The 72,089-nt window shown below is 40.3% G+C and overlaps 2 protein-coding genes and 2 non-coding genes across 4 annotated transcripts; 2 read left to right on the plus strand and 2 right to left on the minus strand.

Annotated features, from left to right (window-relative positions):
- The first annotated feature begins 18,797 nt into the window (after positions 1-18,797).
- On the plus strand, positions 18,798-19,909 carry LOC107648673 (glucose-1-phosphate adenylyltransferase large subunit 1, chloroplastic-like). Its single transcript, XM_021104370.2, has 4 exons — positions 18,798-18,869; positions 18,947-19,059; positions 19,183-19,255; positions 19,868-19,909. The coding sequence occupies exons 1-4, from the start codon at positions 18,798-18,800 to the stop codon at positions 19,907-19,909; spliced, it is 300 nt and encodes a 99-aa protein (XP_020960029.1).
- A 5,458-nt stretch (positions 19,910-25,367) lies between these two features.
- On the minus strand, positions 25,368-25,475 carry LOC148555081 (small nucleolar RNA R71). The gene has a single exon (XR_015886990.1). It is a non-coding gene; the product is annotated as a small nucleolar RNA R71 (small nucleolar RNA).
- Positions 25,476-40,011: 14,536 nt separating this feature from the next.
- LOC107646830 (uncharacterized) lies at positions 40,012-40,860 on the plus strand. Its single transcript, XM_016350979.1, has 2 exons — positions 40,012-40,284; positions 40,531-40,860. Exons 1-2 carry the CDS (start codon positions 40,012-40,014, stop codon positions 40,858-40,860), a joined length of 603 nt encoding a protein of 200 aa, XP_016206465.1.
- Positions 40,861-46,599: 5,739 nt separating this feature from the next.
- On the minus strand, positions 46,600-46,707 carry LOC148555082 (small nucleolar RNA R71). The gene has a single exon (XR_015886952.1). It is a non-coding gene; the product is annotated as a small nucleolar RNA R71 (small nucleolar RNA).
- Between the last annotated feature and the right edge of the window lie 25,382 nt (positions 46,708-72,089).

Genomic DNA, 72,089 nt, shown 5'->3' on the forward strand with positions numbered 1-72,089 from the left:
TGGTTTTAAGCTATGGAACGAGCACTGCAAACACAGTTGGTACCTGAAGAGCAGTGCATCAAGTTTGCCACTTATTTGCTCACCGGGAAAGCGTCACATTGGTGGTAGGGAACCCGACGTCTCCTATAGTAGGGTGATGATCCTATCACCTAGGATGCCTTCCAGGAGGAATTCTACAAGAAGTACTTTCCGAACTCAGCCCAGACGGCAAAGGAAATTGAGCTACTTCAACTGAAGCAGGGTACTATGTCTGTATCTGAGTACACAGACAAGTTTGAGGAGCTGTTCAGATTCTCCCGCATGTGTCAAGGAGCTCCGGGAGACTTCGAGGAGTGGAAGTGTATCAAGTATGAAGGAGGAATTTGAAGCAATATCTACAGTTCCGTAGGGCCTATGGAGATCAGGACTTTTTTCGAGTTGGTAAACAAGAGCAGAATTGCCAAAGAGTGTGTGAAGAAGGCAGTTGCAGAGAGAGGAAGTCAGGGGGGACCATTCCCACAAAACCGAGGGAAGAGTTTTGCTCCTAGAGGTCTGCCTTTCAAGCGGGGAGGCTTCGTGCCACAGACGACTCAGGGTCAGAATAACTTCAGAAGGCCCAACAACAACAATGCTCTGGGGAAAAGATTTGGGAAGCAACCCCTGAATGAGCAGGCTTGTGCTAGATGTGGGAGTCACCATCCTGGTGTTCCGTGTAAAGCCGGTTGGGGTTTATGTTACTCATGTGGTAAGCCGGGGCATAAAGTCTCCAACTATCCAGAGAAGCAGAGACAGGGTATTGGGAGAGCACAGCAGCCTGGTCGGGTGTTCACTACCTCCACTGTGGGTGCCAAGGGGTCCAAGACACTTATCCGAGGTAACTGTGAATTGGCTGGTCGGATTTTAAATGCCTTATTTGATTCTGGAGTATCACATTCATTCATTGCATTTGAGAAGGCTAGTGAGTTAGGACTGAGGATTGTGGTTTTGGGCTATGATCTGAAGGTGTATAACGCTGCTCATGAAGCCATGATAACTAGGTTAGGGTGTTTGCAAGTTTCTTTTAGGGTTAAACAACGAGATTTTGTTCATGACTTTATCTGTTTGCTGATGACCGGTCTTGATATTATCTTGTGATTGGACTGGTTATCTAAGAATCGTGTTTTGTTGAACTGTTTTGAGAAATCATTGCATTTCATGCCGAAAGGATCAGAAGGGCCGGTTGTGGTGAATGGTTGCTACTTGAACTATGTGGTAGTAAATTGTTCAGGGGAGGAATGTCAAGGTGTTATGCTATTAGCTGCGAGTGTGTCGGGTGAGGAACAAAGCTTAGAGCAAATCCCAGTTGTTTGTGAATTTCCTGAGGTGTTTCCTTATGACATTGAGGAATTCCCTCCTGTCCGAGTGGTTGAATTTGCTATTGAGCTGGTACCTGGGACAGGGCCAATCTCGATTGGCCCTTACAGAATGTCGCCTTTGAAAATGGCTGAGCTCAAGACTCTGTTGGAAGACTTAATGAGCAAGCACTTTATCCGCCCTAGTGTTTCTTCGTGGGGAGCACCGGTGTTATTGGTGAAGAAGAAAGACGGGAGTATGCAGCTTTGTGTGGATTACAAGCAACTAAACAAGGTCACAGTAAAGAATAAGTACCCACTGCCGAGGATTGACGATCTCATGGATCAGTTACAAGGAGCCAGGGTTTTCTCCAAGATTGATATACGATCCGGTTATCACCAGATAGGAGTGGGAGATGAGGACATCCCTAAGACCGCTTTCAGGATTCGTTATGGTCATTACGAGTACACTGTAATGTCTTTTGGGTTGACACGCTCCTGCAGTATTCATGGATTACATTAATAGAATCTTCCGCCCATTCTTGGATAAGTTCGTTGTCGTCTTCATTGATGACATACTACTTTATTCCAAGACCGAAGAAGAGCATGCCGAGCACTTGCGAACCGTGTTACAAATTCTGAAGGAGAGGAAATTGTACACCAAGTTATTCTGGACGAGTGAGGTGAAGTTTCTGGGTCACGTGGTGAGTAAACAGGGGATAGTTGTAGATCCTTCTAAGGTAGAAGCAGTGATGGATTAGGGATGACCAACCTTAGTTACTGAGATAAGAAATTTTCTGGGTCTAGCTGGCTACTATCAGAGATTCATCAAAGGCTTTTCACAAATAGCTCTGCCATTGACCAAGTTAACCCGCAAAGACGTGCCATTTGTTTGGACTTCTGAGTGTGAGGAAATTTTCCAAGCATTGAAGCAAAAGCTAACTACTGCGCCTGTGTTGGTGTTACCCGAGCCGAATGAACCGTTTGAGGTGTATTGTGATGCCTCGCTAAAGGGTCTGGGGTGCGTGCTGAGTGTAGCACCGGAATGTGGTGGCGTATGCCTCACGGAAACTAAGGCCTCATGAAGTTAATTATCTAACGCACGACCTGGAGCTCGCTGAGGTTATGTTTGCGCTAAAAGTGTGGAGGAATTACCTCTATGGAGTTAAGTTCCAAGTTTTCTCTGACCACAAGAGCTTGAAATACCTCTTTAAAAAGAAAGAGCTTAATACGCGACAGAGGAAGTGGATGGAGTTACTGAAGGACTATGACTTCGAGTTGAATTACCATCTGGTAAAAGCGAATGTTGTAGCGGATGCGCTAAGTCAGAAGTCATTATATGCGGCTTGGATGATGCTTCGAGAAGAGGAGTTTCTCAAGGCATTCGAGAGTTTGAAGATCAGTGTTCAGGAAGTGTCTGGAACTCTGTGTTTGAGCCGGTTACAAATCTCAAGTGATTTTAAATCCGAACTTCTGAAAGCTCATCAAAACGATGATGTGTTACCGAAGGTATTACCAGCTATTGAGCAAAGGAAGCAATAGAGAATGTCATGGGATCAAGATGGATTGTGGAGATTAAAGGGTAGGATCATTGTGCCGGATGTTGGGACTTTGCGGCAAGATATATTAAAGGAAGCACACAAAAGCGGATTTTCTATTCACCCTGGGAGTACTAAGATGTACCACGATCTGAAGGCTATGTTCTGGTAGCCTGGTATGAAGAATGATGTGGCGGAATATGTCTCAAAGTGCTTAACTTGTCAAATGGTGAAGATTGAACATCAGAGACCTTTCGGGACGTTGCAACCTTTGGAGGTTTCGCAATGGAAGTGGGAGAGCATTGCGATAGATTTTGTGTCGGGATTATCGAGGACTAGAACCGGATTTGATGCTGTCTGGGTAATTGTGGATTGGCTGATGAAGTTGACTCACTTTCTACCCATTCGGATGAACTATACTCTTAAGGAGTTAGCACGTCTGTATATAAAGGAGATTATGAGACTTCATGGTGTGCCTACAACTATAATTTCTGACAGAGATCCTTGTTTCACTTCAAGATTTTGGGGTGCATTTCAGAGAGCCTTTGGAACCCGTTTGAGCTTAAGTACAGCTTACCATCCTCAAATGGATGGTCAATCCGAAAGGACGATCCAAACCCTATAAGATATGTTGAGGGCTTGTGTTCTAGATCAGCCGGCGAGCTGGGATCGCTATATGCCGCTAGTGGAGTTTGCGTACAATAATAGCTACCATGCGAGCATCGGAATGGCTCTGTATGAGGCTCTGTATGGGAGGAAATACCAATCTCCGCTATGTTGGTATGAAGCTGGACAAAAGAGCTTGTTAGGGCCGAAATTGATAGCTGAGACTACCGAGCAAGTTAAGAAAATCAGAGATAGGATGCTCACTACTCAGAGTCGTCAGAAGAGTTACGCCGATCAGAGGCAAAAGCCCTTAGAGTTTGGCGAAGGAGACCATGTTTTCCTTAAGGTTACTCCGACAACAGGAGTAGGTAGAGCAATTAAGACGAAGAAGCTAAATCCCCGATACATCGGTCCGTTCTAGATTCTTGAGAGAGTTGGACCGGTGGTGTATCAGATAGCTCTACCACCTCACCTTTCGAACCTACATGACGTATTTCACGTGTTGCAGTTTCGGAAGTATACTCTCGATGATAGCCATGTGTTAGAACCAGAATCGGTTCAGTTGAGAGAAGACTTAACTCTGCCGATGACTCCGGTCAGGATTGATGACACAAGTAGTAAGAAGTTTTGCGGAAAAGAGGTTTCATTAGTGAAAGTGGCATGGAGTCGAGCCGGTGTTGAGGAGCACACTTGGGAACTTGAGTCGGAGATGCGAGCAGACTACCCACGCCTATTTCCAGGTAACTAAATTCGAATTTTGCGGGCAAAATTCCCATTTAGGTGGGTAGAATGTAAAAGTCGGTTAATTAATGGCTAATTAACCCATAAATTAAAATATGTTCTAGAGAATGAGAAAATGAGGTTTTTATGGTTTAATGTGGTAGGAAAATTCAATACGAGAATTTCGACACAATTTTAAAAAAATCGGCCCAAGATTGGGCTGAACTGGCCAAACCGGGCCAACCGGACCCGTATTGGGCCCTTGGTTCAGCCCAATGCCCAGTTAAATGAAGGGCACAGCCCTTCTTCTCCCCCATTTCAAACACACGCTGAAAACACTTGGGGGAGGAAGGAAGAGCATGAAACCCTTGCTCCTATTCACCTCAATCTTCCATTGTTGATAACTTTTGATCCGGAGCTCCGATTGACGCACCGTTTGAGACCACACGACCATAGCGTCGAGCTCTACAAAATCTACACAATCAATCTTGAGGTAAGAAACGTTTTCTTCTTTGAATTTCAGCTCTTGGTTTCGAAAATTTAGGGCAAAAATGTTGAGATTTTCAGCTCCTTTGTGTTATAGGATTAAATTAACTTGAGGGGAAGGCTTGTTCTTGCTCCCTTGACCCTTGGATAAGGTAAGGGGTCTCAAACCCTAGTGAAAGTGTTGAATTTGAGGTATTGGGTATTGAGTTATTGTGTTTTGATGTGATAATGTGGCTTAGGCATTATATATGTGTGTTTTGGAGCTTGATTGGTGATTTTGGAAAGCTTGAAAAGGAGCTTTATGTTAGGAAATCTGTTGGTCAGGCTTTGGAGATATTGAAAGTTGAAATTAGAGGTGTTCCGGGTGGAACGAGAATCGGCCAAGGTATGGTTTCGGTTTTCTGTATCTAAAATGTAATGTGGTTGCGAAAACGTAGGCTAGTGGATTGTGACAAGTTGATATATTTGATGAATGAATTGGATTGAGATGGATATATGGATTGATATGTTTAATTGATGAAAAGGTTGAAGCTCTTGTTGATGAGCATGTTTTTTTTTGGAGTATGATATTGACATGTGAAAATATATGGTAGTTAATGAAATTGATTGTTTGTTTTGGAAATTGAGAGAGAGAAAGTTGATTATTGAATTGAGATATGAAATGTTGATTATGAGGTGAGATTTGTTAAATTGAGATATTGATTAAATATGATGTAATTGGTAGGTTGATGATTGAAAGGGTTTTGGAAACGATTGATGTTGGGATGGTTGAGTTTTTGGTTGAGTTTGAATGGATTGGGAAGTGTATGCATTGAAATTTGGGAATTTATAAGTTTTGGTAAAAATGGAATTTTGATGAACTTCAATGGATCATATCTTGGGCTATTGTTTTCGGAAATTGATGATTTTTATATCAAAAGAAAGATGATTTCATAAGCTTTAAAATGGTTTAAATTTCATGAAAATCTAAATTTTGTGGAAGGAGATATGATCTTCGGAAGTTTGGGCCAAAAATCTTAATTCTGCAAAATCTGCAGAATTTGTGATTTCTGGTTTGTGTGCATACGCACAGCCCTGTGTGCACGCACACCCCGCGGGAGTTTGGACCTGTGCGCATGCACAGCCTTGTGTGTACGCACACACGGGGACAGGGCCACTGATGGGAGCGCTAGCACGCCTTGTGCGTACACACAACCAACGAAGCTTTGCGAGCTGTGCGTACGCACAGACCTGTGCGCATGCACACATTGGGAATGCCATACGGTTGATGGCGCTAGAACACCTTGTGCCGCACTCAACCCTGGAAATTTAAGTTTCTGTGTGTATGCACAAGCCTGTGCGCATGCACACTTTCTGAAAATGCTTTTGGGCGTGCGCACGCACACCCCTGTGCGTACGCACGCAACCCTGTTCTTTTCGAAAGCTTTGTTTTCAAGTCATTTGCATTCCCAACAAGCTTGCGACCTTCCGAGGCATCATTTCACACTTGTAAACCCCTAATTTCATCCTTTAAATCTTAAATTGATATAGAATACCTAGCGAATGAGAGTAAGCTAGGGAAGAGGGTAGCTTGTGGATGAAGAAAGGGAATGTTATGATAAGTTATGATGAAAGATGATGATATGAGTTGTTGAGGAGGATGGTGGAGTGTGGTATATGATATGGGCCGAGTGGCTGAGTATGAGATAAGCCGAATGGCTGTGTGTAATGATGATTTAAGGCTAATTATAAAGTATGAATTGAAAGCTGGATGGCTGAGATGAATGTTAATGTATGGCTGTGATTAAATGCATATATGCTGAATTGAATTGTTGATATTATGATTGTTTGCACTCCACCTATCGGAGATACGAGTTTCCCTAGGTGAAAGCAGTGGCTAGCCACCACGTGCTCCAGGTGGAGACTCGATACTCTGTTGACCCTATGTAGTAAGTGTGGCCAGACACTGTGAAAGTTCCGGATGAGCTCGCCCTCATAAACATACACCAGTGAGGGTGTTGGATATATACATGATATTTATGTTGTGGATAACTCCAGTTGGGGATGCACGACAGAGGGACAGTCCAATGGTTAGCTACCAAAACTTGTCGGACTGGCCTTATAACTGAGAAATGAGACTCATCAGCCACTAGGACAGGCATGCATCATATGCATTATATGTGATTTGTTTGGAATGCCTAATTGATTGCATTATTACCTGCTAATTGACTAATTACCTTATCTGCTTCCTACTTGTGCATTTCCTTGTTTGATATACTTGTGTTTGCATGTCTATTACTGCTGGCGGTTGGGAGGTTTGCAGGATTTGGAAAAGGGATATTTAGTTAGTCTGGAGATCCTTAAGCTAGTCACCTGTTTTCATTTTTCTTATGGTTTGGTTGTATTTATATGCTTTGATTATAAATCTGGAAGTTCTAGGATTGCCTTCGGCGTTCCCAGGACATTACATGTTACATATTTAGGTACTGTTACCATGCTGAGAACCTCCGGCTCTCACCCATGCGGATTTTGTGGTTTTCAGATGTAGGACGTGAGGCTCCTCGCTGAGGCATGCTGGAGATTTCCTTTTGGCGAAGATCCTTAGTATCTTGGGATTTTATTTTGATTGATGTATTTTGCTTAGATACTTATATTCTTCACTATATATACATTTTGTATTATATCCTTTTAGAGGTAATTTTGGAGAAACAGGATCTGTATATTGTCTTTTGGGTAGTTCCCTTGTATATGTATGTATACTTTTATGCTCGCGCCGGTTATCTTTGCAAATCGAGTTTTGAGTCTTGATATTTGTATTTTTTGCACTCTCTTGTATAACCTGTCGTGTTAGCTTATCCATTAATTTCCTCGTTCACGTTATCGATCGAAATGTTGCGCTTTTCGATTTAAACGGTTTTATTTTACCCCTTTTTCTTTAAGGCTCCTAGTTATAAACATTTTGCCAATACTATACATACTAAATTTTATTTTTAGAGGTCGTAATATCTCGCCACCTCTATTTTATGACTTAAGCATAAGACTCTGTGTGGTAGGGTGTTACAGTGAGAAAAGTTCATCCAGAATGAGGAAGCATCTCCGAAGCCTCTACTGTTCTCCTATCATTGATTTCACACCACTTAAGTAATTCTATCTTTATCCTGTTTTTATGCATTTTCTACAACAACTATATTTTCTATCTACCTGACTAAGATCTACAAGATAGCCATTGCTTGTTCAAACCAACAATCTCTTTGGGATCGACCCTCACTCACCTGAGGTATTACTTGGATGACCCGGTGCACTTGCCGGTCTATCTGTGCAAATATTGCGGAGTCAATTTCTTGCACCAATCTTCTATCTGTTTGTTTGCTTTGCCAACTTGAATTGCTTACCTAATTGTATAACATGATTAATTGTTTCTTGAATTTCTTGATATACATGCTATACTTGTGCTTTACTTGCATTTTTATTACTTGTGTTTTCTACTGGGATTGAGTAGGTTCGGAAGGCGGTGGCGATGGGATCGCATGGCAGTTAGGCTGGTGAAGGCTGTGGGACAGCAGTGAACTAATAGTTAGAAATCCCTTAGGATAGTTACCCCGTTTCATAAAGGATTTAAAGTTATGGTTTTAATTTTAGTTATGCGTTAAGTTGAATCTTATGATTGATATGAAGCTCTAGGATTGCCTCTGATGTCCCGGGGTCATATATCTTACATTACTGGATACTGTTACCATACTGAGAACCTCCAGTTCTCATTCCATACTTTGTTGTTATTTTTCATATGCAAGTCGCAACCCAGCTTGGTGAGTTGCTTGATGGTGACAGAGCGGAGGACCTCTATCATGTTTTGGAGTCTTTTGGTTATTTTGAATTGTTCTCTCACTTTTTATATTTAGATTTTCCTTAAAGGCTTACAGTTGAGAGAGATATTGTATAAGCTGTTTTACCTTCAAAACTCTGTATGTCTGTATACACTAGTCGGCCTAAATTTCGCGGGCTGAGACTAATTCCTTATGACTATTATATCTTCTTATATACTTATATTTTGTTATCTTATTGATGAACGGATTTTTTGATGGTATAGAATTTCACAATAAATCCTCGTTGCAAGTATAGTATCTAAACCAACGAAGAATCCTTTCATACAAAAATTTAGTTGTCACTAAAACAAACCCAATAAAATTAAACCGAAGTATTTAAACCTCGGGTCGTCTCTCAAGGAATTGCAGGGAAGTGTACTTATAATTGGTTATGGAAAAGTATCTTTTTGGGTTTTTAAATGTTGAACAAGGAATTTAAATGACAAGAAAATAAACTAACAATTAAGAAAACTCTTGGCAAGGTATGAGAACTAGAAGTCCTATCCTAGCTATCCTTATCAATTGTGATGAGAATTGTCCATAGCTCCTACTTAGTTAACCTCTAATTATGAAGGAAAGTCAAGTGGATAAATCAATTTAATTCCTCAAGTCCTAGTCAATTCCTAAGGAAAGACTAGCTTTAGAGGGATCCAAATCAACTAGCCAGTTTTAATTATCAATCAACAAAGGAGTTGATAACTCAAGAGTCTCTAATTACTCAACCAAAGCCAAGAATAGGAAAAACTAACTTAAAATCCTCCCAAGAATTTTATCAAATACTTGGAAGGCACAACATAAAAGCATAGAAAAGTAATAAGAGATAATAAAATCTAAACAACCAATTGTAAGCATCAATGATAACAAATAATGGAAGAAGCAATAAACATGAAATACCTCAAATTGTATTAAATATAAAATCAAATCTAACATGAGAATTCATGAACTAAATTGGCAACATAAAGTAATCAACAAGGGAAATAGATAAACTAAAATTCTAAGACAAAAAGTAGAAGAGAAACTAAATTAAACTAAGATAGAAATCTGAAATTGAAAATAGCTAAACCTAAGAATCCTAAAACCTAGAGAGAGGAGAGAGCCTCTCTCTCTAAAAAAACTACATCTAAAACCTAAAATTATGTCAATGAAAGTTGTGTCAATGAATTCTTGATTCCTCCACTCTGTAGCCTCTAATCTATGTTTTTCGGGCTTAAAACTAGGCCAAAAATAGCCCAGAAATCACTCCCAGTGTCTTCTTCAATTTCTACATGTGGCGCATGTCACGCGTGACGTACGCGTCGATAGTCTTCTGCGCGTGTCACGCATACGTGTATATCACGCATGCGCATTTCCTAACAGCATGGCAACTATGGCAAATTGCATATCATTTCGAAACCTCGGATGTTAGATTTCCAACGCAACTGAAACCGCCTCATTTGGACCTCTATAGGTCAAGTTATGATCAATTTAGTACGAAGAGGTCAGGCTTGACAGCTTAGCAATTCCTTCAATTTCTTGTATTCCTTCCACTTTTGCATGCTTCCTTTCCATTCTCTAAGTCATTCCTACCCTATAAACCCTGAAATTACTTAACACACATATTAAGGCATCGAATGGTAATAAGAGAGGATTAAAATTAGCAAATTTAAGGGCAAAGAAGCATGTTTTTATTCATAGCACAAAATTAGGAAGGAAAATATAAAACATGCGAATTATATGAATAAATGTGAGTTTAGTGGATAAAATGCACTCAATTAAGTACAAAATGTACCACGAAATAGTGGTGCATCACTTATATCTTTATCTTTTGCCTTAAGTTTATAGCTCATATGAACGTTTTACACTTTTGTAACTCTGTTTTTGAGCTTATTCCTTCATCGAGCTTCTAGAATTATTATCCCTTCCATATATATTTATGTATAAGCCTTAGGATTGTTGTGACCTCTGATTAACCTTTGCTTTACGGCATGAGGTAAGGCATAGGGTAATTAAGATGTTACATTTAGTGGTATCAGAGCAGTTTGTCCTCATGAGCCTGAGGGATGGACCGATTGTGCTTCATTGCATACTCTGTGTCTTTTTCTTTGATGCTATTTGGGTTATCTGCTTGATATTACATAGCATGCTTGTTTGTGAGTGCCTTTTTGGGATAATTGAGTCACTAGTCTTTTGATATTGAGACTGATCACCTTGATATCGACTGTTTGGTGTAGACAAGAACCCTAATGGCTACTCGCGAATAAGGTCGTACTCGTACACAGGGAGGAACTGAGAATGACCGACCAGCCGATAACAATGCCGAGTTCATGGCGGCGATGGCCAACTTGGCTAATACCATGGAGGCGAATGCTGCTGTGACCTTACAAACTGTATAGAAATTGGGGCAACCGGCGAGAAACAGAAACAAAAATGGGGATGGAAATGGAAATGGAGACGGAAATGGTAATGACTTGGGAGGTGCTCCAATGACTTTGGATTTGTTTCTGAAGGTTTATCCACCAACTTTCAGAGGATCGACTAACCCTACGGAAGCAGACAATTGGTTCCAAGCTATAGAGCGCGCGTTACAAACTTAGCATGTCCCGGCTAACCAATTTGTAGAGTTTGTAGCGTATCAACTTTTAGGAGAGGCTCAGCACTAGTGGCAAGGAGAATGCCAATTACTGTAGCTTCAGAATTCCGACATTCCTTGGAATGTATTCCAGATGCTTTCTACAAGAAATGTTTTCCTGAATCTATAAGGGAAGTAAGGGAGTTGGAGCTGATGCAACTGAAGCAAGGCTCACTGGCTGTGGCCGATTATACTAGTCGATTTGAGGACCTTTGTAGGTTCTCTAGGGTATGTCAGGGTATCTCGAAGTCTTATGAGAGTTGAAAATGTATTAAGTACCAAGGGGGCTTGAGGGACAACATCATGACTGTTGTGGCTCCGTTGGAGATTCGGATCTTCTCCGAGCTTGTGAACAAGGCGAGGGTAGTTGAGGAATGTGCGAAGAAAGTAACATCGTTAAAAGACATTCGTTGAGGAAACACTAACTGTGGATGTGGCAAGTACTTTCAACCGAGGGCTCAAAACTTCAAGAGAGGAGGACATGCACCTCAAGGTCAAGGGGGGCTTTAAGAGGGACAACCATGGTCAGTACCACCCGGCAAGAGGGAGAGGTAATCAAAGTAAGGCTTCCCCGGATTTAACTTGTGATTGTAATGGACGTTTTCATTTGAATGACTCATGCAAGTTGGGTATAAGTGGTGTTCATACCCTGGGTCGAGCTCTCCGACCCGGGATGTTTGGAGACAAAGTCAACCGACCTCTTCAGGTCAGACTACCCGACCTCTTCTCAAAGAGCTCGGCCAAATTGCCAGGAAAGCCCAATAAGGGCCCAGATAGAAGAACACGACCCAAATCCAAAGGCAGCCCAAGCCTATAGAGATAAGGGCGGTTGCCTTGAAGATAAGATGACTTCACTCAAAGATAAGATAAGATAAGATAACTATCTTATCCCCAGAAAGGTCATCTCCTACTATTATAAATACACTGGAGCACCCAAGTATAACTCATACTCTAATTCTACTAAAAACCTGCTTAATACCCTTACTAACTTAAGCATCGGAGTCCCTTGCAGGTACCACCACCCTCTGGTGACAAAGGATCAGCAGCATTGTCAGTCCAACAAGTCAGACACGACAGCTCCGGTCGTCACCCCCCCAGCCGGATACGCCATCTCCGACCAGTACAGAAGATCTCGTCCGAGATCGACCTACAGTTTCAGGTAACCCTCGGAACATTGGCGCCGTTGCTAGGGAACCTGGAAGTCATCCCATCATCATTGCGGACAACCTTGACAACGACCATGATTCTGACCTAGAAAACAGGATGCCGCACAAGAATGCAGACACTACACCCAAAGATACTCCTCAACTTAATAAAGATAAGAATTCACCAAACACGGGAGTCTTGGAGACACTTCAGGATCGCTTAAAACAACTCAAAAAAGAGGTCGAGTATCAACGAGAAGCCGAAAGAGACCTACGAAGGGAAGCTAGGCGACGCCGCGAGTTAGAGGACAAGCTCCTAAAACTTGAAGCAGATCTCAAGACCAAAACTATTCGATCCGGTCACGAAGATAGCTCCCGCAAGGATCAAGACCCATTCACCAAAGAGATCATGAGAACCAAAATCCCAAAGGACTTCAAACTTCCCGACATGACTTTATACGATGGTATAGCAGATCCTAGCCATCATCTCAGTAATTTCAGAAGTAGAATATACCTCACCGACGCCTCGGATGCAGTCCGTTGCAAAGCCTTCCTGACTACTTTAACAAAGACAGCAATTAAATGGTTCGACAATCTACCCCCTAGGTCCATCTCAAGCTTTGACAACTTATCCAAGAAGTTTCTGGCCAGATTCTCCATCCAAAAAGACAAAACTAAGCACGCCCCAAGTCTATTAGGAATCAAGCAAGGAGATCGGGAAAGTCTCTGCAGCTACATGGAAAGATTCAACAAAGCGTGTCTAGACATACAAAGTCTACCAACAGAGGCTGCCATTATGGGTTTCATCAATGGCTTACGAGAGGGACCTTTTAGCCACTCTATATCAAAAAAACATCCCACATCTCTGAATGAAGTACAAGAGTGAGCAGAGAAGTACATCAACATGGAGGAAAACTCTCAATTAGGAGAGACCTCAAAGTTCGGATTCTCCCACTCCTCCCGAGATAAGGATAAAGAGTCCAAGAAAAAGGAAGATCAGCATGGAGAAAAGATCAAGAAATATCACAATTACACTCCTCTTCGGGTATCTCTTGTAGATGTCTATCGAGAAGTATGCCATACTGAAAAGATACCCCCAGCTCGCCCACTCAAAAGTAAAAAAGGAGGAGGAAATCGGACTGAATATTGTGAATATCATCGAATCTATGGACATTCCACCAATGAATGTTTTGACTTGAAAAATGTCATAGAAAAACTGGTGAGAGAAGGAAAGCTAGATCGGTACTTAGCTAGCAGAGCAGACGAACCAAGAAAAAGAAGAAGGGATGAAGATGTCGGACGAGTTGGACGACCACCTCACACACTGGACAGACATGTCCACATGATACATGGAGGATTTGCAGGAGGAGGAATCTCCAAATCATCCCGCAAAAGACATCTTAAAGAAGTATATCATGTTGAGGGAGGAGAGAAAGCACCCAACATCCCCACTATCACTTTTACTAAAGAGGACGCAACTGGAATCATCTCGGGACATGACGACCCCATAGTCATCACCATCATATTAGCCAACGCAAATCTCCATCACACACTGATAGACCAGGGAAGCTCGGCCGACATCTTGTTCAAAACTGCCTTTGACAAACTCGGCCTGGGAGAAAAAGAACTCAGAGCATATCCGAACAGCCTGTTCGGGCTGGGAGACGCTCCAATCCAACCACTTGAGTACATCTCGCTAACACACGACCTTTGGAAAAGGAAACCGGTCAAGAACACTCAACATAGACTACATTGTGGTCGACGTGAGTTCAGCCTACAATGCCCTCATAGGTCGGACAACGCTAAATCAGCTCGGCGCAGTAGTCTCGACGCCACACCTGTGCATGAAGTTCCCAACCACAGAGGGAATAGCTACGATAAAAGCAGATCAGAAGATGGCACGCCGCTGTTACAACGAAAGTCTAAACCTTTGAGGCAGAGGATGAGAATTCCACACCATCGAACTCGGGGGAGTTCAAGGACGGGAAGAAATTCGTCCACAACCCGAAGGCGAAATAGAAAAAGTTCAGATTGGAGATGTCCCAGACAAAACAACCTATATTGGCACAATCCTAAAAGAAGACATAAAAGAATTGCTCGTGCAGTTTTTACGAGACAATGTCGACCTCTTTGCAAGGAAGGCTACAGCTGCTCAGAATATTTCAGCTAGAGGGGCTGGGGAAGGGTCTTCTCATGTTCTTCCCAAACAGCCAATGCCGAGCTCTCCTATTGAGCCCTTCAATCTGGAAGGCCGCAGACATGCCGGGCATAGACCCTAAGTTAATGTGCCACAAACTGGCAGTTTACCCAGGATCTGGGCCTGTACAGCAGAGACGTAGAAAGCACGGACCAGAACGTTCCCGAGTTGTGGAAGAGCAGGTACAAGCTCTACTAGAAGCGGGATTCATAAGAGAAGTTAAGTACCCACTATGGCTAGCTAACGTTGTCTTGGTAAAAAAATCAAATGGGAAGTGGCGGATGTGCACCAACTACACTGATCTCAACAAAGCCTGCCCAAAAGATCCTTATCCACTTCCAAGTATCGACGCTCTGGTGGATGCCTCCTCCGGATACAAATATCTCTCATTTATGGACGCCTATTCGGGATACAATCAAATCCCGATGTACCCACCTGATCAAGAAAAACCTCATTCTTAACCCCAAAAGCAAACTATTGCTACATCGTCATGCCTTTTGGACTCAAAAATGCAGGAGCCACTTATCAAAGGTTAATGAATAAGGTCTTTGCAGACCATATTGGGAAAATCATGGAAGTCTACGTGGACGACATGTTAATAAAGACACAAAGTGAAGAGTCGTTACTGTCCGACCTCACCCAAGTATTCGACACTATAAGAAGGCATGGCATGTGACTTAACCCTGCAAAATGCACCTTCGCAGTAGAAGCAGGCAAATTCTTGGGCTTTATGCTCACACAAAGAGGAATCGAGGCAAATCCAGATAAATGCCAGGCCATACTCGACATGAAAATTCCGACTAGTGTCAAAGAGGTACAACAACTCAATGAAAGATTGGCAGCATTGTCCAGATTTCTAGCTGGATCGACAATAAGATCTCTACCCTTCTACGCTACTCTAAGGAAGGGAAAGAAGTTCGAATGGACAGCAGAGTGCAAGCAGGCCTTCCAGGATTTCAAAAAGTTCCTGGGACGACCACCTATCCTAACCCGGCCATGGGAAGGAGAACCACTCGTATTATACCTCGCGGTGGGAAATCACGCAATAGCTTCAGCACTGGTCCAAGAAGATGACAGTGGACAACAACCTATATACTTCATCAGCAAAGCATTACAAGGGTCCAAATTGAACTATCAAAAGATAGAAAAATTTGCTTATGCTCTCATACTAACATCTCGATGACTTCGCCCTTATTTCTAAGCCCACATCATCAAGGTCCGGACTAACCAACCCATAAAAGGCATTCTACAAAAAATAGATCTAGCAGGAAGAATTTTGCAATGGGCAGTCGAGTTGTCCGAATTCGACCTTCAATATGAAGCTCGGACAGCCATCAAATCGTAATATTTGGCCGACTTCATTGCTGAGTTCACAGACAGCTTGGAAATCCCTACAGAGTGGAATCTCTACGTAGATGATTCCTTGAACAAAACAGGAAGTGGCGCAGGCGTGATAATTGAAAGCGACCAGGGAATCCAAATCGAACTTTCCCTCAAATTTGGGTTTCCTGCCTCAAACAACCAAGCTGAGTACGAGGCACTACTAGCTGGTTTGAAACTGGCAAAAGAGGTTGGAGCTCAAAAGCTTATCATCTCCAGCGACTCACAAGTAGTCACCTCACAAATAGCAAGGAGTTACCAAGCCAAGGATCCTACCATGAAAAATTACTTAGACAAAACTAAGGAACAGCTCAGACAACTCGGGGAATATGAGGTCCGCCACATACCCCGGGAACAGAATGCTCGAGCTGATACACTCTCAAAACTAGCCAGCACCAAACCAGGGGCAACAATAGAAGCCTCATCCAAGAGATGCTGCAGAACCTGTCAATCTCGGAAGAAGAAAAGGTTCTAACCATAACAGGTCTGGATCAAGGATGGATGACTCCCATAATTAATTACCTCAAAACAAAAACACTCCCTACAGATAAGAAGGAGGCAAAGAGGTTAAAATGGGAAGCACAATACTACACCATCATAAATAATACTCTATACAAAAGAAGGATTTCAACACCACTATTAAAATGCGTGCCGACTTCCAATACAAAAGAAGTTTTAGAAGAAGTACACAGTGGCATCTGTGGCAACCATCTCGTAGCACAGGCACTCACTAAGAAAGTACTCCGAGCTGGGTTTTATTGGCCAACCTTACAAAAAGAAGTAACAGAATTCGTGAAGACATGTCACTACAACAGATACGGAGAATGGCGGCAAAAAATTGGCGGCCATTTATAAACCCGCCGCAGATTGGCAGGATAGCGGCAGTTGTCGTAGCGGTTTGATAACTGCACCAAAATTAAATAGCATAGCGGCGGTGACACGTCCCAACTGCTGGAAAGCAACACAGTGATATATATAACAAATTAACATAGCGCGTTCATAGAATATTTTTTTGCATGAAGTCAATTATGCAGGGGCGCGAACCACTTCTCTGGGAGTCCTTGCCGCCGTGGTGCTCCCCGCAGTCAATTCCAGTAGTCTCCTCCTTCCCATTGATGTGTCGTTCACTGAGCCACTTTCCCTCCCTCTAACACGGGTCCGAAACTTAGGTTTGTTAAACCCTCTTTCAATTTGGTTGAGTTTCTTTTGGGGTTTCACTTTTCAATTTGGCTTAGATTGATCTTGTTCTTCTTGATTTGGGTATATACAGTCAAGAATCAGATTCGCACTTTTCAATTTGGGTTAGATTGATCTTGCTTATAAAGAAATCATTTGATCTATATCTTACTTTCAAATTTTCAGATTAGGCATTAATATTTTGTTTTGATTTTCTCAATTGTTCAAGTTTGGTAGTTTCTCCACTTGATACACCTGGTTCCATTGATTCATTCCTTCATTACTGGAAACCAAAAGCTATTATACTGATAGAAAGTGAACTGTGGCCAAATCTTATCATGCATGCTTCCCAAAATGGTGTAAGTAGTTGTTATCTTTGGTTCACGATATACCCTCGTCAACTACTTACGGTACAGAAGAATAGATTCATTCTTAATCCTCTAGAATTAGAACTAGATAACCTACTTTGTAAATGGTAGTTAATGAATATGTGAGGCCTACTTTTTTTTTTTAAACAAAAGGAAAGGTCAAATAGCAATTAATTTCTTTGCACACATGCATAGCTCACTTATGCAGGTTGCAAGTGCATCATATAACATGTTTTCACATATTCTTTTACTCTCATTAGATAACACTAGCATTGTGGTTACTATCATTAAAGCAGGGTTCTTCTTCTTTGTCCCCCTTTCAATTGTTGATTTATTGAATTGGTGAAGTGATCTGTACTAAGCTTGTCTTATTTATTATTCTGTTCAGTAATAGAAGATTTTGGAGTCAATGGAAGAGGGGGGAAAAGTATAGATGATCTGAGATTACATCTTGCTCACAAACAGGTTTGGATGGCTTCTTCCATTCATAGGGGAGAAGAAGAAAGTTAGTTTTTTTTTTCTATACCTTTGGCATTGTTCCATAATAACTTTTTTTGGTTTATCCAACAGGTTCAAAGAAACACTTGAACATTTTTCTTAGCATAAAAAATCAGAGAGGGGCATTATAACATAAATGTTAATTCAATTTTTTCCATATGCTAGTACTAAACATATATGGTATACATATTCTCATTTTCTCCCTCATTTAACTATTCTATAATATTCTTTGCAATTGAAATATTTGAAATATTTTTATAGATTGTCCTGTTAGATTAATTCAGAATGAGCTTAATATGTTGACTGGATCTCATTCATTGCCCTCTGTATTTTGGTGATTATTCACTGTTCTTTCTTTGTTGTAATGTATTAATATTTAATTGCAGTAATATTAGGAGTTCACACTACCCTTATGCAACTGCAAAAGTAAGCTTTTGATCCCACCCTTTGACTTAAAAAATGTTTGCTATGGATGTCTTGATTCCCTCCTTGGCTTCATTTAATATTGATGCCATCATCTATGCATAAAATTCTAAGTTACTAAAAGTATGTTTCAACTGTCCTTTTCTCCTTGTTATTACTTGTTTAAACTCAAAATATGGTTTCAGCTGTCTATTTCTTAAATGATAAAAATTCAACTCAATTATGCTTGTAATCATGGTGCATATAAACTGAATAAAAATTAACTTGTAACTCTTTTGCATAGTCATTCCCATACAACAGAAATGATGCTTATGCAAAAATTATAATGACATTTTGCCATTCGTTTTTAAAATTTTGTCATCTCCAAATTCATTATGCTTTTACATGATATAGTGCAGAAAGTGGAGAAGGAAGGATAAAATATAATTTTGAGGTCCCAACATAAGAAGCTTAAGCCGGAATGGGTGTGTTCATGTAGCCGTGTCTCAGATTTTGGTCTAATGAAGATAAACAATAAAGGAAGGGTGATTTCATTCAGTGAGAAGTCTAAAGGAGAAGACCTGAAAGCAATGGTAAAAAGCACAACTCATGCTTGTTAATATCAAGTTTTAGGATATTGTTTCCCTGCTAATGCAAGTAGATAATTTAGCAAGTAGATACGACACTCTTGGGACTTTCATGGGAAGAGGCTGAAAAGAAACCATACATTGCTTTCATGGGAGTGTATGTGTTCAAGAAGGACTTACTTCTTAATCTACTAAGGTACTGCTAATTTTAACTTATATCTTGTAATGTGAAGTTCAATAATGACATATAACATGACAATAAATTGCTTGTTTCAAAGATAGCAAGCTAATTAATTTCAACAAAATTTATTTCATTCAGATGGCGCTTTGCAACTACAAATGAATTTGGATTAGAAGTCATTCCTGCATGTGCTAGTGAGTTTTGCATTAAGGTATGTCTGAAAATTCATTATTGCTTATGGTTTTACTATTAGTAATAAAGTATTATGCACATGGTTCCCCTGCTTCTCCATCTATGTACCATGAACCTAACTGATTGAATTATCTCCAAATAAAATACTAGTAATCTAATCATAGAAAATAACGAATGCGTACAAAGTTTTGGATTGAGTAGGTTGGAAGGAAAACAAATCATGGCTTATCAAGTAACCTTAAGCTTTCAATCATTCATCTATGATTTTTATGAGCATTCTTTCACATTGCAGAGAAGATACAGCAACCTTTCCACGCATTTACTTGTATGTGAATGAAGGAACAACTAAATAATCAAAGCAACATTTATAATTAAAAATAATATTACTATGGTCTCACTAGATGCAACGTGTTTCACACTTTCACCGTTTCTCATTTAGGACTTAGGCATATGCAAACAACAATTTTCATTTAGTTGGCCTTCCATACATTGAGTTGTATCGATCATTGATCATTGAGTTGTATTACATTCTCAATCATTGGCAATAGAAGAACATTAGTGATAAGCTTGGCACCGGTTAATATTGAAATATTTTATCAATATATTGTTTAATTTAAATGAACATTTTCAGGTTCAGAATTTGGCAAATCAAAAGTACATTAGTGGTCAGTAAATTAGTGACATTATCAAGATGCTACTGCACCAGCACTTCCAGATTTTCAAGACAAGCAGAAAAGGATCAATGCAATTGAAGAGGGGCTATTATTATACTTATTATTTTTATACTTCATATTATTATTACTTCCATTGTAATTATTATTATTAAAACCTATACCCATTGGTTTTTAGTACGGTGTTTTATATTGTCTCTATTATTATTATTACTAAAATCAGCGAATTTTAAAAGGAAAATTTAATATTTTTTTTTAATTTGTATTAAAATTAGCGGCAGTTTGTAATCGCCGTTAAAAAGGGCAGAAATTCTAATACTTGAATATTGCGGCCGTTTAAAACCGCCACAAAATTAATTGCCGCAAAATACTGATTCAGCGGCGGTTATACCAGCGGTTGCTGGAAACCGCCACAAAATCATTTTCCCGCACCGATAACCAGGGCAGTTCACTAAACCGACGGTATTTGATTTTGCGGCGGTTTAAAACCGCCGCTAATCATGAAAACAACCGCTGCCATTAACCGTACTTCTTGTAGTGTGTCCACGATGTCAGAAACATGCCAACTTTCACATCGCCCCGCCAGAGGAGCTCATCAGCGTAACCTCACCCTGGCCATTCGCAAAATGGGGACTCGATCTTCTCGGACCCTTCCCTCAAGGATCTGGACAAGTCAAATTCCTCATAGTGGGGGTAGACTATTTCACAAAATGGATCGAGGCAGAACCCCTAGCCAATGCCACTGCTCAAAGAAGTCGAAAATTCCTATATAGAAACATTGTCACAAGGTTTGGGGTTCCATACTCTATAACAACAGACAATGGCACTCAATTTACAGATGCAGGCTTCAGAAAGCTGTTGGCCGATCTAAACATAAAACACCAATTCACATCCGTAGAATACCCCCAGGCCAATGGACAAGCAGAAGCTGCTAACAAAGTCATATTAGCCGGGCTAAAACAGAGATTATAGGATGCAAAGGGAGCCTGGGCCGAAGAGCTCCCAAAAGTCCTATGGGCATATCGGACAACTCCACACTCCACCACAAAGGAATCACCCTTCCAATTAGCTTACGGAATGGAGGCAATAATCCCATTGGAGGTCAAAGAAGGGTCGCCCAGAGTAATCCACTACAACGAAGAGGCCAACCCCCAACTTCAAAGGGAAGAACTCGACCTACTTCCAGAAATCCGAGAAAGAGCTCTGATGAACGGATAATTTATACGCTTTTTGACATTGTTTTTAGTATATTTTTAGTAGGATCTAGTTACTTTTAGGGATGTTTTCATTAGTTTTTATGTTAAATTCATATTTCTGGACTTTACTATGAGTTTGTGTGTTTTTCTGTGATTTCAGGTATTTTCTGGCTGAAATTGAGGGACTTGAGCAGAAATCAGATTCAGAGGTTGAAGAAGGACTGCTGATGCTGTTGGATTCTGACCTCACTGTACTCAAAGTAGATTTTCTGGAGCTACAGAACTCGAAATGGCGCGATTCTAATTGCGTTGGAAAGTAGACATCCAGGGCTTTCCATACATATATAATAGTCCATACTTTGGCCAAGAATAGACGACGTAAACTGGCGTTCAACGCCAGCTCTCTGCCCAAATCTGGCGTCCAGCGCCAGAAAAGGAGCCAAAACCAGAGTTGAACGCCCAAACTGGCACAAAAGCTGGCGTTCAACTCCAAGGAGGACCTCTACACGTGCAACACTCAAGCTCAGCCCAAACACACACCAAGTGGGCCCCGGAAGTGGATTTATGCATCAATTACTTACTTCTGTAAACCCTAGTAGCTAGTTTATTATAAATAGGACCTTTTACTATTGTATTAGGTATCTTTTGATCACCTTAGGATCTTAGGAACATCTTTGAACGCATAGTTCTTAGACCATGGGGGCTGGCCATCTCGGCCATGCCTGGACCTTCACTTATGTATTTTTAACGGTAGAGTTTCTACACTCCATAGATTAAGGTGTGGAGCTCTGCTGTTCCTCAAAGATTAATGCAAAGTACTACTGTTTTCTATTCAACTCATCTTATTTCGCTTCTAAGATATCCATTCGCACCCAAGAACGTGATGAAGGTGATGATTATGTGTGACGCTCATCACCATTCTCCCCTATGAACACGTGCCTGACAAACACTTCCGTTCTACATGAAATAAGCTAGAATGAATATCTCTTAGATCTCCCAACCAGAATCTTCGTGGCGTAAGCTAGAATGATGGCGGCATTCAAGAGAATCCGGAAGGTCTAAACCTTGTCTGTGGTATTCCGAGTAGGATTCACTGATTGAATGACTGTGACGAGCTCCTAACTCGCGATTGCAGGGCGTTAGTGACAGACGCAAAAGGATAGTAAATCCTATTCCAGCATGATCGAGAACCGACAGATGAATAGCCGTGCCGTGACAGGGTGCGTGAGCATATTATTCACTGAGAGGATAAGATGAAGCCATTGACAAGGGTGATGCCTCCAGACGATTAGCCGTGCCGTGACAGGGCATTGGATCATTTTCCCGAGAGATGACCGAAAGTAGCCATTGACAGTGGTGATGTATCACATAAAGCCAGCCATGGAAAGGAGTAAGACTGACTGGATGAAGAAAGCAGGAAAGCAGAGGTTCAGAGGAACGAAAAGCATCTCCATTCGCTTATCTGAAATTCCTACCAATGATTTACATAAGTACCTCTATCCCTATTCTATTATTTATTATTTGAAAACACCATTATCAATTTATATCTGCCTAACTGAGATTTGCAAGGTGACCATAGCTTGCTTCATACCAACAATCTCCGTGGGATTCGACCCTTACTCACGTAAGGTATTACTTGGACGACCCAGTGCACTTGCTGGTTAGTTGTATCGAAGTTGTGAACCATGGTATTGGCACCATGTTCTTGGCGCCATTGCCAGGGAAAGAAAGAGCCATGAATTTTACATAATTAAAGTGTAATCACGATTACGCGTACCAAGTTGCTCACGTTGCCAGGGATTGTTCGAGCCTGGACATCACAATTTCGTGCACCAAGTTTTTGGCGCCGTTGCCAGGGATTGTTCGAGTTTGGACAACTGACGGTTCATCTTGTTGCTCAGATTAGGTAATTTTCTTTTTATTTTATTTTCAAAAATATTTCTAAAATTTTCTCATCTGTTTTCGAAAATAATATAAAAATATTTTCAAAAATTTTATTCAAAATTTTTAAGAATGAATTCTAGTGTTTCATGAAGCATGTTGAAGCCTGGCTGGCTGTAAAGCCATGTCTAATTCCTTTGGGAATGAGTATGTCAGGCGTGTCATGTCTGAATTACATGCTGAAGCTTGGCTGGCCATTGGCCATGTCTAGTGTTTTGGACCGGAGCTTTCATTGAAAGCTTGGCTGGCTCATGAGCCATGTCTAATTCCTGGACTGAAGCTTTAGACTAAGAATGCAAGATTCCTAGAATTCATGTTAAAAATTTTGGAATCCTTATTTTTTCTTTTTCAATTAATTCTCGAAAAAATTCCAAAAAAATTAGAAAATCATAAAAAAATCAAAAATATTTTTTGTTTCTTGTTTGAGTCATGTGTCACGTTATAAGTTTGGTGTCATTTGCATGTGCATCTTGCATTTTTTCAAAAATTTCATTCATTCATAGTGTTCTTCATGATCTTCAAGTTGTTCTTGGTAAGTCTTCTTGTTTGATCTTGATGATTTTTTGTTTTGTGTCTTTTCATGTTTATCATATGCATTCTTGAATTCTTAGTGCTTAAGCATTAAAGAATTCTAAGTTTGGTGTCTTGCATGTTTTCTTTGCATTAAAAATTTTTCAAAATTGTGTCTATGATGTTCATCTTGACATTCATAGTGTTCTTGGTGTTCATCTTGACATTCATAGCATTCTTGCATGCATCACATGTTTTGATCTAAAAATTTCATGCATTGCATCTTTTTAGTGTTTTTCTCTCTCATCATAAAAATTCAAAAATCAAAAAAATTATCTTTCCCTTTTTCTCTCATCAAATTCGAAAATTTGAGTTGACTTTTTCAAAAATTTTAAAATCAAGTTGTTTCTTATGAGTCAAATCAAATTTTCAATTTGAAAATCTTATCTTTTTCAAAATCTTTTTCAAAAATCAAATCTTTTTCAAAATTCTTAGTTATTTTCGAAAAGTCCAAAAATATTTTTCAAAAATCTTTTTCTTATTTTTATACCAAATTTTCGAAAATAACATAATCAATTAATGTTTTGATTCAAAAATTTCAAGTTTGTTACTTACTTGTTAAGAAAGATTCAAACTTTAAGCTCTAGAATCATATCTTGTGATTTCTTGTAAATCAAGTCATTAATTGAGATTTTAAAAATCAAATCTTTTTCAAAAACTAATTTCAATCATATCTTTTCAAAAATATCTTCTTATCTTTTTCAAAAATTTGATTTCAAAATATCTTCTCTAACTTCCTAACTTCTTATCTTTTCAAAAATTGGTTTTCAAAATTTGTTTCAACTAACTAACTAACTTTTTGTTTGTTTTTTTTACTTTTTCAAAACTACCTAACTAACTCTCTCTCTCTCTCTAATTTTCGAAAATATCTTCCCTCTTTTTCAAAAATTTCTTTTTAATTAACTAATTATTCTTATTTTTAATTTTAAAAAATTTTTTTCGAAAAAATACTAACATTTTTCAAAAACCATTTTCGAAAATCATTAACTCTTTTTCAAAAATATTTTTTGAAAATTATCCCTCCCCCATCTTATTTTATTTATTCATTCATATCCTAACATCTCATCTCACATCTCTGCCATCCTCACAGTTGTGTTTCTTCCATTATATTACATTCTTTGTCTCCCCCTCTTCTTCTACTCACACAGGGATCCCTACACTATGGTATAAAGGATCCATATTATTATTATTATTTTTTCTGTTCCCTCTTCTTTGTCATATGAGCAGGAGCAAGGATAAGAACATTCTTGTGGAAGCAGATCCAGAACCTGAAAGGACTCTAAAAAGGAAACTAAGAGAAGCTAAAATACAACAATCCAGAGAAAACCTTTCAGAAATTTTCGAACAGGAAGAGGAGATGGCAGCCGAAAATAATAATAATGTAAGGAAGATGCTTGGTGACTTTACTGCACCTAATTCCAATTTACATGGAAGAAGCATCTCCATTCCTGCCATTGGAGCAAACAACTTTGAGCTGAAACCTCAATTAGTTTCTCTGATGCAGCAGAACTGCAAGTTTCATGGACTTCCATCTGAAGATCCTTTTCAGTTCTTAACTGAATTCTTGCAGATATGTGATACTGTTAAGACTAATGGAGTAGATCCTGAAGTCTACAGGCTCATGCTTTTCCCTTTTGCTGTAAGAGACAGAGTTAGATTATGGTTGGATTCTCAACCCAAAGACAGCCTGAACTCTTGGGATAAGCTAGTCACGGCTTTCTTAGCCAAGTACTTTCCTCCTCAAAAGCTGAGCAAGCTTAGAGCTGATGTTCAAACCTTTAGACAGAAAGAAGGTGAATCCCTCTATGAAGCTTGGGAAAGATACAAACAGTTGACCAAAAAGTGTCCTTCTGACATGCTTTCAGAATGGATCATCCTGGATATATTCTATGATGGTTTATCTGAGCTATCAAAAATGTCACTGGACACTTCTGCAGGTGGATCCATTCACCTAAAGAAAACGCCTGCAGAAGCTCAAGAACTCATTGACATGGTTGCTAATAACCAGTTCATGTACACTTCTGAAAGGAATCCTGTGAGTAATAGGACGCCTATGAAGAAGGGAGTTCTTGAAGTTGATACTCTGAATGCCATATTGGCTCAGAACAAAATATTGACTCAGCAAGTCAATATGATCTCTCAGAGTCTGCATGGAATGCAAGCTGCATCCAACAGTACTCAAGAGGCATCTTCTGAAGAAGAAGCTTATGATCCTGAGAACCCTGCAATAGCAGAGGTGAATTACTTAGGTGAACCTTATGGAAACACCTATAACTCATCATGGAGAAATCATCCAAATCTCTCATGGAAGGATCAAAAGCCTCAATAAGGCTTTAATAATGGTGGAAGAAACAGGTTTAACAATAATAAACCTTTTCCATCATCCACTCAGCAACAGACAGAGAACTCTGAACAAAATGCTTCTAATTTAGCAAATCTAGTCTCTGGTCTATCCAAGGCCACTGTAAGTTTCATGAATGAAACAAGGTCTTCCATTAGAAATTTGGAAGCACAAGTGGGCCAGCTGAGTAAAAGGATCACTGAAATCCCTCCCAGTACTCTCCCAAGCAATACAGAAGAGAACCCAAAAGGAGAGTGCAAGGCCATTGACATAAGCACCATGGCCGAGCCTACTAGGGGAGTGGAGGACGTGAATCCCAAGGAGGAAGACCTCCTGGGACGTCCAGTGATCAATAAGGAGCTTCCCTCTGAGGAACCAAAGGACTCTGAGGCTCATCTAGAGACCATAGAGATTCCATTGAACCTCCTTATGCCCTTCATGAGCTCTGATGAGTATTCCTCTTCTGAAGAGAATGAGGATGTTACTGAAGAGCAAACTGCCAAGTTTCTTGGTGCAATCATGAAGCTGAATGCCAAATTATTTGGCATTGATACTTGGGAAGTTGAACCTCCCTTGTTCATCAATGAACTAAGTGATCTGGATCAACTGACATTGCCTCAGAAGAGACAGGATCCTGGAAAGTTCATAATACCCTGTACCATAGGCACCATGATCTTTAAGGCTCTGTATGACCTTGGTTCAGGAATAAACCTCATGCCCCTCTCTGTAATAGAGAAACTGGGAATCTATGGGGTGTAAGCTGCTAAAATCTCATTAGAGATGGCAGATAACTCAAGAAAATAGGCTCATGGACAAGTAGAGGATGAATCCATCATCCTAGGAAGACCTTTCCTGGCCACAGCAAGAGCTGTGATTGATGTTGACAGAGGTGAAATAGTCCTTCAATGGAATGAGAAATCCCTTGTGTTTAAAACTCAAGGATCTCCCTCTGCAACCATGGAGAGGAAGCAGAAAAAGCTTCTCTCAAAGCAGAGTCAACCTGAGCCCCCACAGTCAAACTCTAAGTTTGGTGTTGGGAGGCCACAACCAAACTCTAAGTTTGGTGTTGAACTCCCATATCCAAACTCTAAGTTTGGTGTTGGAGAGTTTCAACAAAGCTCTGCACATCTGTGAGGCTCCATGAGAGCCCACTGTCAAGCTATTGACATTAAAGAAGCGCTTGTTGGGAGGCAACCCAATTTTTATTTATTTAACTATATTTTTCTTAGTTATATGTCTTTGTAGGTTCATGATCATGTGGAGTCACAAAATAAATAAATAAAATTGAAAACGGAATAAAAAACAGCAGAAGAAAAATCACACCCTGGAGGAGCATCTGTCTGGCGTTCAGCGCCAGGACAGAGCATGGTTCTGGCGCTGAACGCCCAAAATGGGCAGCTTCTGGGCGCTGAACGCCAGAACAGGCATGGTTCTGGCATTCAACGCCAGAAATGGCACACAAATGGGCGTTGAACGCCCAAAATGGCCACCAACCTGGCGCTGAATGCCCAGAGTTGGGTACAAAGGCATTTTTACATGCCTAATGGGTGCAGGGATGTAAATCCTTGAACACCTCAGGATCTGTGGACCCCACAGGATCCCCACCTACCTCCACTCACTTCTTCTCACCACTCTCTTTCACACAACCCCATAAACACTCTTCCCCAAAAAACCCTTCACCAATCACCTCAATCTCTCTTCCCCATCACCTCCTCACCACTCACATCCATCCACTCTTCCCCATAAACCTACCTCATAAACTCCACCTACCTTCAAAATTCAAAACCAATTTCCCACCCAAACCCACCCATATGGCCGAACCTTAACCCCCCCTCCCTTCCCTATATAAAACCCTCCATTCTTCATCAAATTCACACAACACACCCCTCTACACCCTTCTTGGCCGAAAACACTTACCACTCTCCCTCTCCTCCATTTCTTCTTCTTCTTCTTCATCTATTCTTTCTTTTATTGCTCGAGGGAGAGAAAAATTCTAAGTTTGGTGTGGTAAAAGCATAAGCTTTTTGTTTTTCCATTACCATTGATGGCACCTAAGACCGGAGAATCCTCTAGAAAGGGGAAAGGGAAGACAAAAGCTTCCACATCCGAGTCATGGGAGATGGAAAGGTTCATCTCCAAAGCCCATCAAGACCACTTCTATGATGTTGTGGCCAAGAAGAAGGTGATCCCCGAGGTCCCTTTCAAACTCAAAAGAAATGAGTATCCAGAGATCCGACATGAAATTCAAAGAAGAGGTTGGGAAGTTCTAACAAATCCCATCCAACAAGTCGGCATCCTAATGGTTCAAGAGTTCTATGCTAATGCATGGATCACCAAGAACCATGATCAAAGTAAGAACCCGGATCTAAAGAACTATGTTACAATGGTTCGGGGGAAATACTTAGATTTTAGTCCGGAGAATGTGAGGTTAGCGTTTAACTTGCCCATGATGCAAGGAGATGAACGCCCCTACACTAGAAGGGTCAACTTTAATCAAAGGTTGGACCAAGTCCTTATGGACATATGTGTAGAAGGAGCTCAATGGAAGATTGACTCCAAAGGCAAGCCGGTTCAACTAAGAAGATTGGACCTCAAGCCTATAGCTAGAGGATGGTTGGAGTTCATTCAATGCTCAATCATTCCCACTAGCAACCGGTCTGAAGTTACTATAGACCGGGCCATCATGATCCATAGCATCATGATTGGAGAAGAGGTGGAAATTCATGAGATTATACCTCAAGAACTCTACAAGGTGACTGACAAGTCTTCCACTATGGCAAGGTTAGCCTTTCCTCACCTCATTTGCCACCTATGCAATTCAGTTGGGATTGACATAGAGGGAGATATCCTCATTAAAGAGGACAAGCCCATCACTAAGAAAAAGATGGAGCAAGCAAGAGAGCCCATTCATGGAGCTCAAGAGGCGTATGAAGCTCATCACCATGAAATCCCGGAAATGCCTCAAATGCACTTTCCTCCACAAAACTATTAGGAGCACATCAACACCTCCCTAAAAGAATTAAGTTCTAATATGGGACAACTAAGGGTGGAATATCAAGAGCACTCCATCATGCTTCATGAAATAAGAGAAGATCAAAAAGCAATGAGGGAGGAGCAACAAAGACAAGGAAGAGACATAGAAGAGCTCAAAGACATCATAGGTTCCTCAAGGAGGAAACGCCACCATCACTAAGGTGGACTCATTCCTTGTTCTTACTTTATCTGTTTTTCGTTTTCTATGTTATGTGCGTATCTATGTTCGTTTCTTCATTACATGATCATTAGTAGTAGTAACTATGTCTTAAAGTTATAAATGTCCTATGAATCCATCACCTCTCTTAAATGAAAAATGTTTTAATTCAAAAGAACAAGAAGTACATGAGTTTCGAATTTATCCTTGAACTTAGCTTAATTATATTGATGTGGTGACAATGCTTCTTGTTTTCTGAATGTATGCTTGAACAGTGCATATGTCTTTTAAAGTTGTTGTTTAAGAATGTTAAATATGTTGGCTCTTGAAAGAATGATGACTAGGAAACATGTTATTTGATAATCTGAAAAATCATAAAAATGATTCTTAAAGCAAGAAAAAGCAGCAAAGAACAAAGCTTGCAGAAAAAAAAAATAGGAAAAAAAAAAGAAAAAGCAAGCAGAAAAAGCCAAAGCTCTTAAAACCAAGAGGCAAGAGCAAAAAGCCAATAACCCTTAAAACCAAAAGGCAATGGAAATAAAAAGGATCCCAAGGCTTTGAGCATCAGTGGATAGGAGGGCCTAAAGGAATAAAATCTTGGTCTAAGCGGCTAAACCAAGCTGTCCCTAACCATGTGCTTGTGGCGTGAAGGTGTCAAGTGAAAACTTGAGACTGAGCGGTTAAAGTCAAGGTCCAAAGCAAAAAAAAAAAGAGTGTGCTTAAGAACCCTGGACACCTCTAATTGGGGACTTTAGCAAAGCTGAGTCACAATCTGAAAAGGTTCACCCAATTATGTGTCTGTGGCATTTATGTATCCGGTGGTAATACTGGAAAACAAAGTGCTTAGGGCCACGGCCAAGACTCATAAAGAAGCTGTGTTCAAGAATTATCATACTGAACTAGGAGAGTCAATAACACTATTTGAAATCTGAAGTTCCTATAGATGCCAATCATTCTGAACCTCAATGGATAAAGTGAGATGCCAAAACTATTCAAGAGGCAAAAAGCTATAAGTCCCGCTCATATGATTGCAGCTATGTTTCATTGATAGTTTGGAATTTATAGTATATTCTCTTCTTTTTATCCTATTTGATTTTCAGTTGCTTGGGGACAAGCAACAATTTAAGTTTGGTGTTGTGATGAGCGGATAATTTATACGCTTTTTGACATTGTTTTTAGTATATTTTTAGTAGGATCTAGTTACTTTTAGGGATGTTTTCATTAGTTTTTATGTTAAATTCACATTTCTGGACTTTACTATGATTTTGTGTGTTTTTCTGTGATTTCAGGTATTTTCTGGCTGAAATTGAGGGACTTGAGCAGAAATCAGATTCAGAGGTTGAAGAAGGACTGCTGATGCTGTTGGATTCTGATCTCCCTTCACTCAAAGTGGATTTTCTGGAGCTACAAAACTCTAAATGGCGCGATTCCAATTGCGTTGGAAAGTAGACATCCAGGGCTTTCCAGCAATATATAATAGTCCATACTTTGGCCAAAAATAGACGACGTAAACTGGCGTTCAACGCCAGCTCTCTGCCCAAATCTGGCGTCCAGCACCAGAAAAGGAGCCAAAACCAGAGTTGAACGCCCAAACTGGCACAAAAGCTGGCGTTCAACTCCAAGGAGGACCTCTACACGTGCAACACTCAAGCTCAGCCCAAACACACACCAAGTGGGCCCCGGAAGTGGATTTATGCATCAATTACTTACTTCTGTAAACCCTAGTAGCTAGTTTATTATAAATAGGACCTTTTACTATTGTATTAGGTATCTTTTGATCACCTTAGGATCTTAGGAACATCTTTGAATGCATAGTTCTTAGACCATGGGGGCTGGCCATCTCGGTCATGCCTGGACCTTCACTTATGTATTTTTAACGGTAGAGTTTCTACACTCCATAGATTAAGGTGTGGAGCTCTGCTGTTCCTCAAAGATTAATGCAAAGTACTACTGTTTTCTATTCAACTCATCTTATTTCGCTTCTAAGATATCCATTCGCACCCAAGAACGTGATGAAGGTGATGATTATGTGTGACGCTCATCACCATTCTCCCCTATGAACACGTGCCTGACAAACACTTCCGTTCTACATGAAATAAGCTAGAATGAATATCTCTTAGATCTCCCAACCAGAATCTTCGTGGCGTAAGCTAGAATGATGGTGGCATTCAAGAGAATCCGGAAGGTCTAAACCTTGTCTGTGGTATTCCGAGTAGGATTCACTGATTGAATGACTGTGACGAGCTCCTAACTCGCGATTGCAGGGCGTTAGTGACAGACGCAAAAGGATAGTAAATCCTATTCCAGCATGATCGAGAACCGACAGATGAATAGCCGTGCCGTGACAGGGTGCGTGAGCATATTATTCACTGAGAGGATAAGATGAAGCCATTGACAAGGGTGATGCCTCCAGACGATTAGCCGTGCCGTGACAGGGCATTGGATCATTTTCCCGAGAGATGACCGAAAGTAGCCATTGACAGTGGTGATGTATCACATAAAGCTAGCCATGGAAAGGAGTAAGACTGACTGGATGAAGATAGTAGGAAAGCAGAGATTCAGAGGAACAAAAAGCATCTCCATTCGCTTATCTGAAATTCCTACCAATGATTTAGATAAGTACCTCTATCCCTATTCTATTATTTATTATTCGAAAACACCATTATCAATTTATATCTGCCTAACTGAGATTTGCAAGGTGACCATAGCTTGCTTCATACCAACAATCTCCGTGGGATTCGACCCTTACTCACGTAAGGTATTACTTGGACGACCCAGTGCACTTGCTGGTTAGTTGTATCGAAGTTGTGAACCATGGTATTGGCACCATGTTCTTGGCGCCATTGCCAGGGAAAGAAAGAGCCATGAATTTTACATAATTAAAGTGTAATCACGATTACGCGTACCAAGTTGCTCACGTTGCCAGGGATTGTTCGAGCCTGGACATCACAATTTCGTGCACCAAGCTCGGATCAGGGAAGAGGCATTAAAACGTCGAATGGCTTCAAGATACAACCAAAAGGTAGTGCCACGAGGTTTTGCCGAGAACGACCTCATCCTAATTCGAAATGATATCGGAACAACACGACCTGGAGAAGGAAAGCTGGCAGCAAACTGGAAAAGGCCCTACCGAGTCGTAGAAATACTTAGAAAGGGCTACTACAGACTGTCCGAGCTTGAAGGGTGAGAGCTTCCAAGGTCATGACACGCCCGCAACCTATGAAGGTATTATAGTTAGAGGTAATAAGGATCTTAGGATATGGTGCACTCTTTTTCCTGAAAAGATTTTTTAACGAGGTGCCAAGCCAGGATCCATGAACTACCTGACTTAGAATGCCCACATATGTATATTTGCATTTTCTTTATTTTAAATAAAGTTTCTAGATTTTCTACGAATCCTCAAGACGCATTAATCTGAAACGCAAAAATTCATCACCCGATTATAAAGCTACATATCAGCAGAAAGTGAAAATCAGATTCACTGCTCGATCACGGTAAAGACCAATGAAGATGAAACCCGAATTCATCAAAAGGTCGACCAAACAGGATCAAACCCAATTTCTACGAAATCAGAAAAGATGAAAAGACAACAAAATAGAATAATGCAAGAAGTTATCGAAAGTGATCCATGGAAAGGACCTGACAAGGTCTTAATAAAAATGGGTTGCTAAAAATAACTTAAAGACAGGCCGACGTATAGAAGTCGGACTAGTCGATCACAATAACCAACGTTATAAAAAGTAAATCCCTGGAAAGAGGCCTGGCCAGCCCTAAAAAAGAGGATTACTAGAAATAACTTAGAAGGGACCGACATGATGAAGTCGGCCTCCCACAAAACAAAGTTATAAAAAGTAATCCCTAAAAGAGACCTAACAAAGGTCCAAAAAAGAGGATTACTAGAAATAACTTAGAACGGACCGACATGATGAAGTCGGCCTCCCACAAAACAAAGTTATAAAAAGTAATCCCTAAAAGAGACCTGACAAAGGTCCAAAAAAGAGGATTATTAGAAATAACTTAGAAGGGACCGACATGATGAAGTCGGCCTCCCACAAAACAAAGTTATAAAAAGTAATCCCTAAAAGAGACCTGGCAAACGTCCAAAAAAGAGGATTACTAGAAATAACTTAGAAGGGACCGACATGATGAAGTCGGCCTCCCACAAAACAAAGTTATAAAAAGTAATCCCTAAAAGAGACCTGACAACGGTCCAAAAAAGATGATTACTAGAAATAACTTAGAACGGACCGACATGATAAAGTCAGCCCAACCAAGATGCCAAAAGTTAAAGGTAAATCCATGGAAGAGACCTAACAAAGGTCCAAACAAAATGGATTACTAGAAATACCTTCAGGCCAAGATGAAGAAATCGGCCGACAGAAGGCATACAAGTTGGACCCAGAAATCCACGACCTCAAAAGAATAAAGCTACAAGTATGAAAGTACGAAGGCAACCAAAAGAGGTCGGACAACAAGGTTCCAACGCACTCAAAAACCTAGAAAGTGTCAGATAGGTGCAGCCAAGCATATTACGAAAGGAATAAGTTATGATAATAATAACAAGACTCAAGAGGCCACCAAAAGTCATCCCCAAGAGCTCAAGAAACTACTTTGTTTTTCAAAGAAAGTTGCTAACAGAAAAGCAACTAAAGGTGTCCAGCAGTTAAGAAACCACAAGTTACAAAACATAAAAAGTTTAAAGCCCACAAGCCGGGCTATATACAAAAACATCTAGAATAATCATAGAGGATCCAAAGAGTTCCCAGTCACAGCATCACGAGGTGAAGGAGGACGAGTCTGAAGAGGCACTGCATCCACCGTCCCATCACCCCGGTTCAGGAACTGACAATCAGAATCCGACTAGGGATGACCAACCTCAGCTGAAGGAGTTGAAGAAGTCGGAGCAATAGAGACCTTGGCAGTAGGCACAGAAGGAGGCTCGACGTCGTCATCATCAGGATCATCAGGGACAATTTTACCGTCCCTCACAATGTTGTCTAAGCTGAAGAGAGAGAGGTCAAGATCGGGCGCAAGAACTCAAACTTGATCCTTCAAATTCTCATAAGCAGCATTGACACTGCCCACAAGATGACCCTGGAGCTCGGCATAATTAGCTCGGGCAGACTCCAAACCTTCCCTAAGATGCATCATCTCCCTATAGGTCGTGACATAGCTCTCCTTATGCTTCAACGCCGTATCCTCAGCCAACTTTACAGAAGCCGCCAAGGCAATAGCTCTAGTCTTTTCACCCTCCAACTCTTTCTCCAACTTGGTCACCTTCACCTCGAGCTCCTCCTTTAACCCCTTAATCCGGTCAAACTCTGATTTGGCCTCCTCCATAAAGGCCTTCGTTGCATGGATAGAAAGATCTTGGGCAGTTCGGTACAGAGCCGTCCCTATATGTGCCATCTTGATGCTACTCCGAGTTATGAAATCCAAATGACGAAGAAGAGAAACACCATCTATAGGAAGAGCACCATAGGGACCAATCTGCTGGTCGACAAACCCAATAGCATCGAAATCAGGAACGTCCAGATTGAAGGGCTCAACAGTCCGAGATCTTTTTGAAGGAGGAACAGCCGTAGGAGAAAAAACGGCAGCAGAAGACTGGGGAGGGTCGAGCAGATGGACCCGAGGGGTAGGAATCATTTTCCTCGGTCCAGGAGAGCTCGGCACTGGCTGTTTGGGAAGAACATGAGAAGACCATTCCCCAGCCCCTCTAGCCGAAATATTCTGAGCAGTTGTAGCCTTCCTTGCCTTCTTAAAGGCCCTCATGGAGTCATTATTTTTAACCATCTCTGAAAAACAAAATCAACCATAGAAGCAGATTACAAACTGGAAAAAGAAGAAAGCAAAGTAAAGTAGAGCAAAATATAATGAATACCCAGCACAGTTCGGACAAGGGATGAATTCCCCAAAAACTTCTTGGTATCAAGATGGGGAGGTTCCCCCCAAATATCCTCCAAGACATTTACAAAAGCCTGCTCGACCTCGTCCAACATTTCCCAAGTATACCTAGACACCACTACGTTCTTCTGCCACTCTAAGGGAAAGCGGGGCTCGCCATTCTCATCCAAAAAGAAAGGACGAGCTCCTTCAACAGCTCGGATCTTAAAAAGTAATTCTTAAAATCCCTGAAAGACTCATCATACATGGAAAAAACTTTATGTCCCTGGGCAGACCTAAAAGAAATCCAAGAAGCCTTCTTTTTTGTAGTCCCAGGCTTGGTCAACACAAAAAGATACAGAAAAAGGGTTTGAGAAGGTTTAACATCAAATTCTTGACAAACCAACTGAAAAATCTTGATGAAACCCCAAGAATTCGGATGAAGCTGAGATGGGGCCACATTATACGACCATAACAGGTCGGTCTCAAAAGGAGTGAAGGGAAGGGTGATGTTCATCTAGCTAAAAAGAAGTCGTATGCGTAGAAAAAGGGATGCTCCCCCTAGGTCAGAACAGGGAAGCAAACCCTTTCATCAGAATCAGGTGCTACCAATTTATAGTTGTTCTCCTGATCCCTACTACTACAGATTCGGTGGTGTTTCCTAAGCTCCACACAGAATTCAGAATTAGCTAGAGAAACACACAGCAACATAAGGGAGTCCAACCAGTCGGACATCCCCTTGGGAACCTTAGAAGATGCCTCGACAATATTTTTGCGAGAAGACATGGCCAACTAGTCCTACAAAAAAGAAAAGAAAATGGATTGCTAACCAAATACAGCTCAGGCGATATCAAAACAACTCAGACAATATGACTCAGAGCAATACAAACAGTAAAAGAAAAGACACACACCAAGGTCCAGGGGCATCATTTGGAGGCAGTGACATAGAGTAAAAGACTCAGAAAAGCCTACAGAGGCTAAAACATCCCAAGCAAAAGACTCTAAGCAACGCTTTGAGAAGAAAGACACAAATCAAAGCAAGATTATTAAAAGACCATTATCCTCTACAAAGCTACCCCAACAAAGAAAAACCCTCTCTCAACCAACACTCCGAGAAGAAAAAACCAAATAAAGCCACCTCTCAAAATACAGTTTCAGTCTATCAGCAAAAGGAACTGCCAAGTAATAGAACATGTCAAGGGGAAACCACAAAAGACGCAACCTTTGTCAAAATCAAACAAGCCATTATCCCAAAAAAAACCACAAAATCAAATACTATAGAAACAGGCAACAAACATGCAAAAAGCTTCAATCATCAGGAGAAATACCAAAGAAAATACATAAGGTCGAAGAAGAAGCTAGAAAAATACGTCACAGAGATAAAAGTGCAAGCTTTGCAACATACACTCAAATAAAACAAAACTTTATCAAAGGAAAAAGTAAGAACGATGGAAGGAAACACCAACCTGAAAAAAGGAGAAAGCTCCAAAGAAACTGAAGACGGAATCTGGAAATCACCCTTTCGAGCGAAAAGAAAGTACCAACGATCAACAAATGGTGTCGCAGAGAGAAACGCAAGTCTCAACAGAAAGGTAGAAAGAAAAGGGGGGAAGTTACAGCAAGCAAAGAAACAGAGAAAAGAAAAACCATTTTTTGCGTAAAGTTCAAAATGAAAGAGGCAAAAGAAATGGAGCATTAAAGGGATTAATGAGGTTATTAAAACCTCGCACATTCCCAAGACAAAGAGTGTGAATGGGAAGCGCGCGCTTTCAAAAAGAGAAGGAGAAACGCTTCACATTCAAAAGCTTCAGCGAAGTTGACAAAATGCTCGAGTTCGGCTTCACTAGAGAAAGATCGAAGTCCTAAAACTAAGACTCGACCTCAAAAAGAAGACCACACTCGAGCAAGGGCACTGTTCATACCTTGGGTCGAGCTCTCCGACCGGGATGTTTAGAGACAAAGTCAACCGACCTCTTCAGGTCAGACTACCCGACCTCTTCTCAAAGAGCTCAGCCAAATTGCCAGGAAAGCCCAATAAGGGCCCAGATAGAGGAACACGACCCAAATCTAAAGGCAGCCCAAGCCTATAGAGATAAGGGCGGTTCCCTTGAAGATAAGATGACTTCATTCAAAGATAAGATAAGATAACTATCTTATCCCCAGAAAGGTCATCTCCTACTATTATAAATACACTGGAGCACCCAGGTATAACTCATACTCTGATTCTACTAAAAACTGTTTAATACCCATGCTAACTTAAGCATCGGAGTCCCTTGCAGGTACCACCACCCTCCGTTGACAAAGGATCAGCAGCATTGCCAGTCCAACAAGTTGGACACGACAGCTCCGACCATCACCCCCCAACCGAATACGCCATCTCTGACCAGTACAGAAGATCTCGTCTGAGATTGACCTACAGTTTCAGGTAACCCTCGAAACAGGTGGTTACTTCAATTGTGGTTTGCCTGGTCACATGGCGAAGGATTGTACTTGTTGAAGGAACCCAAATGAGGGTCGAAATCAGCACCAAGGGCGAGTATTTGCTGTGAACGCCAATGATGCTGCTAAGGCGGATCCTCTGATAAAAGGTAATTGTTTAGTTGGTGGTAAAATATTAGTTGCACTGTATGATACTGGGGCTTCGCATTCTTTCATTGCATTTGATAAGGTTGAAGAACTAGGGTTGAAAATGTCAGAATTAGCTTTCGATTTGCATGTGCATACTCCGTATCAAACGGTTATGACAAGGTTAGGTTGTAGGCAAGTATCTTTCAAGCTTGAGGATAGAGAATTTGTCTATGACTTAATTTTTTTGCCAATGGTTGGGTTGGAGATGATTTTGGGGTTTGATTGGCTGTCAAAGAACCGGGTATTGTTGGATTCCTTTGAGCAATTGATTCGGTTTATGCCGGAAGGAGAAGGTGGAGAAGGTGGAGAAGTGGTAGCTAAAGGTTATTACCTGAACTTTGTGATGGTGAACTGTGGTAGGGAAGAGTGCCAGGGTTATATATTATTGGCTGCGAATACGCTAGGTGATGATCAGAGGCTAGATCAGATTCTGGTACTTTGGGACTTTCCTGAAGTATTTCCTGAAGATATTCCCGAATTCCCACCTCAAAGGAAAATTAAATTTGTGATTGACTTGGTGCTGGGGGCCAGACTAGTGTCGATTATGCCGTATCGAATGGCTCTGATAGAGCTTGCTGAACTTAAGACTCAGTTGGAAGAGCTTCTGAACAAGAGGTTCATCCGACCCAGTGTGTCTCCTTGGGGAGCGCCAATTTTATTGGTGAAGAAGAAGGATGGAGGAATGCGACTTTGTGTGGATTACTGGCAGTTAAACAAAGTAACTGTGAAGAACAAGTATCTGTTGCCGAGGATAGATGACTTAATCGTTCAATTACAAGGAGTTGGGTGTTTTCCAAGATTGATTTAAGATCCGGTTACCATCAGATAATGGTGAAGGAGGATGACATTCCAAAGACTGCGTTTAGGACATGCTATGGACACTACGAGTTTGCGGTGATATTCTTTGGGTTGACGAATGCACCTGCTATGTTCATGGATTACATGGACAGAGTATTTTGTCCCTTCTTGGACAAATTCGTGGTAGTTTTCATACACGACATCTTAGTTTACTCAAAGACGGTGAAGGAGCGGAAATTGTATGCCAAGTTGTCGAAGTGTGAGTTTTAGAAAGAAGAAGTGAAGTTCTTAGGTCATGTGGTGAGTAAGGACAGAATAGAAGTGGATCCTTCAAAAGTGGACGCAGTGATGGAATGGGAGAGACCGACTATGGTGACTGAGGTTAGGAGTTTCTTGGGTTTGGCCAGATATTACCGAAGATTCATCGAGGGATTTTCTCAAATTGCACTACCGATGACTAAGTTAACCCAGAAGGAGGTACCGTTTGTGTGGACGTCGGAGTGTGAGGAGAGTTTTTAGACTTTGAAACAAAATTTGACTTCAGCACCAGTTTTAATTCTACCTGAACCACACGAACCGTTTGAAGTATACTGTGATGCTTCGTTGAAGGGTTTATGTTGCATGTTAATGCAACATCAGAACGTAGTGGCTTACGCATCACGTTAGCTGAGACCACATGAGGTGAATTACCCAACTCATGACTTGGAATTGGCGGTGATTGTGTTTGCATTGAAGATTTAGAGGTACCACTTGTACGGGGTGAGCTTTAGAGTCTTCTCTTATAACAAGAGTCTCAAGTACATCTTTGATCAGAAAGAACTCAATATGCGTCAGAGGAGGTGGATGGAGCTACTGAAAGATTACGATTTTGAATTGAGTTATCACCCTGGAAAGGTGAATGTTGTGGCTGACGCATTGAGTCGAAAGTCTTTGATGATAGCTTGGATGAGGATTAAAGAAGAAGAGTTAGTAGATAAGTTTTAGAACTTAAGCTGGATATTGGTGAAGCTGACGGACAAGCCTATTTGAACCAATTGTGCATTTTGAGTACGTTTAAGTCAAAAAATTCAGAAGGCTCAGCAAAACGGACAAGAACTTCAGAAGATGTTTCAACCAATTGGCAAGAAGAGGCATGGAGAGTTTACTAAGGATGATAAAGGGCTGTGGAGATATAAGGGGAGAATTTATGTGCCGAATGTTAGGAGTTTGAGACAAGAGTTGTAGTCAGAAACTCATAGCAGTGGGTTTTCTATTCATCCAGGAAGTACGAAGATGTACTATGATCTAAAGAAGATGTTCTGATGGCCTGGGATAAAGAATGATGTAGCTGCAGTTGTATCTAAGTGTCTGACGGGTCAGAAAGTGAAGATAGAACACCAGAGAACATCGAGAATGTTACAGCCACTTGAGATTCCTTAGTGAAAGTGGGAAGGAATTGCAACAGAATTTGTGACCAGTTTACCAAAAACTAGGTCGGGATTTGATGCGGTGTGGGTGATCATGGATCACTTAACCAAATCTGCTCATTTTCTGCCTATTTGAGTGAACTACTCTATGGAGGAATTGGCAAGGTTGTACATCAACGATATTGTAAGGTTGCAAGGAGTGCCATCGAGCATAGTGTCAGACTGTGATCCCCGATTCACATCAAGATTTTGGGAAGCTTTCCAAAGAGCTTTCGGTATGAGACTGTCTCAGCACGGCATATCATCCACAAACGGATGGACAGTCAGAACGGACTATTTAGACATTGGAGGATATGCTAAGGGCGTGTGTCTTGGATCAACCGAGAAGTTGGGACCGTTATATGCCATTGGTGGAGTTTGCGTACAACAACAACTTTCATGCGAGCATTGAGATGGCTCCGTATGAGGCCTTGTATAGACGGAAGTGCCAATCTCCACTTTGTTAGTATGAGGCCGGTGAGGCAAGTGTGTTAGGGCTGGATTCGGTAACAGAGACTACTGAGAAGATTAAAAAGATTTGAGCTAGGATTTTGACTGCACAGAGCCGACAGAAGATCTATGTAGATCTGAGGAGGAATTTGAAGTGGGCGAGCATGTATTTCTGAAGGTTACTCCTACAACTGGGATTGGAATGGCGATTAAGACAAAGAAGTTGAATCTGAGGTATATAGGGCCGTTTGACATTTTGAGACGATTCGGGCCGATGGCATATCAAGTAGCCTTGCCGCCGCATTTGTCTAACTTACATGACGTATTCCACGTGTCACAACTCTGTAAGTACACGTCGGATGCAGCTCATGTGTTAGAGCCTGAGTTGGTTGAGCTAAAGGAGAACTTGACTTTTCAAGTAGCACCGATGCGAATTGACCACATTAGTGTGAAGAAACTACGAGGAAAGAAAGTTCAGTTGGTCAAGGTTGCTTGGAAGAGAGCATGAGTGGAAGAGCATACTTCGGAATTGGAGTTCGAGATGCGGAAGGATTATCCTGAGCTATTCTCAAGTAATCACTAAATTTTGAGGACGAAATTTCTTATTTGGTGGGGAGAATGTAAGAACTACGATTAATTAACCGTTTAATTAAATAATTAAATTTCCCAAAATAGGATCCAAAAATTTAGAATGTGAATTAGAAAATTTAAATATAATTTTTGGACTCAATAGGTTTTTTTTGAGTTGGAAAATGTAATTTTTTGCAAAAAATCGCGTAAAAATGCAAACCGGTAAATTAACCGACAATACCGGCTTAAGTTTGTCCGGTACTATGTGAGAATAATAAAAACAGTAGAAAACCTTAGAAAAACATTTAGAATTGAAAACCGGGCACTAATTTTAAAAGGTTTAGCCCAAAGTTGGACCAAATGGGCCAAAAACGCTAATGGGTTGGACCGGACCCAATTGGGCCCAAGCCCAACATATATAAGTTCATTAATGAACTCATTTCAGCCTCATTCCTCATCAAACGCAACACATACCAGCTGCATTGAGAGGAGAAGGGGAAGCGAGAAAACACTATTCACATACAACTTCCAGTGACCATAACTTGAGCTACAGAGCTCTGATTCGCGTGCCGTCGATGGCTACGTGAAACTCTTGCCGAGCCCGTTAGTTCTATCTAACTTGTGTAGGTAAGAACTCTAAATTTTCTCTCCTTTTTTCAGCCCTAATAAATTCAAAAATGTGGGTGTTGGTTTTGAGTGAATTTTTGTGTTTTGATTAATTAGGTGGTATCTAAGGTTGGGCTATTAGTGGTTTATGCCCCAAACACCATCAAAAAAGGTAAGAAAACTCTTTACCTTGTAAATTTGTGAAATTGATGAACCCTAGGTATTGATTTATAATAAATGATGTATGTCTAGCTTGAATTGTGAATTATTGGAGCTTTGGATTAGTTGTTGGTGATTAGAGGCTTGATTGGACACAAGTTTAGTGTATAGCACATATTGGGGACTATTGAAATTGTTTTGGTTGTAGGATATTTGGTTTTGGTTGTGAATTTTGGAAGTTGAGAACCTTATTAACTTTTGGTAAAAACCAGTTTTTAGTGAACTTTGACAGATTCTAACTTGAGCCTCAGTTTTTTAAAATTTGTTGAAATTTGTCTTAAATAAAAGTTCCTTTAAATATCTTAAAATTGATATAAAGTTTGATGAAAATAGATTTTTATAGAGGGAGTTATGACTATTTAAAGTTTGGTGCCTAAAACTGAATTCTGCAACTTTGAAATTTTTCTGAGTCTGGTGAGAGTCGCATACGTGACATGGTGCACGCGACGCAACCAAACCATTCGGGTTGGGAATCTCACATACGTGAGGCACTAGATGCGTACGCAACACAGTGCATGCAACGCAACCAAACCATTCGGGTTGGGTATCTCGCGTACGCGAAATTTAATACGCGACGCGAGCAACCCATTCGGGTTGGGCATCTCGCGTACGCGAGCAGGGGGTTGCGTACGCGACCACCCCTTATTCAACAGAATTCGTACGCGAGGCAGGGGCTTGCGTATGCAAGACCCCTGTTTTACTGAAAAATCATTTTTCTTCGTTTTCAAAGGTTCTCGAGCTTTCCAAACATTCTTTAAGTGTCATTTAGGAATACTATCTAGTACTTAGACTCTAATACTTCTAAGGATGAGTTAGTGACTTAATTTAGTGAATTTCTGTATGAATCTAGAAGGTGGAGACTGAGGTTTCTGGGGTACTGAGGACAGAACTAGTTGAGTGAGATGGCAGAGTAATGTAATGATGATTGAGCGATGGATTGTGAGAATGTGAACCGATAATATTGTGATGAGTCTGGGACTCAAGGAATAATGATGAATTTATGAATATTGAAAGTGATCTCTGAGGAATATGGAATTATTGTTTGTTACTGGTATTGTTGAGACGCTATGCGCCTGTGATGAGCGGATAATTTATAAGCTTTTTGGCATTGTTTTTACATAGTTTTCAGTATGATTTAGTTAGTTTTTAGTATATTTTTATTAGTTTTTAATTAAAATTCACATTTCTGGACTTTATTATGAGTTTGTGTATTTTTCTGTGATTTCAGGTATTTTCTGGCTGAAATTGAGGGACTTGAGCAAAAATCATATTCAGAGGTTGAAGAAGGACTGCAGATGCTGTTGGATTCTGACCTCCCTGTACTCAAAGTGGATTTTCTAGAGCTACAGAACTCTAAATGGTGCGCTCTTAATTGCGTTGGAAAGTAGACATCCAGGGCTTTCCAGTAATATATAATAGTTCATACTTTGATTAAGGATAGACGATGTAAACTGGCGTTGAACGCCAGTTCCATGCTGCATTCTGGAGTCAAATGCCAGAAACACGTTGCAAAGTGGAGTTAAACACCAGAAACAGATTACAAACTGATGTTCAACTCCAAGAAAGACCTCTACACGTGTAAAGCTCAATGCTCAGCCCAAGCATACACCAAGTGGGCCCCGGAAGTGGATTTCTACATCATTTACTCATTTCTGTAAACCCTAGTAACTAGTTTAGTATAAATAGGACTTTTTACTATCTTTGTAGCGATCTTTGATCAATTTTATGCTATCTTAGACTTTCATGGGGGCTGGCCATTCGGCCATGCTTGGACCATTACCATTTATGTATTTTCAAACGGTAGAGTTTCTACACACCATAGATTAAGGTGTGGAGCTCTGCTGTTCCTCATGAATTAATACAAAGTACTACTGTTTTTCTATTCAATTCAAGCTTATTCCTTCTCTAAGATATCCATTCGCACCCGAGAACATGATGAATGTGATGATTATGTGACGCTCATCATCATTCTCACTTATGAATGCGTGCCTGACAAACACTTCCGTTCTACATGCAAACAAGCTAGAATGAATATCTCTTAGATATCTAATACAGAGGACCGAGTCCGAGATATTAGAATCTTCGTGGTATAAGTTAGAACCCATGGATGGCCATTCCTGAGATCTGAAAAGTCTAAACCTTGTCTGTGGTATTCCGAGTAGGATCTGGAAAGGGATGGTTGTGACGAGCTTCAAACTCGCGAGTGCTGGGCGTAGTGACAGATGTAAAAGGATAGTAAATCCTATTCCAGTATGATCGAGAACCGACAGATGATTAGCCATGCAGTGACAGCGCATTGGACCATTTTCACAGAGAGGATGGGATGTAGCCATTGACAATGGTGATGCCCTACATAAAGCTTGCCATGGAAAGGAGTAGGAATGATTGGATGAAGACAGCAGGAAAGCAGAGGTCCAGAGGAACGAAAGCATCTCTATATGATTATCTGAAATTCTCACCAATGAATTACATAAGTATCTCTATCCTATTTAATTATTAAAACTCTATAACCATTTGAATCCGCCTGACTGAAATTTACAAGGTGACCATAGCTTGCTTCAAGCCAACAATCTCCATGGGATCGACCTTTACTCACGTAAGGTTTATTACTTGGACGACCCAGTGCACTTGCTGGTCAGTTGTGCAAAGTTGTGACAAAGAATTAAGATTATGAACGTGCGTATAAAGTTTTCAGCGCCGTTACCAAGGAATGGAACCGTCACGATTTCTGTGCACCAAGTTTTTGGCGCCGTTGCCAGGGATTGTTCAAGTTTGGACAACTGACGGTTCATCTTGTTGCTCAGATTAGGTAATTTTATTTTAATTTTAACCTTTTTGTTTTTACTATTTTATTTTCGAAAAATACAAAAAAAATAATTTCTTCTTTTTCATTTTTCCCAATTAATTTTCGAAAAATCAAAAAAATTAATAAAATCATAAAACAAAAAAAATATTTGTGTTTCTTGTTTGAGTCTAGAGTCAAGTTTTAAGTTTGGTGTCAATTGCATCTTTTTAATTTTCTAAAAAAATTATTTTCAAAAATTTCATGCATTGCATTTTTCATGATCTTCAAGTCGTTCTTGGCCAGTCTTCTTGTTTGATCTTCATATTTTCTTGTTTTGTGTCTTTTCTTGTTTTTCGTATGCATTCTTGAATTATTAATATCTAAAGAATAAAAATTTTTAAGTTTGGTGTCTTGCATGTTTTCTTGTCTTGAAAATTTTTCAAAAATAAGTTCTTGGTGTTCATCTTGACATTCAAAGTGTTCTTGGTGTTCATCTTGACATTCATAGTGTTCTTGCATGCATCACATGTTTTGATCCAAAATTTTCATGCATTGAGTCTTTTTTATGTTTTTCTCTCTCATCATTAAAATTCAAAAAAATCAAAAAAATATCTTTCCCTTTTTCACTCATAAATTTTCGAAAATTTGACTTGACTTTTTCAAAAATTTTCAAAATCTAGTTGTTTCTTATGAGTCAAATTAAATTTTTAATTTAAAAATTCTATCTTTTTCAAATCTGTTTCAAAAATCAAATCTTTTTTGTTTTTCTTTTATGATTTTCGAAAATTTCAAAATGATTTTCAAAAACAAATTTTTTTTCTTACTTCTTTTTCATAATTTCGAAATTAATGCTAACAATCAATGTGATTGATTCAAAAATTTTAAGTTTGTTACTTGCCTAGTAAGAAAGGTTCAATCTTTAAACTCTAGAATCATATCTTTTTAGTTTCTTGTTAGTCAAGTAATTAACTTTAATTTTCAAAATCAAATCTTTTTAAATTTCTTTTTCAAATCTTTTTCAAATTAAGTTTCAATCGTATCTTTTTCAAAATCAATTTCAAAATATTTTCTAACTTCCTATCTTTTCAAAATTTAATTTTCAAATCTTTTTCAAACCAATCCTATCTTTTTGTTTCAATCATATCTTTTTCAGAACTACCTAACTAATTCTCTCTCTCTAATTTTCGAAAATCACCTTCCTCTTTTTCAAAATTCCTTTTTAATTAACTAATTATCTTAATTTTTAATTTTAATTTTATTACTTTTCTAATTTTCGAATTTTATTTTAATTTCATATTAAAAACAAAAATATTTTTTATTTTAATTTATTTAATTTTCGAAAATTCTTCTCTCTCACCTCCTTCTAATTATTTATTTTACTAACACTCCTCTTCATCTAAGAATGCGAACCTACTCCTCACCCATGTGTTTGGATTCTCCATCTTCTATTCATATCTTCTTCTACTCACATAAAGGAATCTCTATACTGTGACATAGAGGATTCCATATTTTCTTTTGTGTTCTCTTCTTTTTTATATGAGCAGGAACAAGGATAAGAACATTCTTGTTGAAGCCGATCCTGAATCTGAAAGGACTCTGAAGAGGAAGCTAAGGGAAGCTAAAGCTCAACTCTCTAAAGAAAATCTGACAGAAATTTTCGAAAAAGAAGGAGACATGGCCGAAAATAATAACAATGCAAGGAAGATGCTTGGTGACTTTACTGCACCAAATTCCAATTTACATGGAAGAAGCATCTCAATTCCTGCCATTGGAGCAAACAACTTTGAGCTTAAACCTCAATTAGTTTCTCTGATGCAACAGAACTGCAAGTTTCATGGACTTCCATCTGAAGATCCTTTTCAGTTCTTAACTGAATTCTTGCAGATCTGTGATACTGTTAAGACCAATGGGGTTGATCCCGAGGTCTACAGGCTTATGCTTTTCCCATTTTCTGTAAGAGACAGAGCTAGAATATGGTTGGACTCTCAACCTAAGGATAGCCTGAACTCTTGGGATAAGCTGGTCACGGCTTTCTTAACCAAGTTCTTTCCTCCTCAAAAGCTTAGTAAGCTTAGAGTGGATGTTCAAACCTTCAAACAGAAAGAAGATGAATCCCTCTATGAAGCTTGGGAGAGATACAAGGAACTAACCAAAAAGAGTCCTTCTGACATGCTTTCAGAATGGACCATCCTGGATATATTCTATGATGGTCTGTCTGAGCTATCAAAGATGTCATTGGACCATTCTGCAGGTGGATCCATTCACCTAAAGAAAACACCTGCAGAAGCTCAAGAACTCATTGACATGGTTGCAAATAACCAGTTCATGTACACTTCTGAAAGGAATCCTGTGAATAATGGGACGCCTATGAGGAAGGGAGTTCTTGAAATTGATACTCTGAATGCCATATTGGCTCAGAATAAAATATTGACTCAGCAAGTCAATATGATCTCTCAGAGTCTGAATGGATTGAAGCAATCATCCAACAGTACTAAAGAGGCATCTTCTGAAGAAGAAGCTTATAATCCTGAGAACCCTGCAATAGCATAGGTGAATTACATGGGTGAACCCTATGGAAATACCTATAATCCCTCATGGAGAAATCATCCAAATTTCTCATGGAAGGATCAACAAAAGCCTCAACAAGGCTTTAACAATGGTGGAAGAAACAGGTTTAGCAATAGCAAGCCTTTTCCATCATCCACTCAGCAATAGACAGAGAGTTCTGAGCAGAATCCATCTAGCTTAGCAAATATAGCCTCTGATCTATCTAAGGCCACTGTAAGTTTCATGAATGAAACACGGTCCTCCATTAGGAATTTGGAGGCACAAGTGGGCCAGCTGAGTAAAAGAGTCACTGAAACTCCTCCTAGTACTCTCCCAAGCAATACAGAAGAGAATCCAAAAAGAGAGTGCAAGGCCATTGATTTAACCATCATGGCCGAACCTACAAGGGAGGGAGAGGACGTGAATCCCAGTGAGGAAGAACTCATGGGACGTCCAGTGATCAACAAGGAGTTTCCCTCTGAGGAACCAAAGGAATCTGAGGCTCATCTAGAGACCATAGAGATTCCATTGAACCTCTTTATGCCATTTATGAGCTCTGATGAGTATTCTTCTTCTGAAGAGAATGAAGATGTCACTGAAGAGCAAGTTGCCAAGTACCTTGGTGAAATCATGAAGCTGAATGCCAAATTATTTGGTAATGAGACTTGGGAAGATGAACCTCCCTTGCTCATCAATAAACTGAGTGATCTGGATCAACTGACATTGCCTCAGAAGAAACAGGATCCTGGAAAGATTCTTAATACCTTGTACCATAGGCACCATGACCTTTAAGAAGGCTTTATGTGACCTTGGATCAGGGATAAACCTCATGCCACTCTCTGTAATGGAGAAACTGGGAATCTTTGAGGTGCAAGCTGCCAGAATCTCACTGGAGATGGCAGACAACTCAAGAAAATAGGCTTATGGACAAGTAGAGGACGTACTAGTAAAGGTTGAAGGCCTTTACATCCCTGCTGATTTCATAATCCTAGATACTGGGAAGGATGAGGATGAATCCATCATCCTTGGAAGACCCTTCCTAGCCACAGCAAGAGCTATGATTGATGTGGACAGAGGAGAATTGATCCTTCAACTGAATGAGGACAACCTTGTGTTTAAAACTCAAGGACATCCTTCTGTAACCATGGAGAGGAAGCATGAAAAGCTTCTCTCACTGCAGAATCAACCAAAGCCCCCACAGTCAAACTCTAAGTTTGGTGTTGGGAGGTTCCAACAATGCTCTGAATATCTGTGAGGCTCCATGGGAGCTCACTGTCAAGCTATTGACATTAAAGAAGTGCTTGTTGGGAGGCAACCCAATGTTATTTAATCATATCTATTTTATTTTCTCTTTGTTATTTTATGTTTTCTTTAGGTTGATGATCATGTGAAGTCACAAAAACTATTGAAAAATCAAAAATAAAATGAAAAACAGCAGAAGAAACAGCACACCCTGGAGGAGAGCAGTTTGGCGTTTAAACGCCAGAAACAAGCATCTGTCTGGCGTTTAACGCCAGAAACAGGCACCAAGCTGGCGTTTAATGCCAGAAACAAGCATCTATCTGGCGTTAAACGCCAGAAACAGGCTACATTTGGGCGTTTAACGCCAGAAACAGGCAGCAGTCTGGCGTTAAACGCCAGGATTGTACAGCAAGGGCGTTTTACACGCCCCACAGGATCCCTACCACTTCTTCTCTCATTTTCACACCTTTTCATAACATTCTTCCTCAATTAACCTCCACCAATCACCTCCATTACTCCTCCAAAACCATCATACAACCCACCTACACCCACCCACTTAAATTCAAACCATCACTCCTTCCTTTTCACATATCATTACCACCTAAACCCCCCTGGCTGAACCATTCACACACCCCCATCTTCTCCATCTCTTCTCCTTCTCATCCTTTCTTTCTTCTTTTGCTCGAGGACGAGCAAACATTTTAAGTTTGGTGTGGAAAAGCATTGCTTTTTATTTTTTTTCCATAACCACTAATGCCTCAAGGGATGCACTTCCCTCCACAAAACTATTGGGAATAAATCAACACTTCCCTAGGAGAATTAAATTCCAACATGGGACAACTAAGGGTGGAACACCAAGAGCACTCAATCATCCTCCATGAAATTAGAGAAGATCAAAGAGCTATGAGGGAGGAGCAACAAAGGCAAGGAAGAGATATAGAGGAGCTCAAAAGCACCATTGGTTCTTCAAGAAGAGAAAGACGTCACCCTCACTAAGGTGGACTCATTCCTTAATCTCCTTGTTTATTTATTTTCCTGTTTTTCAATTTTTGAGCTTTATGTTTATTTATATTTGTGTCTTATTACATGATCATTAGTGTCTAAGTGTCTATGCCTTAAAGTTATGAATATGAATCCATCACCTCTCTTGAATGAAAAATATTTTAATTACAAAAGAACAAGAAGTACATGGTTTCGAATTTATCCTTGAAACTAGTTTAATTATTTTGATGTGGTGACAACACTTTTTGTTTTCTGAATGAATGCTTGAACAGTGTATATGTCTTTTGAAGTTGATGTTTATGAATGTTAAATATGTTGGCTCTTGAAGAATAAGGAAAAAGGAGACATGTTATTTGATAATCTGAAAAATCATAAAAATGATTCTTGAAGCAAGAAAAAGCAGTGAATACAAAATCTTGCAAAAAAAATGGCGAAAAAAAGAGAAAGAAAAAAAAAGCAAGAAGAAAAAGCCAAAAGCTCTTTAATCCAAAAGGCAAGAGCAAAAAGCCAATAGCCCTTAAAACCAAAAGGCAAGGGTAATAAAAAAGGGGATCCAAGGCTTTGAGCATCAGTGGATAGGAGGGCCTAAAGGAAAAAAATCCTGGCCTAAGCGGCTAAACCAAGCTGTCCCTAACCATGTGCTTGTGGCGTGAAGGTGTCAAGTGAAAACTTGAGACTGAGCGGTTAAAGTCAAGGTCCAAAGCAAAAAAAAAAAGAGTGTGCTTAAGAACCCTGGACACCTCTAATTGGGGACTTTAGCAAAGCTGAGTCACAATCTGAAAAAGTTCACCCAGTTATGTGTCTGTGGCATTTAAGTATCCGGTGGTAATATTGGAAAACAAAGTGCTTAGGGCCACGGCCAAGACTCATAAAGTAGCTGTGTTCAAGAAATCAACATACTGAACTAGGAGAATCAATAACACTATCTAAATTATGAGTTCCTATAGATGCCAATCATTCTGAACTTCAATGGATAAAGTGAAATGCCAAAACTATTCAAGAGGCAAAAAGCTACAAGTCCCGCTCATCTGATTGGAGCTAAGTTTCATTGATATTTTGGAATTTATAGTATATTCTCTTCTTTTTATCCTATTTGATTTTCAGTTGCTTGGGGACAAGCAATAATTTAAGTTTGGTGTTGTGATGAGCGGATAATTTATACGCTTTTTGGCATTGTTTTTACATAGTTTTCAATATGATTTAGTTAGTTTTTAGTATATTTTTATTAGTTTTTAATTAAAATTCACATTTTTGGACTTTACTATGAATTTGTATGTTTTTCTGTGATTTCAGGTATTTTCTGGCTGAAATTGAGGGACTTGAGCAAAAATCAGATTCAGAGGTTGAAGAAGGACTGCAGATGCTGTTGGATTCTGATCTCCCTGTACTCAAAGTGGATTTTCTGGAGCTACAGAACTCTAAATGGCGCGCTCTCAATTGCGTTGGAAAGTAGACATCCAGGGCTTTCGAGCAATATATAATAGTTCATACTTTGATTAATGATAGATGACGTAAACTGGCGTTGAACGCCAATTCCATGCTGCATTCTGGAGTCAAACGCCAAAAACAGGTTGCAAAGTGGAGTTAAACGCCAGAAACAGGTTACAAACTGGCGTTCAACTCCAAGAAAGACCTCTACACGTGTAAAGCTCAATGCTCAGCCCAAGCACATACCAAGTGGGCCCCAAAAGTGGATTTCTGCATCATTTACTCATTTCTGTAAACCCTAGTAACTAGTTTAGTATAAATAGGACTTTTTACTATCTTTGTAGGGATCTTTGATCAGTTTTATGCTATCTTAGACTTTCAATGGGGCTGGCCATTCGGCCATGCCTGGACCATTATCACTTATGTATTTTCAAACAGTAGAGTTTCCACACACCATAGATTAAGGTGTGGAGCTCTGCTGTTCCTCATGAATTAATACAAAGTACTACTGTTTTTCTATTCAATTCAAGCTTATTCCTTCTCTAAGATATCCATTCGCACCCAAGAACATGATGAATGTGATGATTGTGTGACGCTCATCATCATTCTCACTTATGAACGCGTGCCTGACAAACACTTCCGTTCTACATGCAAACAAGCTAGAATGAATATCTCTTAGATATCTAATACAGAGGACCGAGTCCGAGATATTAGAATCTTTGTGGTATAAGTTAGAACCCATGGATGGCCATTCCTGACATCTGGAAAGTCTAAACCTTGTCTGTGGTATTCCGAGTAGGATCTGGGAAGGGATGGCTGTGACGAGCTTCAAACTCGCGAGTGCTGGGCGTAGTGACAGACGCAAAAGGATAGTAAATCCTATTCCAGTATGATCGAGAACCGACAGATGATTAGCCATGCAGTGACAGCGCATTGGACCATTTTCACAGAGAGAATGGGATGTAGCCATTGACAACGGTGATGCCCTACATAAAGCTTGCCATGGAAAGGAGTAGGAATGATTGGATGAAGACAGCAGGAAAGCAGAGGTTCAGAGGAACGAAAGCATCTCTATATGCTTATCTGAAATTCTCACCAATGAATTACATAAGTATCTCTATCCTATTTTATGTTTTAAATATCTATTTAATTATTAAAACTCTATAACCATTTGAATCCATCTGACTGAGATTTACAAGGTGACCATAGCTTGCTTCAAACCGACAATCTCCGTGGGATCGACCCTTACTCACGTAAGGTTTATTACTTGGACGACCCAGTGCACTTGCTGGTCAGTTGTGCGAAATTGTGACAAAGAATTAAGATTATGAATGTGCGTATAAAGTTTTCAGCGCCGTTACCAAGGAATGGAAATGTCACGATTTCTGCGCACCAGCCTGTCAAGGACGGTTGGTTAATCCCGCTTGTCGAGGTCGCAGCGACGGCATAAGGACGGTTGGTTTATCCCACTTACGTTGAGATGTGAGGTCCGTGGCAAGAGTATCCCGCTCGCATCCTTTCGGAATTATTAGAGTGTGCAGGCACTATATCTTGGACCGTGTTCCGGGCACGATATCTCAGGGACTCCCATTCTGAGACCGAAAAGTGACATCTCCATGGAGATGTGCCGGGTTGGCATTTGAACCGACGATGTGATATCACAGCCAAATAGGACAAGCATTCATCAAGTGCATCTTCTATCTATTTGTTTGCTTTGTCGACTTGAATTGCTTACCTAATTGTATAAGATGATTAATTGCTTCTTGAATTTCTTGATATACATGTTATACTTGTGCTTTACTTGCATTGTTATTACTTGTATTTTCTACTGGGATTGAGGAGGTTCGGAAGGCGGTGGCGATGGGATCGCATGGCGGTTAGGCTGGTGAAGGCTGTGGGACAGTGATAAATCCCATTTTTAGGGTTTATCTTGTGTTGAATTTAGAGGGTTTTGTCAATTTTTCCCCCATTTATCCAATGAAATAGCATGGTTTTGTAAATTCTCCTTTAATTGTGCTTAAGAGTGAAAACATGCTTTTTAGGAATTAAAATAGCTAAATTTAATTCACCTTGATTCCATTAGATGCCTTGATGTGTTTGCTAAGTGATTTCAGGTTTAGGAGGCAAAGAGTGGATCAAGGGAATGAAGGGAAAAGCATGTAGAAATGGAGAACTCATGAAGAAATGAAGGAATCGCAAAGCTGTCAAGCTTGACCTCTTCGCACTTAATCGACCATAACTTGAGCTACAGAGATCCAAATGAGGCAGTTTTAGTTGTGTTGGAAAGCTAACATCTGGAGCTTCAAAATGATATAAAATTTGCCATATTTGCATCGCATTTAAGGATGCGCACGTGCACTGTACGCGTACGCGCCGATGTTGCACGTGACTCACTTAAGTGCAACTCGTGGCCAGTGATTTCTGGTGCATTTTGGGCCCAATCCAATTCATTTCTGATGCTATTTAACCCAAGGATTGAAGAGGGATGAGACACCTAGTCATTATTAGTTTAGTTTAGATTAGTTTTGGAGGGAAAGTTAGTTTCTAGAGAGAGAAGCTCTCTCTTTTCTCTAGAATTAGGATTAGGTTAGATCTATATTAGAATTTCTTAGATCTAGGTTAATTTCATACTTTGATTTACTTTTCCTTTGCAATTTCTTCTTCTTCTACCTCTCCTCTCTCTAGTTTAGCATTTAGTTCTTGTAATTCTCTACTCTTATGTTGATGCACTTTTGTTCTTCTATTTTCTCTTTAATGCAATTCATGTTTTGATTTCCTTTATTGATTTGCTTTATTGTTGTTAATTCCTTGCAATTGAGTATTGTAGATTTACTTTCCTTGTAATTTTACTATGCTTTCCTTTTATGCCTTCCAAGTGTTTGATGAAATGCTTGGAAGGATGTTAGAGTAGAATTTTATGCTCTTGGCTTGGGAAGGTAACTTAGGAACCCTTGAGTTACTAATGTCCAAGTAATTGATGATTGGGAGCCATTGACTCTAGTTCTCACTAATTGAATTAGTGGAGAGCTAGGACTTATGGACTTGGATTGATATAGCTCATTTGACTTTCCTTTACCTAGTTAGAGGATGATTTAATGGGATTGATCCTTGCCAATTCTCATGTTGTGGTTAGTGATAAGGATAGAGATCCTTGACCACCAACCCTTGCCAAGACCTTTTTGTTATTTGAATTTCCTTGCCATTTACTTTTCATGTATCTTATCAAAACCCCAAACATAACTCATAACCAATAACAAGGATACTTTATTGCAATTCCTAGGGAGAATGACCCGAGGTTTAAATACTTCGGTTTATAGATTTTAGGGGGTTTGTTACTTGTGACAAACAAATTTTTGTATGAAAGGATTATTGATTGGTTTAGAAACTATACTTGCAACGAGATTTCATTAGAGAAATTCTATGCCATCAAAAATTCCATTCATCAAAATGGCACTGTTGCCGGAGAGTTGCAATGGTGTTATGTTATTGGTTATTGTATATATGTGAATATTGTGAATAGGTTTGTCAATCGCTTGTTTACTAGTTTTTGTTAGTTTTATTTTGTTTTTCCATTATGAATTCTCACTTTGGCTATGAGTTTGGTTCTCACTATGTTGTAGAAAATGTGGACTTTAATGACAACATGTACCAAAGATAAAACACTTCAAGATGGGAGGAGCCTCAAGGAATTGATCACTCCTATTGGCAACAACCTCCTGATACTTATAGGTATAACTCACATCCTAGTGCATGTCAATTCAATGGCTATGGTGACTCTTTTTGTGATAATCAAGTACCACCACCATATGCTTATGAACCTCATCCTCAACATGACTATCAACCATGCTCACAAGCCCATTTTTCCCAAGCACCTTCTTGTGACCCACATCCATTGTATGACCAATCAACCATACCATATCCTTGTGACTATTATGAGCAAGAACCTTTAGAACCACCACAACCTTATCATGACTATTATGAAGAACCACCTCAATACTCACCATCTCCATACCCTTACTATGAAGAACCACCTTCTTACTATGACCCCTTCTCCCAAGATCATGAACCCTTCCATCCACCCCAACCTCCAATGGATGATACCCTTGATGTTCTTGTTCAAGAACAAGAGGAGATGAAAAGGGATGTGCAACAATTTACGGCCGCCTTGGACGAGGTGGTAAGCCGGTTAGCATCCCAATGCTTGAATACTCAAGGAACTCTCATCGCTACATGTGAAGAACCCAAAGGAGAGCATAGCAAGAAGGAGAGGTTGGATACTCCGGTAAGAAATGAGGGAAGTTGCTTTGTATTAGAACAATTAGAGGAAGCTTTAATTGTTGAAGACAAGGAAGAAGTGGTTGAAGACTTAGGAGATGCGGAGCCTCCATGGGAACATAGAGTTGAAGAAAATTCCTCCAAGAAGATTGAATTTGATGCTAAGGAGGAAAGTGCACATCTTCCAAAGCATATTCCATATGAAGAATTGGACGGGATAGAGCAAGAATTAAGTTCCCTTGGTGAAAAAGATCAAGCATCAAATCCTAGTGGTGAAGAATCCTTTGAACTTGAAGAACCTTCTCCCTATGAGATAGAAAGTAATGTGGTGCTAAAATTCTCTCACCCTCCCATTTATGATTTGAGTAAGGGAAAAGGCTTAGATAAAATTGTTGAACAAAGGATTGAGATTAAGAGATCTTGTGAGGAGGTGGAGATCCTTAGAAAAAGGAGGATGGGAATTGAATACGCTTTGTCAAGACCCTTGGGAACTTTTTTACCTAGGTTGTCATCTACTCCTTCACTTGAGTGGGTAAAATTCATTTCTATTAGCTTTATTGTCCCACTTGAGTATGGCTTACTTGAAACGGATGGTCAACTTAGGATGCTTTGTGGGATGAAGCGTAAGAGAAAGATGTTTTATGGTTGGCGTTGTAAATCAAGGCTCATTATGGTAGATGCGTCAAGGATGAAATATAAAGGTTGGAGTAGTGCTCAAATAGATGGGTCTACAAGGATTGTTGGTCACTTTATTGAGAATTCACCTTACTTGCCACCCGGATGGACTAACGATGATCAATTTAAGGATGGGTGTGGAAACAAGATATGGGATCCGGGAATACATGAGGATCACCTTTGGAAGCTCATAGTTTGTGCGGAACTCCATCAAGGCTTGAAGATATTAACTTTGAAGAATGGAGCTTATTGGAAGTCCAAGCATTGGTGGATGTTCAAGGATGGATGATAAACCCCGTTTTTAGGGTTTATCATGTATAGATTTTAAGGGTTTTACCAATGATCTTCCACACTTATTCATACAAAATTGCATGATTTTGTGTTCCTCTCCCCATTTTGCTTCATAGATGAAAACATGCTTCTTTTACATTAGAATTGATATATTGTGACCCCCCTCTATTACCATTCGATGCCGTGACCCGTTTGTTAAGTGGTTTCAGAAGTTATAGGACAAAAATGGCTAAGAGGAGTGAAGGAAGCATGCATGAATGGAAGGAGCATGGAATAAATTAGAGTTTTGGAGTTTGAGCATGGGCGCGCACGCGCACCGTACGTGTACGCGCGAATGTGCACCCCCAGAGCCGGCGCAGTGGAGCCGAACAAGAAGCTGACACGTTTATATGGCTGGGCCAGAAATCCATGGGCGCGCGCGCGAATGCACACCTGCGCGCACACTCGCAAAAAGCCCCAAGAGCGCCGATGTGCGCACGTGATTTTTTAAGAAGAAAATGTGACCAGCAATTTCAGGCAGTTGCAGGCCCTGTTTTGGGGCAGAATTCTGGAGGGAAAAGCTTAAGAAGACCAAGGATTAGGGGGGGTTGGGACAATTAGTGATAATTCTAGATATTTTGGGTAGTTAGTTACATTTTGCTTTTAGAGAGAAAAACTCCAACTTCTCTCTAGAATTTCACTTTCTCCATTGCAATTCTCCTTTGATTTCTTGGTGAGATCCATTGCTAATACACTTTTACTTTGATACAAGTTGTAGATCTACTCTTCTTCTACTCTTAATTAGTGTTCTTTTGATTCTATCTCTTGGATCTAGATTTGTGACTTTGTTACTTTGAATTTTGCTTAATGAATTGAGGAATTTCATTCAATTGCTTGATTGTTGATGATTGTTTGGATTAGATAGCTTTAATTCAATTCTTTTCTCTCAATTACATCATGTCTTCTATGATTGCCTACCAATTGTTTGTGATAATGACAACCCTATCTATGGAGTAGATTTCTCTTACTTGGCTTAGGGGTTGAGTTATTGGAGACACCTGAGTAGTGGATATTAATTGTTGATTAGGAATTGAGAATTGCTAATTGGCTTGGAGTGCACTAAAGCTAGACTTCCCTAGGGTGAGACTAGGACTTGTGACTCAAGCTAGTTACTCTCACTTGACTTTCCTCCATTATTATGGGGTTAACTAAGTGAAGCAATAATCAACTCTTATCACAATTGAAGGAAACTATAATGATGGAACTTCCAATACTTACCCTTAGTCAAGACTTTTATCTCAATTAATTATTGTTTACTTTTGTTAGCTTGAACTCTTGCACCAACTCTCAAAACCACAAAAGACTTCCTAATCATTGATGTGTATTCTAAGGCAAATCCTTGGGAGAACGACCCGGGATTGATACTCTCGGTCATAGATTTTAAAATTGTTTGATGCGATATTTGTGTGTTGGTTAGACTATACTCACGATTGGATTCATTGCTAATTTCTAACCGGCATAAGAATATTCCGTTCATCAAAATGGCATCGTTGCCGGGGAATTGCTTATGTGTGCCATTCTATTGGTTAGTGTAAATATGTTAATATGTGGATACTTGCATTTCTCTCTTGATTGTTTGTTTGCTTGAATGTTAGTTAGGATTAATCTTTGCTTAAGTACCACTTGATGTCATGAGCTTCTTATCTCCTTTATTGTATGACGCGTTCACTACTGAATCCGAGCTTAGCCCCATTTGATTTGAAAATTGAAAGAAATTTGCTTCATATTAGGCAAGCTCGGAGGCGGTTGACCTTTGAGGAAGGTGAAAAGGGTTTTACCACTTCACCGACCATATCCGGGGTGGATTCCGAATCGTCATCCAACGAAGGCACTAATTACTCTCTCGTTGATACTACTAATAGTTCTTCTTTTGATATAGGTGTTGACAATATGGCCGCTCCAATGAGAGTTACTCTCAAGGAAGCGGGTACACCGGACTTTGTTCTCCAACCTCTTCATGTGCTTCATCCCAACTTGAATGCAAACTTTGAACTCAAGACCGCCCTCATCTATCTTCTACCAAAGTTCCATGGACTTCTCGCACAAGATCCAATTAGACACCTTAAGGACTTTCATGGTGTATGTTCGACTACTAGGCGGGAAGGATCCGATGAAGTGGACATATGGTTGTTTGCCTTCCCTTTCTCTCTTGAGGGAAGAGCCAAGGAGTGATTTTATACCTTGCCTAGTGATGTTGTCTCCGATTGGGACTTGCTTAGGAGAGAATTCCTTGATAAATTCATGTCCGTAGAAATGACGGACAAGCTAAGGAAGGAAATCTCATGTATTGTACAAGGCGAGATGGAAACTCTATATGAATATTGGAAACGATTTCGCAAACTTCTTGACTCATGTCCCAACCACATGATTGACACTCGAGTATTGCTTAGCTATGTGTGCCAAGGCATGAGAGAGCAAGATAAGAATCTATTGGATGCCTCAAGCAACGGTTCTTTGTCAAAGTATAGGACGGCGGAGGAGGCATGGCAACTCATTACCGACTTGGCCGAGTCCACTCAACATGCTAGTGAAGTCTCTTCTAGTGGTGAGACCGCTACCCTTACCAAGACCTTGTGTGAGATGACAAGTCTTCTAAAGCAACTCCAAGTGAATCAACAACAACCTCCACCACCTCCTCAACACCAACAAAACCAACAATTGGTCCCCCAAAAAGTATGTGATATTTGCTCATGCTACTCCCACTACACTGATGAATGTCCGAGTCTCCAAGAAGATAACACTCTAGTGGCTACCCATAACTTCTATGATCGCTCCTACTATGAACGCGCTAATCAAGGATACCATTCACAAGGGAGCAATTACAACCAAGGGTATCCCCAACAAGGAGGCAATTATAACCAAGGGAGTAACAACTCTAATCAAGGTTGGAGGGATAGCTCCAACCAAAGTTGGCGGGATAATTATCAACAAGGAGGTAGGGACAATGGAGGCAACCAAAGATGGAACACCAATAATTCACAAAACCGATACTCACAAAACCCTCCAAATCAACAACCTAACCAAGGAAGGAACTACCAAACCTACATACCACCTCATAGACAACCACTTCCACCCAACCAATCACAAGCACCACAAATCACATATCCTTCCACTTCTTCAAATCAAAATGAGACACTCCGATCCATACTCCAAGGGCAAAAAGAACTCCAAAATACACTCAACTCAAGTCTTAATGGTCTCACTTCCACCCTCCAAGCTCTCATTGCTCGTATGGAGCCACCTTCTACCTCCACCCCTCAAGCTCCAAACTCTAGTGCTATACCTTCTCAACCTCTACCCAACCCCAAGGGTGGCATCAATGCCGTAACCTTGAGGTCCAAAACTCAATTAAAAGAGAAGGGCTCAAAGGCACCTAGCCCAATGATAGTTACGCAAGAGGAGGATGGAGTTGCGATAGAGGAAATTTAAGAGGAGGAGGAAGCACATGTGATAGTTGAAGATGAAGACCCTCAACCAAGGAGTGAAGTCCCTATAAAGGAGCAAGTCTTAGAGGAAGTGGCTCAATCAATCCCATTTCCTACATTGGCAAGAAAGGCTAAGAAGCGTGTAGAACTTGACCCAAAAATAGTAGAGACGTTCAAGAAAGTGGAGGTAACTATCCCTCTCTTTGATGCTATACATCAAGTGCCTAAATATGCGAAGTTTCTTAAGGACTTGTGTATGAACAAAGATAGAATTCATGAGTTAGAAACCATTCCGTTGGGGAGTTCTATTTCGGCTTTGATGGGAGCCATTCCGGAAAAGTGTGTTGATCCGGGTCCTTGTTTAGTCTCTTGTGTCATTGATGGAGTCCAATTCATTGATTGTATGTGCGACCTTGGTGCATGCATTAGCATTATGCCTCTTTTCGTTTATCATATATTGAAGCTCCCACTGTTGAAGCGGTCGGCGGCTAGGTTTATCTTGGCAGACAAGAGCATAATAACCGTGATGGGTATTGCGGAAGATGTTTTGGTCAACATAAAGGGTTTGATATTTTCAATTGATTTCCATATCATTGAGATGCCACCAAGTGAATCCGAAAGGACATCATCTATCCTACTTGGGAGGCCGTTTTTGAGGACCTCTAGATTCAAGTTGGATACCCATTCAGGAACCTACTCATTTGAGATAGATGGGAGAGTTGTAAGTTTTAGCCTAGAAGAAGCAATGAGGCACCCACCAGAGAACCATTCCATATTCTGGTGTGACTTAATTGACAACATTGTGGCCGAAGTGCATTATGCAAAGCTAGATGAGAAACATATGATTGAAGAAAATAGTGAAGACCCAAGTGAAGAAGTTCAAGTGTCAAGTCAAGAGCAAAAACTAGAATTGAAGCCACTACCACCCCACCTAAAGTACTCATACCTTGATGAAGCCCACAAGTTCCCGGTGATTATAGCAAGGGAACTAAATCCTCAACAAGAAGAGAAGTTACTAAGTGTTTTGAGGAAGAAAAAAGGACAATAGGGTGGAGCTTGGCGGATCTAGTGGGGATAAGTCCCCAAGTGTGTGAGCACCGGATCTTTTTAGAAGAAGAAGCTAGACCCGTTAGACAACCTCAAAGATGATTGAATCCTACCATTTTGGAGGTTATCAAGAAGGAGGTAACCCGGTTACTCGAAGCGGACATCATCTACCCTATTTCGGATAGTGAATGGTGAGTCCCATTCAAGTTGTGCCAAAGAAGTCCGGGGTAACCACTATCAAGAATGAAAGTGGAGAGCTCATAGCAACATGGGTGCAAAACTCTTAGCGAGTATGCATAGACTATCGAAGGTTGAACTCGGCCACTAGAAAATATCATTTTCCACTTCGGTTTATCGATCAAATACTCGATCGATTATCCGGTAAATCCCATTATTGCTTTCTAGATGGCTATTTGGGGTACTTCCAAATACACATTGCTCTAGAGGACCAAGACAAAACAATATTTACTTGCCCTTTTGGAACTTATGCCTACAAGCGTATGCCATTCGGCTTATGCAATGCACCGACAACTTTCCAAAGGTGCATGATGAGCATATTTGCGGACTTTCTAGAGCAATGCATGGAAGTATTCATGGATGACTTCACGGTATATGGTGATTCTTTTGATCATTGCTTGGATAACCTTGAAAAAGTTTTGGAAAGATGTACTAAAACCAACCTTGTCTTGAATTTTGAGAAGTGCCATTTCATGGTTAAGCAAGGAATTGTTTTAGGACATATTGTTTCCAAAGACGGTATTTCTGTAGACCCAGCAAAAATCAATGTTATATCTAGCTTGCCTTACCCCTCTTCCGAGAGGAAAGTCCGTTCTTTCCTTAGACATGCAGGATTTTATTGGAGATTCATAAAGGACTTTAGTAAGGTGTGTTGCCTCTATCAAGATTGTTGCAAAAGGACATTGAGTTTGATCTAAGCAAGGAATGCATGGAGGCTTTTGACAAGCTCAAGGTAGCATTGACCCAAGCTCCCATCGTGCGAGGGCCGGATTGGAGTCGGCCATTCGAAATAATGTGTGATGCTTCAAATTTTGCCGTGGGAGCCGCGTTAGCACAACGCGAGGGTAAGAATCCATATGTCATAGCTTAAGCATCAAAAACACTAGATGGAGCCCAATCCAACTACACTACCACCGAAAAAGAACTATTGGCCATAGTTTTCGCTTTGGACAAGTTCCGAGCATATCTACTTGGTTCAAAGATGGTAGTGTACTCGGATCATGCGGCATTAAAGTATTTGTTGGCTAAGAAGGAATCCAAACCGAGATTGATTAGATGGGTTTTATTGTTGCAAAAATTTGACTTGGAAATTAAAGATAGGAGTGGTACGCAAAACCTAGTGGCGGACCACTTAAGTCACCTTGAACACACCAAAGGCGATACCACTCCAATTAATGATTCTTTTCCCTTTGAGGGCTTGCATGCAATCTCGGAAACCATTCCTTGGTATGCATCAATAGCCAATTACTTGGTGTCTCGCTCCTTCCCTCCTAATCTCTCCAAACATCAAAAGGATAAGCTAAAAAGCGAATCCAAATACTATGTGTGGGATGACCCATACCTTTGGAGATGTAGAGCGGACCAAGTAATTCGGAGGTGCATTCCACAAACCGAATTCTACTCAATCTTGGAAGCTTGCCACTCCTCCAAAGGAGGAGGCCATTTTGGACCTCAAAGGACGGCAAAAAAAATCCTAGATTGTGGATTTTGGTGGCCAACTCTTTTCAAGAACTCTTCTCTTTTTTGTAAATCTTGTTCTCGATGCATTAGATTTGGTAATATCTCCAAGAAGGATGAAATCCCCCAACAAACCATGCTATTTTGTGAGATTTTTTATGTGTGGGGAATAGACTTCATGGGGCCATTCCCAAATTCTAATGGTTTTCTCTACATTCTACTTGTCGTTGATTATGTGTCCAAATGGGTGGAAGCGATACCCACCCGGACGGATGATGCTAATGTGGTCCTTTCCTTTGTGAGAAATAACATCATTTGTAGATTTGGATCGCCACGAGCAATCGTGAGCGACCAAGGCTCGCATTTTTGCAATAGGAGAATGGAAGGGCTAATGAAGAAATATAGCATCATGCATAAAGTAGCTACGGCCTACCACCCACGGACAAACGGCCAAGCCAAGGTTTCCAACTAGGAGATTAAACGCATCTTGGAAAGAATTGTGAAGCCCAATAGGAAAGATTGGGGTGCTAGGCTCACCGATGCATTATGGGCCTACCGAACGGCATACAAAATGCCAATTGGCATGAGCCCCTTTCGGTTGGTGTATGGCAAAGCTTACCACTTAACGGTGGAGATAGAGCACAAAGCATATTGGGCCGTCAAGGAGTGCAATACAAGTTTGGATGGAGCCGGAGTTGAGAGGAAGCTACAACTAACGGAGTTGGAATGTTTGAGGCTTGAAGCTTATGAGAACTCTAGACTTTACAAGGAGAAAATGAAAGCCGTGCATGATAAGAACATAAGAGGTAAAGAATTTAGAGCCGGTGATCAAGTCCTCCTTTACAATTCAAGATTGAGATTGTTGCCCAGAAAACTAAGGTCAAAATGGAAAGGCCCATAACAAGTAGAGAAAGCGGAACCCTATGGGGTTTACCATTTGCGCCACCCCTCAAGTCCGGACACCTTCAAGGTCAATGGGCACTGTCTCAAGTTGTATCATGGTGAGAAAATGAAAAGCAACAAGGAGACTGAGGTATTCCTTTTGGAAGATGAACCTCTTGGCAAAGTGCAATGAGCTAGTGAAAGTCCAACTTAAGGACATTAAACAGAAGTGCTAGGTGGGAGACACCCTACCATGGTGAGATCTATCCTTTTTACCCTTTTGTATATAGTCCTTGAATCCTTCATTGTTTTGTGATTGCTTAGCTATAGTATTGCTTGATTAGATTTTATTATGGATACCTTAGATAACTTATTCATGAAGATTTGCATTGATTTTTTTTTTCAATAGGTGGATTGATTGTGTGGTAGAAAAACACCCCATGTTTAGGTATTGCATTGAGTTTTGGGTGTTTTTGACCCCTTTGGCTTGTTTGCCCCTAAATTCATGATAATTATGCATTTTTCATTCAAAAAAAAGGGGGGCGCACGTGTGCGCATCTGGCGCGTATGCACCCATAGGCACTCACAACTCCTGGGTCATTTTCTAGAGAGTTGTGCCAATTCTGAGCCCCAGGCACAACGCCACTCACGCATGCACGCACCTGGCGCGTACGCGCCCATGGCCCCTTCGCGCAAAGCACGCATATGCGCACTAGCCGCGTGCGTGCCGATAGTGCTATCTGTAATTCTGAGAGTTATGCTAGTTTTGGGCTAATATCATGCCAATGGCCTGACTCAACTCACGCGTACGCGCACCTTGGACAAAATGCATATCGACGCGCAAGCGCACCGTGCGCGTCCGCGTCGATCGTGCAAATTCAACTTCTAGTACTTTTTCCCGAGAGTTGAGCCAAAGTTGTGCCCACATTGTGCTGAGAGCACAACCCAGATGCACGCGCAGGCGCACCTGGCGCTCGCGCGCACACCTGCACATCACCATTTTACGTGTATGCGCACTGTGCGCGTCCGTGCCCCTGCTGATTTTTGCCCATGCGCGCGCACGCGTGCATGGTGCGCGCGCGCCGGTCTCACGAACCAATTACATTGTAGCACGCCCTTTTCTTTTCAACTCTCCTCCCCTCTTCTTACCTTCACCCTTATTCTTCACTTCTACCCCCCTCCTACCACTTCTACCACTTCTCCTCCGACCACCACCGGTGGTCCCACACCTTTCTTTCTCCTCTCCTCTCTCATACCCTCATTACCTTCTCTCTCACTTACATACCCCAACTCTTCTTCTTCTCAAGGTACTTCTCATTTCTTTTCTTGTTTAGCTCTCTCTTTTCCTTCTTCCTTTCATCAGTTGCATTCCCTTACTCTTCCTCTTAGTTAGTTCTCATTCATGTTTTGTTTGTTTGTTAGATTTTATTTCTTTCTTTTTATTTTTCTTTCGGGTGTTAAAAGTGAGGATTCCTCTTGCATTGATGAGTTGGATTGCCTTAATTGCTTTCCCTTGCAATGTGTGGTATGCTATAATGAGTGATGATGTTTTGTGGGATGTTACATTGGTATCCTTCTCTAATTTTTGTCATAAAAAGGGATGCACACCAAGTATTTGATGGAAGGCCTACATGACTTTTTGAAGTTTAACTTGACTTAGTATCTTCCATTTACTGTTCTTTCCCTTTCACTTGCTTATTCATAGGTGCATTGAGCTTATTACTTTTCTTGATTCATCTCTACATGCTCATCCCTTAACTCTTGCCTCTTGTTATTAATGTTGAGAGTGTATGCTTCTCATGCTTATTGTTTGCATGCATATACCACTCCTACATCCCATGCTGGTGATTGGCCATGATTTTCATTGTTGCCTTAGTTACATGTTGCAGCTGTCATATATCTAAGTCACTTATTCTCTTATGCTTTATCACTTGCATGATTATTATTTCTTGGTGCTTCTTTAAGTTTAATTTTGCCACCTTCCCCTTCTTTCTAGGATGGTTATCAAGAAAGACAAAGGAAAGGCGTCCAAGAAGGCACCCCCACGGTCCACTAGCAAAGCACAACAAGCGCCTAGAGCCAAGCCCCTCCTCAATAAGACAAGGAGCATTGCCAACATTGTTGTTTTAGAAAAGGACAACCCGGCAAGGGATCCCACCAAGTTTTCTAACCGCTATTGCGAACTTGTCTACCCCTTGATCAAAGAAAGGAACTATCATGCGGAGCCTCTTCTAGCCCCTCTGGCTCATGTCATTCCGCTTGTGATGCCTCGCATCGAGCGGCGACAATGGGAGTTCCTATTGAGGAAGCCATGTGAAGCAAACTTGTCCTGTGTGGTAGAATTTTACACCAATTACCACTCATCATCCCTTGCATCGGTATTTGTGCGTCGAAGACAAGTTCCCGTCACAGAGGAGGCCATTCAAAGTTTGCTTAAGACTGGACCATTAGCGTACTGTGCCCGTACGCGCCGATGTGCGCACGTGATTTTTTAAGAAGAAAACATGACCAGCGATTTCAGGCAGTTGCAGGCCCTGTTTTGGGGTAGAATTCTGGAGGGAAAAGCTTAAAAAGACCAAGAATTAGGGGGGTTGGGACAATTAGTGATAATTCTAGATATTTTGGGTAGTTAGTTATATTTTGCTTTTAAAGAGAGAAACTCCAACTTCTCTCTAGGATTTCACTTTCTCCATTGCAATTCTCCTTTGATTTCTTGGTGAGATCCATTGCTAATTCACTTTTACGTTGATACAAGTTGTAGATCTACTCTTCTTCTACTCTCAATTAGTGTTCTTTTGATTCTATCTCTTGGATCTAGATTTGTGACTTTGTTACTTTGAATTTTGCTTAATGAATTGAGGAATTTTCATTCAATTGCTTGATTGTTGATGATTGTTTGGATTAGATAGCTTTAATTCAATTCTTTTCTCTTAATTACATCATGTCTTCTATGATTGCCTACCAATTGTTTGTGATAATGACAACCCTAGCTATGGAGTAGATTTCTCTTACTTGGCTTAGGGGTTGAGTTATTGGAGACACCTGAGTAGTGGATATCAATTGTTGATTAGGAATTGAGAATTGCTAATTGGCTTGGAGTGCACTAAAGCTAGACTTACCTAGGGTGAGACTAGGACTTGTGACTTAAGCTAGTTACTCTCACTTGACTTTCCTCCATTATTAGGGGGTTAACTAAGTGAAGCAATAATCAACTCTTATCACAATTGAAGGAAACTATAATGATGGAACTTCCAATACTTACCCTTAGCCATGGCTTTTATCTCAATTAATTGTTGTTTACTTTTGTTAGCTTGAACTCTTGCACCAACTCTCAAAACCACAAAAGACTTCCTAATCATTGATGTGCATTCTAAGGCAAATCCTAGGGAGAATAACCCGGAATTGATACTCTCGGTAATAGATTTTAGAATTGTTTGATGCGATATTTGCGTGTTGGTTAGACTATACTCACGATTGGATTCATTGCTAATTTCTAACCGGCATAAGAATATTCCGTTCATCAATGGATTCAAGCACAAGCCACCTTGATTGGAGCTCCCCATCAGTCCAACTTAAGGACAATAAATAAAAGTACTAGGTGGGAGACACTCCACCATGGTAAAATCTTTCCATTCTCTTGTATATATACTTAATAAGTGATTTGAGTTGCCATCATAGGTATTTTTCTTCTTTAATATACTCTTATATATTTTGTTTTGATTGATAGGTTGTTATAGTGTGTTTTGATTAATTTAGATTGTTGTGAAAGTAGGTTACTTGAAGTGCAAGTTGTGTTTGTTTTGTCTTTGAAAAATATTTTTCAAAAACTTAAAGATTTTTGTTAAATTTGAATTTTGGTTGCTTTAGAGTGTTTATAGGTTAGGAAAGTGTCAAATTCTATTTCTATGCTTCTATAAAAAAAATAATTCAATCCACGCTTAAGCACGCATGGCGCGTACGCGTGGATTGCACTTCCGCAACTCCTGGTATAAACACCCGAGAATTGTGTAAGATTTGTGCTGAAATTGTATGTGCAGGGAGCACAATCCACACGTAAGCACGCATGACGCTTACATGTGGATTGTCCCTGCTGCATCCACACATAAGCACGCATGACGCGTACGCGTGGATTGTCAAAAAAAAAAGAAAAAAATTTTCAATCCACGCTTAAGCACGCATGACACTGATGACAAGTCATCTTAGCCTAGTTTCACTAGTCTTTTTCTTTTGTTTTCAATTGATTTTATGCACTTTCTTGAGCCATAAGTAAGCCAATTGGGTAGAATTTCATGTTTCCTTTGATTCAATCAACCATGGATAAATTAATGCATTTTCATGAGATTTTGTGCTATAATTGTTATATATTATGAAAGAATAACAATCTCATGATTTTGAGCATAGCTTTGATGTTCTTGGTTGATTGATGATAGGTGAAAAGAGCTTTGAAGAAGGTTGAAGAAAGAAGAAATGGCAAGGAGCAAGAGAGAACAAAAAGCTTGAGCAAAAGCTTGCCTCAAACTTTAGCTCAAACTTTTGGAAGAGTTGAATTCACCCTGGATGGAGCAAACACACCCTGGAGGGAGCTTTTCTTTTAGTTTTACGGAGTGGTTTTGGGAGAGCTTTTGGTTAGGAGTTATTTTGAGATTCTGAGTCTTGGGGAAGGAGAATTGAATTCTCTTCCTCTTAGTTTTCTTGTTTTCAATTTCATTTACACTTGTCTTGAATCTTGGGTTGAAGAATTGAGGAAATTCTGTCTCAATCTCACCTTGAGATCTCTTTCTGTTTTGATTTACTGCATCATTGAGAATTTGCGATTTCACTTCTTTTCTTCTACTGCTGGATCTTTACTTTTCTTGCAATTGAATTCTCACTTTGGATCTAAGAAGGCATTGAGATCTAGACTTGGTTATCTAGTCTCTTGAGTCCTGAGATCTACATCTTTCAATTTAAATTTCCTTGTTTCGTTGCTACACCAAGCTTATTTTCATTATCATTTGCGATCCGGTTTAATTGAATCCATCTTTTACATTTCTGTTTGTTGAATTTTACTTTTCCTTGTTTAATTTCTGCAAATCCACTTTCCAATTCCCTTTATAATTCAAGTAATTTACATTTCTTGCACTTTAAGATTCAGCCATTTACATTTCTTGCAATCTAAGTTTCTGCAATTTACATTACTTGTTCTTTAAGATTCAGCTTATTTACTTTCTGTTCTCTTTACTTTACTGCAATTATCCCTCTCCCTTTAATTTTCATGCAGTTTAGTTTCAGTCAATTACAAATCACTCAACCAACACTTGATTCGCTTGACTAAATCAACCACTAAACTAAAATTGTTCAATCCTTCAATCCCAGTGGGATCGACCTCACTCACGTGAGTTATTATTACTTGATGCGACCCGGTACACTTGCCGGTGAGATTCGTGTGTTTGGAATTTGTTTCCACAAAAATACACATCAAGTTTTTGGCGCCGTTGCCGGGGATTGAAATAGATTTACAATGATTAAGTGAAGTGGAGATCTAGATCAAGCACTTTTTCTTTTCTGTTTCTTTAACTTTTAATTAACCCACTAACTGTTTGAATTTTTGCTTAAGCTAACTCAAACTTCATTCTAGCAATAGATTGAAGTGTCACTGGTTTTTGTGTGTTTCTTGTGTTTTGCTTGTATGTCAGATACAAGAAGAGAGATCCCTACCTTTCATGAAACTGACGAAAGAATCCTCTGAAGGCTAAGAAGAGAAGCAAGAGAAAAAAATGTTGCTGAAGAGGAAGAATCAGATGAAGAATATCATGAATTGGAGGAACACTCAACAAATCCAACAAATCCACCAGTGAGAATGGCCAACAACAATGGTCAACCCCAGAGGAGAGTCTTGGCTTCATATACATTTGCCAATCCAAGGCATTGTCGGAGTAGCATCCTTACCCCAAACGTCAATGCCAATAATTTTGAATTAAAGCCCCAGCTCATCACATTGGTGCAAAATAACTGCTCTTATGGAGGAAGTCCAATAGAAGATCCAAACCAACATCTATCTACCTTCTTGAGGATCTGTGATACTGTGAAATCCAATGGTGTGCCTCCAAAAACATATAAATTGTTGATGTTTTCATTTTCCCTGAGGGACAAAGCTACTCAATGGTTGGAGTCATTTCCAAGAGAAAGCATCAACAATTGGGAGGATCTAGTGAGCAAGTTCTTAGCCAAGTTTTATCCTCCTCAAAGGATCATCAGGCTCAAAACAGAGGTCCAAATATTTACTCAGATGGATGGAGAGTCATTGTATGAAGCATGGGAGAGATACAAAGCTTTACTCAAGAAGTGTCCACCAGAGATGTTTAATGAATGGGATAAACTCCAAAATTTCTATGAAGGACTGATAATGAAAGCTCAAGAGGCACTTGACTATTCAGCAGGAGGCTCAATACAACTCATGAAGACAGCTGAAGAGGCCCAAAACCTCATTGATATGGTGGCAAACAATCAATATTTCTTTGCTCATCAGAGACAACGCCAGCCATCACAAAGGAAAAGAGTGCTAGAGTTGGAAGGAGTAGACACCATCCTAGTTTAAAACAAAATGATGCAGCAGCAAATTCAACAACAATTTGGGCAAATGGCCAAGAGGATTGATAGTCTCCAAGTTGCAGCAGTCAACACAAGCCAATCATCAACCAAATGGAGGCAAAATGAAGAAAACCAAGAAGATCAGCAGCAAGAACAACCTCAATATATGCACAACCAAAGCTCCGGCCAAAATAAAGTCTATGGTGACACCTACAATCCATCCTGGAAGAACCATCCAAACATAAGATGGGGAGATAACCACACTCAAAACCAGCAACCATGGCAACGAAATTCAAACCAAAACAACTCAAGAAACAACCAAAACCACAACCAGCAAAATACTAACCCCAATCCATATAGAAAACCCCAAAACAACCACCCAAATTCTAGCTACTGTCCACCCAATAACCAAACCACTAACCAAAATACTTACCATCAACCTTCAACACCCCACAACCAGCCACAAACATCACAAGACACTCAAAGGATCTCCAACTTGGAGATATTGATGGAAAAGATGATGAAGCACCAAGAGATAATGATGGAGAAACTCATGAGAAATCAAGAGATGGCAAGACAAGATCAGGAAGCAGCACAGAAGGATCAAGCCATAACAAGCAAAAACCAAGAAGCTTCAATTAAAAACCAAGAAGCTTCAATCAGAAATCTTGAGAGGCATATGGAACAAATGGCTAAACGAATTACAGATGCATCCCCTAGTGCCACTCAAGACCACCCAAGGGACAAAGGAAAAGCTACAAAGTGGGAGGAGTGCAAGGCAATCATAGTGGGAAGTGAGAAGACTGGAGGGAAAGAAGTCATCAATCAGGAAGAACACAACAGAGAAGTTCCACAAGAAGAGACAGAAGAGAGAAGAGAAAATGATAGAAAGACCAAGAATGCAAAAGGCTCAAAGAGAGACAAGAACATCCTTGAAACACAGCTACAGGAGAAGAAGGAAGGGGTGAAGCCAGATGTCCCTAAACTTCCATACCCTCAGAGGTTTAAAAAAGAGAATGAGGATAAGCAATACTCAAAGTTCCTGGACATATTCAAGACACTCAGCATCAATATTCCTTTCTTAGAAGCACTTGAACAGATGCCAGTGTATGCCAAATTTATGAAGGAAGTGCTGACAAAGAAAAAGTCCCTAAAAGAAGGACAAATTGTTGAGATGACAATGGAATGTAGTGCTATTCTCCAAAGAGAGTTGCCAGAGAAGAAAGATGATCCTGGGAGTTTTTATATACCTTGCACCATAGGAAACATAACAATTGAGAAGTCATTCTGTGATCTTGGTGCAAGCATAAATTTGATGCCTTTGTCTCTAATGAGGAAACTCCAAATTGTCGAGCTGAAATCCACACGAATACTTCTTCAAATGGCTGATAAATCCATTCAGCAAGCACTTGGAGTTGTAGAGAATGTGCTGGTAAAAGTGGGAAAATTTCTTCTCCCAGCTGATTTTGTCATTCTGGATATGGAGGAGGACCCTAACACTCCCATCATTCTGGGGAGGCCTTTCCTAGCTACGGGCAGAGCATTGATAGATGTTGAAAAGGGGGAATTGTTGCTAAGAGTGCATGATGAGCACCTAGCATTCCATGTTTTTAAAACCTTGCATGAGCCAATTCAAGAAAAAGATTCTATGAAGGATAAGGCCAGAGATCAAAGTTTGAAGGAGGTAGTCAATGAGTTAGCTCCAAGACTTCTAAATCCATGCTTGAAAGCAGTAGAGATGGTGCAACAAACCAAAGAAATCAAGGAGGAACTGGATCCAAAACCTCCATATGAGAAATTCAACATCTCAGAAAAGGAACTACCAAGGCAGGGAGTATCTTTTGAGAAAGAAAAGAAGAAGAGGCCAAGAGGGTGGAGAAACAAGAAGATCCCTACTGAAGGCTTTTCACCAGGGGATAAAGTAGTGTTAAACACCCAACCAATGAAGGTGTCCCCACAATCATCTGAATGTTATACTGTGAACCGGATCCTTTCACTTGAACACCTAGAGATCATCAAAGAGGAGACCGGAAGAAAGTTCACAGTAAGAGGAGAAAAGCTGAGGCACTATGATTTTCAACCTCCATGATCAAAGAACAAGATGTCAAGCTAATGACAATAAAGAAGCGCTTGTTGGGAGGCAACCCAACCTGAGGTAGTTTTCTTTTCATAGCTTTTTCAATAAAAATGTTGAATAATTAAGTATGTATTGCAAGGAGCTAAGTTTGGTGTTGCACACCAAAATAATTTAGGGGAGAATGAAGGATTCTAAGTTTGGTGTTCCACCAAAATCTCATTTAAAAGCATACTCTCACCTCCTGCATAATGCTAGCTCCAAGCAATCAGACAAATTATTCAACCATTTAATTGCTTTTTAGTTTTGGTTCCATAACCTTTAGCAAGGCCAAAAGAATTCATAAATGTACAACCTGTTGCATT

The sequence above is a fragment of the Arachis ipaensis genome, chromosome B6, assembly GCF_059453495.1.
Source record: "Arachis ipaensis isolate K30076 ecotype BB chromosome B6, ASM5945349v1, whole genome shotgun sequence".
Classification (NCBI taxonomy): domain Eukaryota; kingdom Viridiplantae; phylum Streptophyta; class Magnoliopsida; order Fabales; family Fabaceae; genus Arachis; species Arachis ipaensis.

Excerpts from the sequence above, each read along its gene's own strand:
- LOC107648673 (XM_021104370.2), top strand. The coding sequence starts at position 18,798 with ATGAAGATAAACAATAAAGGAAGGGTGATTTCATTCAGTGAGAAGTCT. Across the intron at positions 18,870-18,946 it reads GAGAAGACCTGAAAGCAATG|CAAGTAGATACGACACTCTT; the intron begins GTAAAAAGCACA and ends TAGATAATTTAG. Across the intron at positions 19,060-19,182 it reads TTACTTCTTAATCTACTAAG|ATGGCGCTTTGCAACTACAA; the intron begins GTACTGCTAATT and ends TATTTCATTCAG.
- LOC107646830 (XM_016350979.1), top strand. The coding sequence starts at position 40,012 with ATGGAGGAATTGGCAAGGTTGTACATCAACGATATTGTAAGGTTGCAA. Across the intron at positions 40,285-40,530 it reads ATGCCATTGGTGGAGTTTGC|GTTACTCCTACAACTGGGAT; the intron begins GTACAACAACAA and ends GTATTTCTGAAG.